The sequence below is a fragment of the Ruditapes philippinarum genome, unplaced genomic scaffold (assembly GCF_026571515.1).
Source record: "Ruditapes philippinarum isolate M1 unplaced genomic scaffold, ASM2657151v2 ctg102_1_1_1_1, whole genome shotgun sequence".
Classification (NCBI taxonomy): domain Eukaryota; kingdom Metazoa; phylum Mollusca; class Bivalvia; order Venerida; family Veneridae; genus Ruditapes; species Ruditapes philippinarum.
Window position 1 is genome coordinate 94,541 of NW_026856168.1, and position 60,948 is coordinate 155,488.

The 60,948-nt window shown below is 31.7% G+C and overlaps 3 protein-coding genes across 3 annotated transcripts; 2 read left to right on the forward strand and 1 right to left on the reverse strand.

The window, feature by feature from the left end:
- Positions 1-9,203: 9,203 nt before the first annotated feature.
- LOC132745672 (2-phosphoxylose phosphatase 1-like) lies at positions 9,204-11,194 on the reverse strand. The gene is made up of 2 exons (XM_060734631.1): positions 10,987-11,194; positions 9,204-10,438 (listed from the first exon to the last, which is right to left on the reverse strand). The coding sequence occupies exons 1-2, from the start codon at positions 11,192-11,194 to the stop codon at positions 9,228-9,230; spliced, it is 1,419 nt and encodes a 472-aa protein (XP_060590614.1). The 3' UTR covers positions 9,204-9,227.
- A 21,644-nt stretch (positions 11,195-32,838) lies between these two features.
- LOC132745647 (cadherin-99C-like) lies at positions 32,839-41,551 on the forward strand. Its single transcript, XM_060734595.1, has 11 exons — positions 32,839-33,064; positions 33,890-33,949; positions 34,391-34,587; positions 34,805-34,882; positions 35,303-35,389; positions 36,268-36,375; positions 37,155-37,283; positions 38,550-38,693; positions 39,359-39,443; positions 40,285-40,385; positions 41,379-41,551. The coding sequence occupies exons 1-11, from the start codon at positions 32,977-32,979 to the stop codon at positions 41,490-41,492; spliced, it is 1,191 nt and encodes a 396-aa protein (XP_060590578.1). The 5' UTR covers positions 32,839-32,976; the 3' UTR covers positions 41,493-41,551.
- Positions 41,552-50,611: 9,060 nt separating this feature from the next.
- LOC132745654 (endoglucanase E-4-like) lies at positions 50,612-60,711 on the forward strand. The gene is made up of 13 exons (XM_060734602.1): positions 50,612-50,630; positions 51,056-51,245; positions 51,687-51,801; positions 53,035-53,127; positions 53,756-53,926; positions 54,451-54,635; positions 54,998-55,157; positions 55,537-55,648; positions 56,364-56,514; positions 57,538-57,682; positions 58,568-58,733; positions 59,086-59,276; positions 60,607-60,711. Exons 2-13 carry the CDS (start codon positions 51,066-51,068, stop codon positions 60,642-60,644), a joined length of 1,707 nt encoding a protein of 568 aa, XP_060590585.1. The 5' UTR covers positions 50,612-50,630; positions 51,056-51,065; the 3' UTR covers positions 60,645-60,711.
- The last annotated feature ends 237 nt before the right edge of the window (positions 60,712-60,948 follow it).

Consider the following 60,948-nt stretch of genomic DNA (forward strand, 5'->3'; position numbering starts at 1 on the left):
CTTACGTGTCACATTGAAGGTTCCATGATAACAGCCATATGAACACATCTGTGGATGCCTCAATATTCAAAATTGTACCAGTTTATGTTAAATGTTGAATTCTGCTTAAGCCGGTGCTAGGGGGCGTGGACGGTAGTTTGCACTTGACAGTACCGTCCATGAACAGGCTCAATCAAACCGAGCCTGCAACATTTTCAGTTTTAAAAAGTGGAAATATCCCGTGAGTGATTTGATATGATTAAATAACTGACTGTACTATATTAATCTGTATATAGTGTTGCCATATGTCTTTTTCAATTTCATATTCTTAAATAAAAGGCTTTAAAGGGTAGATCATTAATAGAACCACTCACATGTACTAATCAATTGTTGATTAGAATTTTTTATCGGCGGATATTGGCTCCTTCATTGATCAAAAAGTCCCAAATTATTTGACAGACCGTTAAAGTCCAATTTCGTTATTCTATACTAATTAAAGTGTGTGTTTATACTATTTTATGCTGGGTAAAACTCTTATACCGGTATATTGTCTTTTTGAACTTTACATGGATAGGTTTAATCAAACCGTGTCTGCAACATTTTTATTTTTGTCATTTTGGGCAGTCTTCATGCATTCTTTATTTCTCTGTATTTCATATTTCGTTTAGATAATTTACAACAACTTTTTGTCAAATACTCTGATTAATCATAATTTAAACATAGACAAAAACACTTCTGTCAAGAATTCATCATACTGTCAAATAGTGTAGATACTTTGAAATTGTCCTAATTATACATTTAGAATTTAAAGCTGTATCAATCATTTGTCTGGTTTTCAAGTAATACACGCACTTTACTGCAGATATATATGCTTTTGTTATAGGAATTAAATGTTGTTTGGGGGTTAAGCTGTAAGGTCGCCATATGACTTTTACAGTGATCATTCCACGTAACACCCAACCAAAATATAGTGTCGGGTATTTCACAACAAATGTGAGTATCCAATTAAAGTATGATTATTGATCTTAGATGTATTTTCAGTTTCTAAATGTCCAAAAAAATAAATGATTTTTGCTTTTAAAATTAAAAACGCTTTGTGACAGTATATTATTAACTCGGTGGTGTAAAATTAAAAGAACATATTACAGTGTTATCTGTAAAAAATATTTGACTCGAACACAGCAGATTATTAGCCAGATTTGTATTTCTTATATTTTAAAAGTAATCAAAATTAAATCCTGGCTTTAAAGATCTTCCAAAAAGGTTAAAAATAAAAAGAGATAATCTTTTCTTTTAGTTCCTTTAGCCAAACATAAATCATTTAATGTCTAAACATTAATATTTTAAGGAATAATGACAACAACTACTAAATAGGTGTGACTAATACTGGCCACAAAGCATTTAATAAACATACATAAACTCAAAATAGTTATGATTCATTACCATTATAAGCTAGCAAAAACACTGATAACTAGCTTATATTGTCCAGTATAGCGCCGAATGACAAATACACCTATAACGCTAGCTTACGTATACATGCATGCCTCACTAATTATAACCATATAAGTTAAAAATCGGAAAACGTTCGGATATTTACGAACGAAAATACATATATTTATGTTTTTTTTTAGTTCCTTCAGCCAAACATTTATCATTTATTGTCTAAACACAAATAGCTTAAGGAATAATGACAACAACGACTAAATAGGAGTGGCCAATACTGGACCAAGCGTCGAAGAATAAGAACGGGCTTGGAGTAATTTAATAACATTTTTTTAAAAGAAACTAACATTTTTGGAGTTTATGCTTTCATGTATACATGTATATTTGTCTTTAGTAACTTCTGATTTCCAGCGACCATCCTTCTTTATCAATCTGTCGCTTACAGTAGTAGTAGCCTTCACTGATAAGAATCTAATCCGTACTTGCAACTATCGTAACCTAAGGATGACTATCTCTCAAGCTCTTGAATAGGAAATACTTTTCCCTTTCCTTTACATGTTTATACCGGTTTTCTGGGGAAAAATAAACATTTCTAAATAAAAATCATCAGAAGTATCATGTTTTTTGCAGCTGTTAAATAATAATCAAGACAACGAACAGGACAAAAAAATTCAGTTCCTGTTTTAGCTATACATACTGAAGCACCAGCGCAACATTGATCAGTCTAAGAAACCTCAATTTCAATTAAATACAATCGTCCTCAAATACAATATCCGATTATTTTCTTTAAGAAAGTCCTTCGCTAAATCTCAGAAACCTATAAACGGACATGGCTACAGAACGTTACCTTTGTTTTTTTAACAATTATTTTCTCAATGTCGGTTTCATTTAAAGGTTTCTTAGACTAATGTTTTTTTTCTAATAGACCTCAGCATGCCTTCTTTGACATAACTCACAAGTTTTGAACTGCACTGATCTTTACCACCACTTTGCTTATGAGCAAACGAAATGCCATATAAAATTGAATTTAACTTGGATTCAGAACGAATTTCGCTCGGCATATTGGAAATATACGATGACACCGTGTAATCGCAACAAGGGACGGGAATAAAATCATTTTTTCACACCAAACGCAAAATCTTTTGAAATAAACTTTGTGACTCTTGAATGTGTTCTTGGCTTTTGCATTTGTACACGGAAATTTAATGTCTTTGTGAGCTGATTTCAAATCGGGATGACAATTAATGTAATCCACGTCCCTCTGAATTCCAATTTTGAATATATCTGCAAAATGTATAAACAAAAAGAAAATTCAAATATGTGCAAAACTTAATAATTAAGTTTACAAAAATTAAAATTTGTTTACGAGTCCGAAATAAATCCACCCTTGAGTGAACCGTAGCCTTATTCGACCTTATAACTCCGCCTTGCACGGAACGTCGCATTCCGCGACCAAATAACTCCGCTTTCCGCGGAAAGTCGCAATCCTCGACCTAATATCTACTCCGCCTTAAGTGGAACATCGCATCTGCGACAGAAAAAAATATTTTTTTGTTTGTAACAATCGCCTTAAGCGATGATAATATTCCACCTTCCTTAAAAATCTACTAGCCGCATTCAGGGACATTCCCTTTAAATGCAAAATAACACATGGACCATTTATCTATGGTACATGATTAGGTATGTATATACATACACATACACGCATATATTAAGGATAAGTATCTAATAGGCAGAACTGTACTTTAAAACGACTTGAATCAAATATATATTTCGAAACGTTACTGGTGAGAACTCGAGAATTTCACGAACAACATCTATTCTTAATCCGAAAGAACTTAAAAGAATTAGCTAACAAGGTGAACTTGACCGTTTGGAAACGACAAGAGTAGCACATATTCGACAAAATAACACGAGCAAAATTGCGTTAGAAACTTGGCATACAGAAGGGACTAGTCAATTTTACTTGAGCATGTGTCTTGAGTTAAAAAAAATCAACAGCTTCAGTGTCAACATCCATAAACAGAGTGTTGAATTTTCATGTCTTGCGATTTTTTAGATGTTGCGAAACGGTCAATATCGTGAGGCACCCACACAGAATCGAGTTGCTCAAAAAAAAATTTTGACATATCCCAATCGTCAGTATGGGAAAACTTACTACTATCATCAGTATTATATTTTCTTGGAAACCACTTGATTTTTTAAATCCACATTGTATATATGTGTTGAAAATTTGTACAGCCTCGTTTTGTAAATCGACTTTTGTACTCTCGCTTTGAACAATGTAAACGCATGACTGTGAATTAGGAAACCATTCAACTGATTAACCTTGTAACAGGTGCCCGTAGGCATCCAAAGCTAACCGAACAGCTTTAATTGAATGTACGAGGAGACATTTTACAGCCTCCACACGGCAAATAAACAGAAATAAAGAATCGCTTAAAGAACGCAAAAAAACGACAAAATTAAAAATGATGCAGAATCGGTTTGATTGAGCCTGTCCGTAGACGGTAATGGAATGTACAAGTTACCGTCCACACCCCCTAGCACCGCCTTAAGCAGTGTCCAACATTTAACATGAAGTTGTAAAATTTGGAATCTCGAAACATCCACAGATGTGTCCATATGGCGGTTATCATGGAACATTCAATGTGACTCGTCTAAACAAACTTTCCAATCTTCAAAGTCCTTACATAAACACAAATCTCAAATCTAATCTATAAAATTAATCTTTTTTCCCTGTTTATCTATAGAAACTGTAAGGGGAATAACAGTATGTGGTTTTAAAGAAGTTTCAGCCACACAACGTTTCTTTTCAAGCTCGAATACAGAAGATTCTACAAAATTGACTATAGCTGATTTGTTATTCTTGGCAAAAAGAAGGTGCAGAAAGGCTAATAAAAGGCAAATCATAACCAAACTAATAGATATTGTGTCTAAAATTTCTTAGCGCCAATTAACTTCAAAAATTCAAAATGTGTTATTAATCTGCCTTTAACTTTTTAAAAATTTTAATGTCCGTTAAAAATGACTTTTCATATCCCAAAATGTCCTTATCGAACAAAAAAAATCAAAATAGTCATCATTTATTGATTGGCTTGGAGTCTGCAACTGCTGAGGCTGAGGCCACAAGCGGCTTAGTAGTAGTACCTGATTCGAGGTTTGACATTCTGCGCGAAAATGACATAGCTGTCCACTTGAGAAGCACATGTCTTTCCCGGTACTGTAGCGTTGGGACAAAAGGACTGAGCTGGAAGTTACCACGATAGATCTCGGCAAAAACAAATCGTCGTCCCGTTGAAATCCAACTTGAACAGCAGTACCGGCGTTGTTGCATGAAAATGAAGAATTTGCATTCTTATAAGGATGATAAGACGAACTAGAGCTAGGTTTGGAAGTTTTGAACTTTTTGGCGACCCTTGCTTCAACTTGCCCGAGTTTCTGTTCATCTTCGCTTTCTGGGCCTAGTTGAGGCTTTTCGTTCTCTTGCACGGCAAGCGAGTCCCGGGGGAATTACCTTCCACTTGAATGAGCTTATTTCTGTCCTTCAACTCTGGGCTTAAATTATCAACAATGTCAAGCGAAACACGGAGTAAACGTTGTTACGTAAAGCTTCCAAACTTTCTAAAATATCGGAAATCGTAAATGAAAGCTTTTTTATACGATTCCATTTCAAATTCAGTGTTTAATGTTTTGAGGAAATTGATCAATAACAATTCAGTCGTTCTTGAAATCCCTTAACTGAGAATCTAGATAAGTTTTAAACAATGAAAAGCTTCTATAGCTGAATCCCCCGGGGACGTACCGTCTTCTCCTGTTAATGAAGCTCCGCCACTTGAAGAACCAGCATTTTCTATCTCGCTGACTGACATGTATACTGTGTCGTGTAAACTTAATATTAGATATTGTCCATTATTGTTTCGAATGGCCAATACACCTTTAACGCGTGCTTACGTATACAGTCAGTACATGGCTTACTGGCCATAACCATGTAACGTAAAAATTGCAAAGCATACAAACATTAACGAATAAAAGAATATATATATATAACATAAATAAATGTGCGGACAAATGTCCCACACTACGGGAAATTAAATAAAACAGTAAAAGTTAAAATAACAAACCTTTGCTTAATTTATGTAATTTAATTATACCTCTACCTGTTTCACAATAATATCAGGAGGATAATGAAAATGAAATTGTCATTATCCTCTTGATGATATTGTGAAACCGGTAGAGGATTTCATTTTCATTATTCTCCTATATATATATCAATCTTGAGTCGTCTTATTTTATTCATTATAGAAAATATAAAATTGTCCACATTTAAATATAATTATACAAATTAACTGCCACTCAAATAAAGGTCAATCATTCTCATGTTAGCATTGTGTCTGTTGTAGATGATTAAATATTTATCCTTAACAGTTATTGTCTCTCCCTTTCAGGATATGTGCCGGCGTGTACTATGTCCGTTATACTTCTTCCTTGCTGATGGAGTGTGTGTTCCGCTGTTCGCAAAACTACAAAACGTTTATTACCTTCTCATTCTGCAGGCGAATGTTTCTCCTGTGTCAGGAAATGTTCACGAGGAAGAAGAAGAAAGTGTTTCCCTGACAAGAGGTCTTGATAATATATTTAGTGAAGAAATAGGCGATGCACTTAGAGAATTTTCGGTTTGGAAGGACGAGAAATCATCTTTAAAGCGCCAGTTTTTTGTAGTAATTGCTATATCTGAAGATTTCGAGCAAGGAAGTTTCATAAACATTTTGAAATCTACTAATGAAATTATCAAACGCAGGTATTTTATTAATGACGAACTACAAGTGTCTTTCAGCTTTAACTCGTCAGTAAGCATTGATTGTGATAGAACTGTGTGGAAGCTGAATGGTTTTATTACTCCTCTTCTAATTTCATCAACTACAAAGCAGATAAACGTGAGTGAAGAAAGAGTAATGCCGTTATACATATCAGAATTATTTCTCTTTTATCGATTTTCAATCACAAGAAACGAAATTATAGAAGATTTTAATTCACTTATTTCGTTTTATCTAAAGACAAAAATATCTCAAGCAAATATGAAGATGACGGAAACGCATATTGACATAACATTTACCAGTGCAGTGACTATATTTTCCGGAAAAGACTCCTCAAATTATAAATTCATTTCAAAAACATCAGGTAACAAACGAAATGATATATCACGTAAAGATACCAAAGAAGAAAATACGAATGAAAATATTGACAAATCTCTTGTTGCCACTATTGCAACATTTGCTTTCATTGCATGTGTTCTTATAATTCGTCACGTATTAAAACAACTTACGGTTACACAAGGTAATACAAATCTAGTAGAATTGTCTAATGATACTAGGCAACGTAGTCAAAGCTTGAGCGGTGAAAATGAAACTGCATTTAATGGGGACGACTCGGCAAATGCAGAACTTGAACATGTTAATGAAGAAAATGCAAAGAAGGAAAGGAAATAGCTTTTTTTTTACCAATACTTTGATATAAATCAGTTCTTGCAAATAAGTAAATGGGTGAAAGGCCCATACAATTAGAAGCAAAAATAATATGATTAACAAGATCAACAAGGAAAGGCGGCGTTCAATGAAAGCAACCGCCATACGACCCAGCAACAAGAACCAGTGGCAAAGAGCCCAGGTGGACCCCAAACAAAAACAGGACAGGGCACAAGACAGAGTACGGACAGGTTAATCAGTAAAATGATAAATAATTTGTAACTGATAAGGAATTCAAAGAAAACAAATAAATGATTGAAAATAGGAAATAATTTGTAACTAATAAGAAATTCAAAGAAAACAAATGAATGATTGAATAATAGGCCCACAAAGTCAAAGGGCACAGGGAAAGGGGACAGGAGACCCGGGGAAGGGGGGAGGTTAATCAAAGAAATAAAAACTAGGGACAAAGGGGAAGATACTTACCGTAGACGAGAAAACAACAAGGGACACAAGCAAAAGTGTCACAAAAACAGTATAAAACAACATAGGAATACATCTTAGGAACACAGAGGGGCGCCGCCTTAGAACGGTCAGCAGCACAAGTACTTCTGGCCCCGTGTTCACTAAGAAAAGATCAGGATCAGGATCAAGTGATCCTGATTTTATTTTCATTGTTTAATGTTACTAAAATTAATTATGTTTCGTTGAATTAAATTGTAAATGTTCAAAATGTAAAAAACTGCTGATTTGCATAGAAACCAAACTATTTTGGGATAAAATCAACATATAACAAAACAAATACAAAAATATTCGGATCAAAATAAGGATCAATTTTAGGATCAGGATCAATATTTGGATCAACTGTAAAATGCCCGTATCTTGCAAAAATAACAATAAATTTATTCTAAAATGTCATAAACTTGCTATTTCAAGTCCAGTTTTATCAAATTAATATTAGATATTTAATCTATGAGGGTAAACAATGAAGAATATGAGAGTTTTTAAATTTGATCTTGATCTTGATCCTGATCCTTAAATCTTTGTGAACACGGGGCCTGGGGATTTTTAAACCGGTTAGTGGTGCACCAAACCTCATACTTGGTCCCACCATGTTCCTGTAAACTAGACGGTGTAAATAAAATGAATCCTCTTCAAGTGAAATTCTAACAGTTGTTATGGTTACAAAAGGTTAAATAGGTAAAACACTAAAGTGATCATGTAGAAACATATAAAAGTAAACCGAATATCCATAACAAAAGTACTCAATGTCCTAAAGGAAGACAGAGCAACAAGAAAATCACCTACAAGGGCCCGACGAAGCAAGGCAGAAGACGAACATTGAGACAATTCAGTCTCAAAGGGCTGTAAGAATTGTCCATCATAGAGTCTCCCACTTGGCCCGTCAGATGTAATCAAAAGAGGAAAGCGTAGTGTCCAACTGTAAAAGGGTTAAACACTAGGCATTCAGTAGGTCTTAAAATGGTAGGGTCATTAAAAGGAAAATTATTGATTTCTCTTACGAAAAAAAATTGTCGTAAGATGTTTAGAGCATGGCTGCAGAGACTTAAAAAATCCTCGATCTTTGGACTTGGGCTTTATTGGGTCAATTTGCTTCTCCAGAAACAATTTCACGAAAAGTTATTCTTACAGTTAAAATACGATTGAAAAGAGGATATATATATAATTATTCTGAATGTTGGACTTGTTTGTATATACGGTTACGAGGCTACAAATAAGTAAGAAACAAATTCATCGTTCTTTACAAAATACACAACAACGAATCAATATTAATTACAGTGTTAGGGATATCGATATGACAACTTCTCTTCATACATTCTTATAAGGCACTATTTGAAACATTTATACAAAAGAACTATCATGATATAAATGTTTAATGATTTACTTGATATAAAAGTAGCATAAAAAGAAAAGCTCGTTCTTTTCATATAATGTCGTTCTCACATTATTGTTGTTAGCGAAAAGAACGACAAACAATTGAAATTATGTCAATTTCGTCATGTTACAATGCGCTTAATGAAATGCAAAATACGATATTTCACTGACATTTTTTTTTTCAAAATGACAAGTCTTTGTAAGCGTGAATCAGGACGAAAATGATTGAGTTTGACCTGTTAGAGAATCTCATTAAAAAAAACAAACAACAAGAAACAAGCAATAAATAAGCCAACAAAATTTCCATCTATGAAAATATTGTCATACTTTAACGCCTGCTCTGTGTACAGACGACGACTTTTTATTAAATCCATCAATGCATTTGAATATCTTTCAATCTTATGCCAGATGATTGATATAGTTCATGATCGTTCCTCGAATGTCCTATCTTGAGCAAGCATCATAATAGCTATTAAAACCGAATCGTCTTAACATTTTAGTGAAAACAAAGTCAGTAAAGTACCTTAAACTACATAATCCCTTAAATGTTAAACCTTTACAAAATATTACACTATCAGTTTTATCCTTTCCATTATATAAAAATCGGAGAAAAAATCTGTTTTTAGAAATATTGCCTAAATGCTCGTATAATTCAATTACAACCCGTGACGCGTAAGGTGGCCATTTCCCGTCTTGTAGGCTAAACACATACAACAATGGAGAAAGTGTTGATTCTTGGCCGGAGTATAGTATAAATTTAGGTGTATGTCGGTTCTCTACAATGTTTTTGATTCTATTGATAATCTCTATTAGAATAGGTGTCATAACAATACTACTGTATTTCAAATAATAAAGATTATGGTCATTGTATCTCGCCCTTTCCTGTGCAATAACAGCACTCCATATATCACTTAAGAATTCTTCACAATTCTTATCAGACAACGACAACCAGCATGGAATAGTGATATCATGGCAAAAAAGCGGCATTATTGCCTCAGCCATTGCAAAATCTGACGGCAAAATTCCGTTACCAAACACTTCTTTCATTATATCAGAATGTTTCTTTTCGACAGCATCATATCCCTTACATTTTGACTGAATTTTCATAGATTTTATTTTAAGTTTATTTGCATACTTACAATAACACGATTTTTGAACGGCAAACTGCTTAGTGCAGAAATGTAAATCTGGAGAGTTTTCGATTTTCATGTTTGAAATATTAAATTTCGGAAGAAATCCATACAGGAATGCCACGGTGCTTTGATACACCCTAGACGAGCTTGTGCTTTTAACGTAAACCTGGCTATTTATGGATAGTTTTTCATTGAATAAGTCCTTGTTCAATGTATAAGTCTCAAACAAACTTTGACCGAGCATTAAATGCTGTAAAGCTCCTTTACTTGTCAACATAGAATCAGCACACAAATCTTTATCTGGGTACAATGCCCAATTGAGGAAATGATTTCGTATCCCTTGTTTACCCGCCATCCTATCCATATGGTCAGGAAATTGTTTAAATTTTGTATTATTGTCAGTTCTAAACTTGCAGTTAAAGAGTTCCGGTCCAAACCAGTCTGATCTATGGTTTGAGGTCGAATCACCATGGTGGATGAAAACGTGGACGTTTCTCAGTTTAAATCCTTCAATAATATCACCTATGAAACGAAGAACAAGATATATAAATGGCAGTTTTGTATGCATATTTATTCGTATAATATATAATTTAAACGACATTTCAAGACACATTCATGGTATCAGTCTAAAGATTTAAATACCTCTTACATTTAAGTTAGCCACTATGACATATCCGCGTCTCTGCGAGTGGTGTGACATGAATTAGATATAGATAGATGGCGCTTTATTTCTATTAATAAGTTTGTCAACACTTTATAGATGACTCATTAAATACAAACCAATGTAGAAATGAGTGAGATATATAAATAAAAAAAATATTAAGTTCTCTTGATTAAGCACAACCTTTGGGGGTTTCATTCAAGTTCAAATACAGACCTGCTGTGCCCTTGTAGAATAGACTTCTCACATGAAAAATGATAAGTTCCTCGAAGACCGTTAGCAGTGAGGGGTTGGTGATTTGAAGTAAGCGAACTTAACGGCCCAAATTGATTCATAATCCTTTTAAATTAGACGAACTACAAATATTTACAATATATTGTACATCCGCGAGGGACATTTATTGTATTACCTTCTTTGCTTGTCTGTCCCTTGTACGGGGAATTACAGTAATCCATTGCAGCCCTCAATCCGTCTATTTTCTCTTTCTTGAAAGGGGTATACGTTCCATTTTGAAGCCAATCTGACTCGTGTAAAATGTTATGGTGACGTAGCAAAGTCTTAGAACTATTTTGTAATATGTCATCTGAATTGGTTTGTCGACCATTTAGTTTGGACATCATCAAGTCTGGGAAAAATAAATTAAATATTATCTACGAAACATTTTTTACTCCGTTTTTAATAAAAACTACTAGAGCAATTTTGTAAATAAATAATTTAGATACTGCAAAACACACTATAACTTTGCATTAACAATAAATATTGAAGGATTAAATGTAGATTATTGGATATAATCAAATGAATGATTAAATATATTTTATGGCACGTGGATATATTAACATTGACACCTCCAATTGTGATGATTAAGTATCACATATGATTATCTGTCGTTGAACATTTTCTTTTCTTGCTTTCTATACTAATATACAAAATATTTCATACCACGTTCTTTGACGCCCCCTTCAAATCCGCTCAGGTATCTATACTTTGTTTCTATAATGCAACGTCTAAATGATGCAAAAACTAGGCACGCTTTCTGTCAATATTCATCGGATCAAAGATTAATAGTGTTTGTATAATATATATTTACATATACTTACAAGGAATGAAAAGGATCACGGAACCGAGTAAGAATAACTTGACAACTTGTCTTCTAAGCCTCATTGTTTGTAAAAATAAGTTCCAATTCTAAGGGTCATTCAAACTGTGAAATAAAACAATGCAATGCTCTTATAGTTTTATTGATTCAAATCAAAATAGGAATGTGAAGATAAATCAATTGAAATATATGCTCTTGATTTTAACTTTATTATGTCATATAATGTCATCCAAAGACCTTTAAAGGATGAAAAGAATAAGTATCTACTACAACACAAATTTTAAGATTTTTTTTAATATATTCTACATGATTTTTGCCTGAAAAAAACTTAAAGGAAAGAGTATTTTATAATACAAGATTATGGTTTAAAAATAAATTTTTAAATGTTGAATAAAAATTTAAATTGATGGTTACTGTAGTAAAATAACTAATGTTTTTACATATTTATCTCGAAATCAAATAAAAACTGCGAAAGTAGAAACACAGTAATAAAATAGCTTACCTCTTCTTTTTTATTCAATTTTTATTAGTATTTCACCACATTTACTTTTATTCCGCAGTAATTTTGAATGACAATTTTTGTACAAGTGTTGTTTTTTGTTTTTGTTGATTTTCTTATCAATTGAGTTCATAGCATTTGCTTTCATGTCCATCTCACAGTTGTTTTACTTTCTTCTTGACGAGTTTCTTCTTGGCATATTAGTATCCCATGTGAGTAAAGAACTTGTATTATTTAGTAGTTAGCACGTCAAGCTTTCGAGTTTTCCGATATGTTTGTCGCATCATTCTGATAAATGAGTTTGGTCTCCGCAGAAACAAAAAAGGTATAGAAGAATCGTTAAGGGGGGGCGCGGAAAAATAACGATTTTATAAATTATCGGAGGTTGGGTTGAGTATCCAACCAATTACATAAACGATACCGCTTGGGATAGTATACTCATTACTTGAGGGGTCTGAATATTTGTCCGACATGTTATATTATTTAAATTCATTGAAGTTATTACAATGATTTCTCTGAAATATAATTTTTGAATGTAAATTTTCCTTATGAAAGCTTGTGTTTTACAAAGATATGACAATGGCTTTTTATGTTTCATTCATGAAAATTAATGTACTAAAATGTGATTTCCCATGCGAGTTAACAAGTTACATAAATAATGAGAATTCATGGCAATTTGCTACTTTCCCGTTAATTTACGCCATGCCGCTTTTATCTATAATGTAAAACATAATGATACTTTTAATGCACTGACGTAGAGCACGTAACGTACGAATTGTAGAGGTGTTAGATGTGACGCAGGAAAACATGTTAATACTCAGATATGTTTGAAATGTTTCTATTTTGATACTTCAAATTATTATAATAGCGAATTTTGATATACAAATATAAAAATAGTTGCCAGAGTTAATTGTAATATTAGCCTTCTGGATATAAAAATCAAACTATACAAATAGAACCGTCTTATCAAGAAAACCGTTTTATACACGGCAATATTTCTATTACCCAATTTCTAATTCTTACTTATTCTGCATCTCCATGCATTTAGATTGATCAAATGGCAAATGCATTGAATAAAACCTAACAAACAGTCGTACAAAAACCGTGAAGAAGCTCACCTGAATGCTGGTTTACTCAGGTGCCCGTTCGTGCAAGAAATAATGTACGGAGATGCACCCGAGGTCGGCCGCGACCAAAATTAAAGCTGAAATGTTTCCATTTGACCTTTATTATGCAGGTAAAGGGAGCTGATTTTCTATATTATTTTCTATTGAAACACCACACAGAAGTTTTTTAACAAAACAAAACAAACGAAACAAACAGACAGAACATAAAAAACAACAGCAACAAACCTTAATTGAATCCGTTTACAGATCAAACATATTGATGCAAACTGTCTTTAACTTTAAAAGTAGAACACTTTACTCAGAAGATCAAATAATGTCTTTAGAAGAATAATTGATTTGGTTCTTGGTGTTAAATCTTGTATGTAATTCCTGCCTTCAGCAGTTATTATGAAACATTCAATGAGACACGTTCGTCTCTTTTTATGAAAAGTGGTGAAAGGCGTATTCAAGAAGGAATACTGGAACCATCCAAATAGAAAAATACCGGACATAAACACTACAAACATGCGCACACACAAATTATGTCATGCTAAACGATCATATAATTACTTTGAGTATATGTGCGGGGCGACATTTTAGGTCAATTTAAACATGACTTTGAGACATTACTAGTAAAAGTTATAATAAAACCAAATACAAAATGCATTTAATGACAAAAAAACAGCAACATACTATTCACAAAAGTGAGATACAATTAATGTTCAGGAGAAGACTTTCTTAGTGGTTAAGGTGTTTGCCTCTTAATCTAGTGATCATGGGTCTGAGTCCTAATTGGGTCATGACAATTTTCCATTATATGACAGCAGTTAGTACAACGAGCTCAGTTAAATAGATTTAAACTAATAAGCTATATTACATTAATTTTCGTAAAACTAGAACATTGGTGCTCAGCGGACATTGAAGAATAAAGGTAACAAATTTGCTGCAAATGCATGTGTTGCTATCCACGAAGAACACAATACTATTTTAAGTAAATATTAAAGACACCCCGAATAAAGACACCCAAGACAATAAAAGACACATAAAGCTAATGGACAAAACATAAAAGAAAGAATAAAAACATTACCAGCCTCAAAAGTGGAATTATGCCCATCCAATGTATATAGTACATGAACAGGTGAAAATATGCTAAATGTTACATAAATCTTTTCAATTTTATAGTTTACTTCGTATGAACGTTAACAAAACTGATGCAGAATAAAAAAAAATTCTGTAAATATCCAACGGTCTTAATCTGAAATGTTTTAATTTATTTAAAGAATGGGTCAGTCTTTTTACATTTCAGGCATATTTATATCTTATCCTAAACATTTTCAAGTACCAATTGTTGTTCAATGACCATTAGAACAGTCAATCTTTTGGAATAAAGTCAGTTCAGCGCTCAACTTAATATAATCACAAAAGTGATTTCCTGTTTTAGAGAGGCGTGTGTGATAGATAACGTTCTTCGAAATTGGCCAAACCTGTACCCAGCCTTCCTTCTAAAATTATTATTTAAGTTTTAAGTGTTACTGATATGCCTGTAGGGAACCTGTATGACAGGACTTCGTCTTGTAAAGAAAAGAGCATGTATTACCTGCTTGACACTTGGTGCATTTTGTTTTATATCGTCGTTTTTTTGCCACGCAATCATTGCTTTGTATATCTTGCTTATTCTATTTATCTATTTTTTTTTGCGAAAAATAAGCCGGTGCTAGTTACGTAGACGATAGCTTTCGTTACAATCCAATACAATCCAATACCCGATTCACTCGATCTGAGCTTGAACCAATGTTAACATTTGCTATTTTTAAAGCATTCTTTGTGTATTTCGTTTTTCTTATTTGTATTAAACTCAGTCCTTGTTGCGTCACAAGGGAGATGAATAGAAGAAAATCATGCTCGAATAACGTGTAGTATTGTAATCAGAAATATACTCATTTATTTAAATGACGAGAAAGCGTGATAGAAATAAACATGTTGGAATGAATAGAGCAAAACACGTGCAACTTAATACACAATTTATTGATAATAACTCACATGGGAAAAGGTGGAAACAATCATCTAAGAAAACAATAGCATCGTTAAAAGCATATGAAACACAGAAACTCAAGACACAGAAACTCAAGTGCATGCAACTGACTGTTAAGTATTAGTTTAAAAAAATATATCTGAATAAACAGAATTATTTGATAGCATCTCGTCCGATTTATGTTAAGCACATTTTACAGCAATTACCACCTAACAGCTTCTGTTTCCTTTATGAAGTTCATAGAAGATGATGAACATGATAAAGCAGCTATAATTTGTCATTGTGTGATTACTTAATTAATGAGCCGATACTTTTCAATAAAATGAAAGGTGTGATCAATTCTTACGAAATTATATACTGCTTTGTACCTATCGAAAGGAAGCAAAATGCATGTAATATCTTTAAATACGCATGTCATATCTATATTTTAAAACAGCGGAAACCATGGACAGTATTGCAGGATGATGTACCGTTGTTCTTCTTACAATAAAACAAATGTATGCATAACAAGACATAAAGACTAAATGACCATATATGCAGATATACATATATTTGATTTATATCATTTTAGGGGTGTTGGAGTGGGTAAAGGCCACTGTATTATATTAATATATTCTTATTTAATATATTTATTAAATGGCTTTATAGATTATTGAAACGTAACAAAATAAGAAATAGTTAACTGTTTAAAAGCAATGTCACATAATGTATTTCACGACATCAGGAAATAAATCTCACTCACTTTCGTTCAATAGTATGACCCCAAAGAGAGATATGACTCTCAAAGGACTTATATATATGTATTACCATTACGAGTCTGTTTACATTATCGCAAGACATTAACGAAATATATAGTTGAAAGTAGATCAATGCAAGTGTGAAGACATTTGGTTTGTTTTCTTCAGTTAGATTAATTATATTAAAGAGAAGCACCTTAACTTAATGTTTTAAGTTGGCGAAAGGGCCTCAAATGGGATTTTATTATGGCTGGTAAAAAAGATTTTCTTAAAAAAAACAAGACATTGACAAAAGTCATGAACCAATAAAATTTTTAAGCAAAGTAGAAAAAACTAATTAACAAATTAGCAAAGCGATCGCTTCGTTCGTTTGATGTTTTGCACTCTTACAGATACGGAGAATTTCTTTAAATCAGTATGAAATTAATTGCGATATACTGTAATTGAAACTTACATAATAATATTTCACTAAAATTTTCATTTAATTACTTGAATCAAGATCATATGCCAATAATGGCATTAAGTATGATTTGTAGTGTGTCGTTCAAATATTGTGATATTTTCTGGTTTACAAATGTAAAACATGCAGAAGAAATACTAAGATTTATAAAACGTTAATATGTCGGATATTGCCACACAAAACAAAGGAAACAGAAAAAATAGCGTACAATTGTCGTACCCAATATTAACTTTGTTTCCCGTTGCGTTGGGTTAACTTTATAAAAATTTGTTGTTTGTTTTCACTTGTCCTTATTATAATTATGAGATTTGTTCTAATTCAGTTATAGTGATTTATTTGTCGATTAATTAAAATGCCAAGAACAATGCAACTGAAAAAGAACTGAACTGTAAGATAGATCAAGAACAATTTCTTTGCCTCGTTTAAATTAATTTCTGATTTACACTCATTTTATGGTTAACGCTTAGAACTTAATTTGGTATTGTAATTTTCAAAATGAGCTACTTCCTAAATAATACATTGTTTGCACTGTCAACTATAACAACACAATTAGAAAGAAATATGTTTCGTGCTACACGTTAAGAATTGTTACCTTCAACTTGTTTTTTGCATTTTAAGTTGGAACGGCACATACTTATCAGTAAAAATAGCAAATTATGGTTCACTGTTATAAATATTAATCAGATTTTAATTCGCTAGGGAAATTAATTTCAGAAATAATGAAAAGAAAAACTAACATGCAAGTGCATCTGCATTATAGAATGCTAAAATACATTCCGTAAATCAATGAACTGAATTAATATTTAAAATTCTATTTCTCCTGAATTATTCACCCTTCTTTTGTATACAAAGCCTGTACATATTGTAGGGTTGTTATTTTTAACTGCTTGACATAAAAGTATAAAGATATATCTTATACGCGTACATAAATAGCATTCGGAAAAAAAATAAAAACAGCACTAAGCTACTTCTGTGTCCGAGATGTTAAGTATTTTGAGCAATTATAGAAATAACTATATCTTTACGATAAATTTCGCTTTAAATGCAATGCGTTGTAACATTTAAAGGTTGTTTTTGTCTCTAACTTTTGTATAATTTATATAAATCGACCAATTTTATCGGTGATATTCAAATGCCATTAGTCTTTTAAATAGAACATGCCTCTATTTCTTAGACAAATGAGATCGTTAAAAAGATACATGTAGCATACACATTATTATCTACGTAGGAAATACACGAATCCATTTTTTTCTTCTTAAAATGTAATAGAAACAAAACATAATGCAATAAAACAGTTACCTTTCAAATAAATTAAGACTAATTTCTCGTTTTACTATTTTTACAGTTAAATGTCCATGCTGCAACATTATTTTTTTATATAAATTTGTTCAGAATTACAAAGATACAAAGAAAGAACACAAAATTACAAATGAAACATTATTTTTATCACAGGCTAATGAAACGGATGAAATTTCTTTTATATATAAAATACAGCTTTTTCCTGCTTCCCAATTTTTATCAGTGTACTTAATAAGTCCCGGATACCTTTAATTCGATTCCAAAACATGGTACATGTATGTGTGATTCATACGGATGCTTACACGCATTATAAAAATTTTCGTGATCCTAAAATTCATACTGATTTTGATCTGGTTATTTTTTTTATTTGTTTTGGTAATCCTTAATGTTATCCAAAAAATAGTATCGTTTCATTGTGAGTCAATAATTGTGTTTCATCTTGTTAAATTGTTCATTTAATGTAAACTTTATATGATTATTTTTAGTTTCTAAAACAGTGTAAATAAAATCAGTATCATTTGACATGCGTCTAATTTATTTGTAAGTGCCTGTGTTAGATGCCTTTTTGAGATACTATTCTCTTAATATTTACTATATGATCGTTTGCAAAGCCTCTCCATATGATTCTCATTAGTTCTTTGTTTTTGCCTGAAGCTAATCGTATTGATCAGAACAAGGGGACAAAAATATCGGAAAACTTGTAAACTTGATGTGCAGAATACTAAATAATACAAACTTCTTAACTCACTTGGGATATACGAAGTGGAAACTTATCCGAAGGTTACAAATACAACGTGAGTACGAGTGATACAAATTTTCTTGATCTCGTCATTATAAGATATGTATAGCATCGATTCTAATGTAACATTATAAAACGAAACGTAAAGACTATCGCGTATTTGAAGAACATTTTATCTTATTTTATCACGACACTTAAGCTCCAGTCCCCCTCCAAAAAAGAAACAACAATGTTTTTTTTTCTAATTCTAATTAGACGCATAACAAAAATGTACGTGTAATTACAAAATGTTATAAATAAATTATTTACATATCTCAATTATGTTTTGCAAACTATTCATCTAAAAATAATGTTTTCGGGGTATACGTTCAGGCTATGAATATAGAAACAAAGAAACAATGTGTTTTACCAAACATTCCTATCAACGGAATATTGAAACAATCACAGTGATATATGAAAACGCACAACCATAATTTAACAAAATAAGTCTGTTTATAACATGTAATAGAAAGTGCAACATCTTCCACGCCTCCACCCATTTCTCCCCCCCCCCCGCCAGTGTTGACATAAGCAGTACCCATCTTTTAACATTATTAAATATTCCGTATTGAAAGTATTACAAGTAGTCCATATGAAATATTCAATATTAGATTTGCATTATGCTCATATTTTGCTGTCATGTTTATTCTAATTAGTAATATATTTCAAATGATTGGCTATTAAAAAGGTGAGTGGCCAATAATTGATAATGAAAAAAGTTTCTGATGCAATATAAAAATTACTCAGATTATAAAAAGATCGCCCAACTCTATTTAAGAATTGAGCGTTACCGATATATTCTGAAAGATATTTATAGTAAAGCAGAAAGACCATCTTAATACAGAAGTTGAAACAAGTAAAATGAAAATTTTACCAATAACAAAAACAAAAAAGTATCAGTCATAGTAATTACGACAATAATAATAATTATCAATTTTGCAATGTGATTGCCTAGTTCAATGAATGCCTAATACTTTAAAGACATTTACCAAGCAATATTTCAATAGAGAAAAAGAAATAAATTCAAAATTATATAAACTCATATTTTGATCTTTAACTTTTACTATAATATTTCACTAGTTCCGTAGTTATATATCAATACTTCCTGGGATACTCGTTCAAATATTTAAGTCAAGGTAACATGTCAATAAATATTTTTAATGTTCTGTTTTTTAAGTCATAGGTATGGTAGTGTAGTTTCGTAAGTCGATACGGTAGAATATTTTCTTTGTAAAAACAGTGAAACGTTTTAATTCATGTATCTTTCTTTTATATTATTTTGCGGTAAAAAATGTTCTTTAATATTTTATTATTTTGAAGGATATATTTTGGGTTTACTCGAAGTGTTTCTTACCTATATTTTAAACGAATCCTAATAGTGGGGCGGGAAATTGAGAAAATAGTGCAAATTGTGATACAAGCATGAAACTTTCAGGAAATCATCTTTAGACCATGTAGATTTCAAAAGTGAAGTGGGCCCAAAAATATCTCTGCTCATTCAAGATGGCCGCCATTTTCAAAATGGCCGCCATATAAATTTGAGTACATTCTAGCTCATTCATTCCAATTTTTTGTACAGACCTTTAACTCACACCAAAAGCATGCATATAATTTCTCCTTTTCAAAAATTTAAATCTCACAAAATTTCTCTTTCATACTTCTTCCAAATCCAAGATGGCGTCAAATATGGCCGTCGATTTTGTGCAAAACTGTTATATCATTTTTATAGTATAATTTGTTGCACAAATAATGTTTATTATGATAAAAAAAGTGTTTAAACATATCAGAGGTAATCAAATTATATGTTAATCTCAATAAAAGTAAACATTTTAAAAGTTTTTGTCTAAAAACATTTTTAAAAAAGATCAAGAAAAAATTCCATTTTTTTTTTCATATTTTTCAATTTGATTTTCTAAAGTAATGTACAAAGTTAAAAAAGTTACTTTATATCTTAAACTGTATTTGACATTCCATTAATATCATGTGTTTATTGTAAAGAATGTAAGAAAAGCATTAAATCTGTAGGTTTTATATTTTGTGAAAGTGGGTGGGGTAATTTTATATGATAATTGTGAAAGAAAAAACAACAGAAAATCTACATAGCTAAGTTCATTCTATTTCTTTGCCTTTTTACTTTTCTATGAATTCTTATGCAAATGTTCCAACTTAAAAAGTACTTTTTATTTGATGAAAGTATTTTTGTCTTCCTTCGGGCCATTTGGTGGGTGAGCAAGAAATGCACATACAAACATGTGTATACATTCAGTTATTAAATTTGGTTGCATGATAATTCTTGTTTCAATATATTTGATATCATATATTAATTGTTAATCGTAAAGACATATAAGAAGACAATAAATCAACTAAACGTGCTTAAAATAGCAAACATGTATTTGAATGTAAGGTATAAAGGTAGTCCATAAACGCATATTTTTGACTCCTCCACAATTTTATATTTATAATATAAACATTGCTTAAAAGCCAACAAAATGTATGTGATGTGAAACATATATATCAATATATATGGCCTGGCCTGCATGCAGCTTTTTGAAAAGTTAAGATACAAACTAAGTGTACTAGTATTTCCTAAAGTAATCATATCTTATTTTTTTCTTTCAATAAGAGGGTAATGATGACCCTGGATCACTCACCTAAGATCATTGTTGGAAAAAAAGTAACAAGATCATTTTGGGAGTGTCAATTATGTCATAACACACATGATTTGTGTCATAATTGAATCCGGTTGCTTTTAAAGAAATATGCTCAATATCTGCTTTCAATTTTTTATTTCACACGAGAGAACTTTAATAACTATATCTATATACGAGTCCATATAAACTTAGTGACCTTTTGTGTTTGGTAAATTTGGACCATGTTGTCCATGATATATCATTATTATAACATAATTATGATGATACATGATTAATGTATATGCGTCGGATAGTGTAGTTTAAGAGAAAACATATTTATTACAGTAGTCTTTGTAAATTAAGTGATACCATTGCAAAACCATTTTAGACTGCAATAGCATCATACAAATTTATGCATGTTATATCAGTCTACATCCCAAATACCTTATTTCAAGTCAATGAAGTTTAACACTAGATGTTTTTAATGTGTTTTCCTATACAAGTCTGTGAACCCAGGTGGCTCTATGAGCATGATTCATTAAATGTGTTTATAAAGACCTAAGGTAGTGCTACATGCCAGCTTAGTACCTGTGCTCTATGCATTTTGATTTTTGAGAAGATTTTTTTATTGCATGTACACTTAATGATACAAAAGTGTTTTATGTAACTTTTAAAGAGGTCTTCTTTACTTGGCAAGGTTATATTTTGACTATCTAAGCTCTAGGCATTACAGTTTGTTTGTTTGTTGATTTTTTTTTAATAACATCAACAACAAAACAACTTCAATGCGATTCCCTACACAAGTCTTTAAAAACTGTGTTCCTCGTGAGGGCCTTTAAATCATGTTCCTGCAGTCCAAAATGGCTTGCCCTGTCACTTAGTTTACATTGACTTATATATTAAAATTCTTCTCCGAAACTATGTGCACAGAGAAGAGAAAATATCGTAGATCATAACATTGTGATGCTATATATAGAGATTATGAACTATTGGCATAGGGTCAAAATCACTTAGTTTACATGGACTCTTATCGGAATATAGATATGAGTCTTCTTGTAGTTCTGAGAGTCTAGTTATTGGACATGATTCTTTAAATCATGACTGGTGAAAAAAAGATACTCCTTATATGATTTTAGCATTCTTCAGTATAAAAGAATTATAGACCTTTTCCAGCAGTGGGTCTTAGGCGCGTGATCTAGGGTCAACAATGCTCTCTTGTTTTATGGGAAAAATAAAGTAGGAATACATTTAGTTTATATTCCAAAGTATAAGCTATGTTTGTTATGTGGGTCAAGCGGTTTTATTGATACCTATTTTAGCACACCTAGTCATTAGATAATATGATGTATCAGTCGCCAAAATTTTTGTTTCTTTTGAAAATATCATGTCTACATAAGTTATTAGAAATGGACGGTACTTATTCAATTATACTTGGTTACAATGATGTGCAAGTAAATATAACTTTGAATCATTCTGTTACAAGCTTTTAGCAAGACTAAATTGTGCAGGAAATAATTGTATTCATAAATAGACAACATTTCACTAAGGTCCAGACATGATTTTATCTAACATATGGTTCGTTGATGAATATTCAGTCTTCTTTCTGTACAATTATCAAGTTATATTATGACTATTGAAACAACTTATATCATGCAAACACATTTAATAACTGAATGTATACATATGATTGTATCTGCATTTATTGATATTTTAGTACACCCTCTAGACCTGAAGGAAAACAAAAATACCTTAATACAATAAAATACTTTTACAGTGAATATTTGCATAAGAATTCTTAAAAAACGTTATTTTGTACTACAATTGTCTGATAAATTTACCCCACCCACTTTTAATAAGTATAAAACCTTCACATTTTTGTTTGTTTTTGTTACAATTATACAATAAAACATAGTGTTGATTGAATATCAAATACACTTTAAGAAACTATGTAACTTTTGGAATTTTGTACATAGACCTAGAAAACCATGTTAGAGAAAAATGAAAAAATGGCACTTTTTCTTTGATTTTTTAAAATATTTTTTTTGTACAAAAAACTAAAAACATGACTAACAATGTGGTTAACCTAAAAATTTATTTTTTTCTACTATATTTCACAATTTTATATGGAAATACTCATACCGTGTGCAAAAAATTATACTACAAAAGAGATATATCAGTTTTCATTAAAATTGGCAGCCATATTGGACGCCATCTTGGATTCTGAAAAAATATGCAAGAGAAATTGCTTAAAGATTTAAATTTTTGAAAAGGGGAAACTATACGCATGCTTTGGTGTAAGTTTCAGGTCTGTACAAAAAATTGGAATGAATGATCTATTATGTACATCAAATTTATATGGCGGCCATCTTGAAAATGGCGGCCATCTTGAATGAGCAGAGATATTTTTGGGCCCACTTCACTTTTGAAATCTACATGGTCTAAAGATAATTTCCTGAAAGTTTCATGCTTGTATCACAATTTGCACTATTTTGACAGCAGAGACCTTATTTCCCGCCCCACTATAATGGAAAAATTTCCTTTTGTTGGTTTAAAAGTTTGACACTATAATTCGGTTTCAAAACACTTATCTAAAGTGATTTTCATAATTATAATGATGTTTTCCTACAACATATGGAAGAAGAAGCTTTGTTTTCGATGTAGATAAAGCAAAAATTCAGTTCCAGTTGATGTTCGAAATGCGCCTCGGACACAACGTAGGCATTGTTGATGTATAGTTACAAATGTCCAAAACCAGTTGAAATTTCAGTTTAATTTTCAAGTGGAGGAATTTGGTCTACAGTCCGTACTAGACACAACTATTAATGTATTCTAGTCTTAAAGACGTTTAAAATTTAACAATTTGGAATAAAGGAGAAACATCTATTTGGAGTATACGTACTAAAAAAAACTATAAGTCCTTGTTAGATTTAGTTGAGATAACTTGAAATGCCAAGATTTGCATCCTAATATATAACATCCATGTAAGAAATTATTTCATCAAATTTAATTTAATAATGAGATAACCTCATTTTGTAGTAAACCATTTAAATTCAATTTTGTCTTGCAATTTTCAAAATTGTCTCTTTCTGAGTAATGAAGTGTCCCAACTGTCACATTTAACAAAACAATTTGAAAGACAAATGAAAACAAATGCATTGTGCTTTACACCAAGACGGTTTTAGCATCATTATAATTGATTTTGACAAACATCAAAAAGATAAAGCACAAAATAGCAATTTAAAGTTTTTTAACATACATTTATGTATAATATACGAATGTTATGCCTGCTAATGGCGTATACAATACAGCTTTCAAAAGATGGAAAAATTCATAAACGCCCTAATCGACAACTTGACAAATGTGGCAGGATCTATTTCTTTGTACGTGTTCATGGACTTTAATGGTAAATTCATTTATTTATACTCTTTAAAAGCAGGATACAAATAAGCAAAATTCAACATTTACACAATTTATTTAATTCAATGCAAAATACTTGATACCGATATTACTAAATGTTCATTAATATCTTGATTCAATTTCAAAGCAAATTCGGATTGGTTGCGTATACAACTTAATTTCCTAATTAAGTAAGATTTCTCGTCGAGTCAAAGTTTGATCGTCGATGAATGGTTCTTTTGTGTCACTGTTGACTGTATCAACATTTGATGATCGTTTGTCATGCCCGGTGTATATCATCTCATGATGTTAGTAATGTCTTTGTTTCTGCCTGAGATTAATTGCATTGATCAGGGCAAAGAGACCAAGCTATAAGAAAACTTGAAGCCTTTACGTGTACAATTGTCAGATATATATTTCTGAAAACAATTTGGATATACAAAGTGAAACTTATCCAAAAGAAACAATTACAACCGAATTATGAAGCAATATTATAACCAATGGATATTTTCATTGTTCTTATTATTATAAATAAACTATCACACCTGTTCAAATAACATTACCAGAACAAATGTAAAGTCAACAGATTATTAAGTGCTCCAAGTCATTCCTTTGTGAAAGCTTTAAAATTGTTCGACTTATATTTAGTCGATAACTTATTTATATATTTCATCTTCCGTTTATTATTTTATCTTACTACCATATATGTTGTTCTACGTCGATTTTGCATTAATTTAATTTTTTAACCATTCATTAAAAATAGTATTATATGATTATATTACAAATCTGCCAATTCATATAGAAATAAACCTATTGTAATTCAAACCTGGCAATGTCGAAGTGAAATGATAGAGGAACATGATATTATGCAGAGAAGCTATCACAAAATAGTTCCCCTACTCTACTCCCTCAGATGTCTTTTCTGCTCGTCGAATTTTCATTTCAACATCGTAGTGTTTTTGGCGTTAAAGTTAAAGGGAAATAAATACTCACATGTTATTAAGGAAATGTTTGATGACAGACATTTGCCGTCAGACACAGTCATTGTTATTGCTGACGCGATCATAGTGATTTACAATACTTCCTTGCATATTCGACTGGTGTTTACGTTAGTTTTACCCATTCCGAAAATTGCATCTGCCATGGGGTGCCAAGTGAGTCGAGTGCTATACAATGGCGTGCTTAGAATGACGTAATTTCGCCGTTATGATAAATGTTGTAATTTCATATGCTGTTGTAAGAAAATAGTTACGGATGTAATGACATAAATTTCTATGCAATGCAAATATTGTTTTCTTAAAATAAAGAATCTAAAACATGATGGAATATGGTAGAATAAGCAAGAACAAATATCTGACATTTGTTTGCGGATCGGAATATCCGTCCCTCGGGAACCGCCCATGGGACGGATATTCCGATCTGAACCGCAACATATGACAGATATTATTAGTTTAAACATTTCTTTTCCATTTTCGTATTCTTTACCGCCCTTTACTTGTCAAAAATATAAAATAAGTGTTAAAGTTGCTATATACAATGTTGCCATTGTTCAGGAAAGATCAATATAAATGATCTTCATCTGAATAACTCAAAAGTACTAATATGGTCCCTATCATTTTAGAAGTTTAAAGAAATTATGATAATATTGAAGATCGTTGCAATCGTTCAAACATCTTGTCAAACCGCTCTATTTTAATTTCGGCCAGGAGATTTTAGTAATACAATTGTAATATTGACTTTGTTTACCTTACGTCTCAAGAATAATAATGAATGGATAACTTTTGTTAAATGTCTACAAATGATTTCCATTTATCATTTTCATATATTTACATGTAAAAGAATAGATTTAACTGGCATTGGCATGTTTTGTGCATGTTCAACATATAAGGAGCTAAGGAGTATGAGTCATTCTTTTGGTTTTGTTTCCGATAAAATGTTAACTTAATTGTTTTGAATCTAATTGTTATTGCAATGCTTGTTTAAGATAAAAGCGTTTTGCCATGAAACATGTCTGAACCATTTCGCATATTATCTATTAACTTAAAGTTTATCTAGTTATATCATAGATAATTATGCGATACTTAAGTTAACGAACACAAAACTTTGATAGATAAACAGATAACTAAATTCTAAGTGTTGGCAGTTCTGGGCACTCTTTGGTGTTTTTGGAAGTGAGACACTTATTCTCAATTTATCGTGTGAACACGGAAACTAGCTAGTTAGTCAGATAGTTAACTGTTATAAAAATATATATTCATGGCACAAATGACATTTTGTTAACCTTCGTGTAGACACCTAATGTATTTTTTCCTGTAACTGCAAATTTGATAAAGAGACTATTGTGTTTTGAATAGTTTAGATACACGTAATCCATTTTGGTAAACTTAAAGTTGTAAGACAATAACTTATATCTAAGATGTTGTATACATGTATGTACCTATTTGTATACCGATGTCAAAATCCACTTATTTTATGACACGATACATCTGTTTCTGTGATAAATGATTAGTTAATTAAGTCAGCTGTATATATACTTTGTAGTTATTTGTTATCATGGATTTCTCTTTAAACAACACAAACTTTAAGGTCAAAAGAGTCATACTGCTGCTAATGAGATCCTCTGTAAATATATCTAATAGAATCTACATTTTGATATGTGTTTCTATCCTTAATGAGGATCTTGACGACTTATGGTTTCAAAGCTATACCTTAACAAGAAATAAGATCCTTCACTAGTCAAGAAAGTTATATACAATGATTTTACCTCCGATTTTTACGCCAAGGTAAAGACATTATTAATTTAGACTCAACAGATACACTACAATTAACAGGGAAAAGGACCAGACATTGCAATTATTTTACTCTATAGCCTCTTTGGCTTAAGTCCTTAATACCCTAAAAAGTTAATGATGCATTAACTTGATATAGACTAAGTCGAGACAAATATGTACAAACGTATACTTATTCCTCCTTCTCAGTGGCTTTATCAAATTTGTTACATTATTATGGCTAAAATTGTGTTATTGTCCAATTGTCAAAAATCTCACAATGTAAAAGATCTTTATAATGTCTATGGCATGAATGTTAGGGTTAATAAGCTGCAGCAAGAAGTTTTTGAGTCAGTGTAGGAATAGCCTGATACTGATCTCCCTACAGACTTAACAATCATTTTCTCTCTACAGATATGACTTTAGCTACTACTTCACCGTCAATAACTGACATAGGAATAATAACTTGTATCTTTGGTATTGTTTTTCTGTTTTAATATCCAATCATTCAGTTTATTGCATTTATTTTCTGAGATGATTAGAATTTTATTGCGATTTAATGTTGTAAACAAGACAATATGGCTAGGATTTTCTTGTTTAGTTTAACTTGTTGATCTTTATTATCATTTTTTTTACTATTATCTCCAATGGAAAAGAACTCGTTTCTCGGTATTTAGAGGTGAATGTTGTTAGGAATGCCGGGTCTAATCTTATATAAAGATTACCTTTTTTTCGTTATTGACTTTAAACTTTAATATCAAAATAAATCTTATTCGGAAATACCAAATAAAACGATAGTAGTTAAGGGTTACTAATTTCCTCCAATGGGCATTTTATGCAGAAATAATGGGTTTATTAAAAAAACTGTAAGCTCTATCGAAGTTTGTTTGTTTTACAGATTGTTTTATTTAACAAAAATCTTCGCGTAGCAAGCAAGGTTTACGTCAGAACCATAAGCTTTGTCTAGAGTTTATCAAAGCACCCGACGTTCTTGATTTCTTCGAAGTTTAATTATTTCGAGAATGAAAACCAGGAACTGTACAAATTTTCATTTCAAATATTCCGTCCAAAGATAGTGTTAGAACGTAGAACGTTTATGTGTCGAACATCAGTTAGTCGCTTTCCTCGATGTGTCGAAGTAAAATGAAAGGTCCCGATTCCCTCATCCTAAATATTCTTGAAGTTATGGAAATTTGGCCGCATTTGTATGTCAAATGTTTCGATCTGTCTTTCCGTGATCTGTTTAGCATAATTCGAGAATAGTATAATAGAAAAGTCGAACTTTATATCGCTCGAGATATTTTTTTATTATTTTACTAACCTCGATGATAAATGTCGATCAAATTGTATGACACATGATATTTATATTCAAACAGTGTATGCATTTCTATGTGTGATAATATGTTTTCATTGTAATCCTTCTTATCGCTGTAGAAGTATCTAAAATTAAATTAGTTCCGTTTTTTTATCTCCGGTGCCGCGTTAGCACAATTTATCGTAATCATTTATCGTAGAGTAATATAATTGTATTTTTTTTTAGTTAATAAATATCCAGTGCTAAGCTTTGTTAAATCAAATAAAATTTGAAATTTCCCTTGGCTCTGATCATTGGTTGATGGCCCCGGAAAAAATAAAATAAAAAATACGTAAAACATGTTAAATTGAATAAATCTGTCCATGTTTCATGTATTTATTTTGTATGAAATAAACATCCTGCATCTGGTTTAAATGTTATGTTATAATAGCGTCAACGCACTTTTTGCATGCTATAAAATTTGCAGAATTCCTCGGAACTGTTGGAGACCTTGTCCTACCGTGCTTGGGCACCAACCGTTCCTCGGGACTCTGCAGACGTTATTACACGAAAACTCGTGCGTTAACCCTTTTTTGTTGATTTTCTTTCCCTTACGAGCAAATAATGCATATTGAACAGTACAATGCCCACTTAAAATATATCAACACTGAAGTGAAGTACGGGGCAACCTTTTCTATATTGTGTTTATCAATGACATTCAGATTCTTCTTTTTTGTATCTGAAATACACTTGCCTTATCAGAAAAACATGCTTTTTTATTGCAGCCTCCATGCTCTTAGGTGATTATTTCTCGCTATCTCCCATGCGAGTTAATACCTGTAAATAGTTAATAAGGATGCACGAGGAGTTTAGCGATCCATCCGATATGCTAACATTCTCCATGCTTTGCTTGTCATAAAATGGAATTACCGTTATTCAAACTACAGTGCCACATGACACAATATTTGAGTATGAATTCCATTCACCTTTTCAGTAGCAGACCATCTTCCAAAGAGATAATTGTTTACTTTGACCGGTCTGTTTCTATAAAATTCCACTAATTTAAAAAGTTTTATTTGTCATGTTTTCATGAATATCCGCAATTAAAGAATAATATTGGTTACATTGATATATAGTTAATCAAAAAAGAAATAATAAAAAGGTGTTGGGGGTTTGGTCAATGACCATAAGCTATGTTAGCTAATTACACATCTTACATCGTGTTAACGTGAATAAAGAGTAATAATGATTATAGAAAAAGTCCTCTGGGAGCATTATTAATTAATTTGTTTTTGTTGTGTTTTTGATTAAAAGAACAAGTTATCGTGAGGTTTATTTCTTTTTATCGTGCAATACATCTATGAAATTGCTTTGGTATGATTAAATATAGTTTACCCTTTTGGGCTTCTTTTTATTACGGTGTCTAAATATATGAACCAACCTCACAAACAGACTGAATTAGTGACCATTGTCTTTGAATGTTTTTAATGTTCAACAAGAACTAACCAAAAATGATTACCACGATGAATTCCTTATTTCGTTTGTTCGTTTTTTTGTGTGTGTTTTTTTTGTTGTTGTTGTTGTTGTTTTTTTGGGGTTTTTTTTTTGCTTTGGTTTTGCATTTCTTTTTTAAAAACAATAATTCCCTGTCAGCAAACACAATGACGTTAGATTGACGGTGTATATTTTAACCCCAGAGTTGTCATATCCTCTGCTCTTTTGGGATACACATTCTGTCAGTGTTGGGGATTGAATATCGCTTAATTAAATCGTCGTAAGATGCTTATCTGACTCAAACCAAAACTTTTATTTTTAACAATTTGCGTTTAGTTCGTGGCTCACGGGGTCATATTTTTACTATGTGTCAGCTTTCAGAAATATGAAATGGATGAAAGGGCATTCCATAAAATAAGAAAGATCCTGAAATTTTTTAACAAATCATTAAAAAGACTCAAAAATATAAAAACAATAAAAAGAATACAAATAAAAAAATACTTCATCATTATCGTTTTTAAAAGGAACAGGTCTCAATTTCAAGGCATACATTTTCAAATATATTAAACTTAGAAAGAAAAACAGAATGTATTAGTATTCTCTTGTCCATGACTTTTGCAAAATATGATATTACTTAATATTGCTATTATAATATTTAAAATCAGATACACACGAAGTGTAAGCTATACTTATATACTTTTAATATTCAAGATTATATTCATGTACTGTTAGTGTCCTAGTATAGCGTTATTTACTTTGCCAGTGCATTATTTGTGTTCCTTTTTTCAGTTTTTCATTCACACCGAAGGTCACTTGGCGACGTTAGGTAAAAGGAAGTCCTCAGGTATACATCCATAATTCCTGGCGGATATCGATCAACCCCACAGCTTTGACTGAAAGTCAAGTTAACAAATCAGGCACGGAGTACACTACATTTCTTTTTTTCTTCACCCAATAATTGATAAAATCTTACACAAATATATAAAAGCTTTGAAATCCTCAAGATAATCAACGTAAAGATGTACTGCTTTCAAATAACAAGACGGAAAATAAATTGCAGAATGAAGTCATTGTACTGAATCCAAAACATTGATCACATAACATACCAAGACTCATTTTCTCATTTTTCAATCTACTATTTAACTGTAAATTGTACACATAGGAATAATTATTTGTATCATTTCTATTGTTTTTCTCCTTGAATATCCAATAATCCAGTTTATTGCATTCATTATGTTGCGTAAAATAGAACTTTTATTGCGATAAATACTTTAAACTGGGCAATACGGCTAGGAATTGTTTTGTTTATCTTATTACGTATGTTATGGGTAATAAACTTTATTTCTTGAATTAAGGTTTGGAGCGAGGATAGGTAATGAGTTAACTGAATTAATGTCTAATTTTAGTCTTAGACAATGATTACTTTTTCAATGTAAATCTTTAGCGTTAACCACTCAACCAGTCTTATTTGAAAACTCTATAACTTACTTATCGTCATCGGGTATGAAATCACTAATGTAATATTTTGTAATTATTGGGATTTATCAACTCAAATTATGTTTCCTAAACGGAGAAACATAACACAGTTATTCATAGTAGAGGTATCTAACATCTTTTCTGCATCACCATTTGCTTCTGTACTAGACTGGGTATTGATGTAACGAAGATTATAAGAAGTTCGATATCATAAATTTTCAGTGGTCCCTGTTTAATAGTATGTTGCTTAGTTATTTTGCATAACTGCATAATTGCACTTTAAAACTATCAATTAGGATTTTTTTACAATATTTTGTTTCAATTTGAACACATTTTTCTTTTCAATATCACATTCCTAGGTTTAAAACTAAACGGCGATTGAACTAAATTAATTTCTATCATGTAATAGAGTCAATTTGTTTTGTTGATTTTTTGCCTCCATTTTGTTTCATTTTTTCTCTTGTATTTTCTTTTTTTGACCATTTGGTCTAATATTCTATTTATTGCAATATACTTGATTTCTTTGAAAATGTCTTTGATATATTTTCAACTGAATAAACTTTGTGTACGATAATGCCATGGGCTGTATTTTTGTAAACGTCTATATCTGGGAAGGGAAACTCATAAGCTTTCATAGCTTTCTGTCCAATCCTAAAATTTATTGTGTAGATATTATTCATCAAACATAATGTAAATATATCGAATAAATATTTAAACCAATAGTATGTTGGGGTTGCGTTCTGTAGAAGTCGCTCGACCTTGTTGATTTTTGTTTACATATTATTATTCTGTGTTTGTTTCATCTTTATAATAATTGACCTAAAGTATTTTACCCTTTGTATCTGTATGTAAATGTTCTTGATTAGGCTAGTAGTATTAGATTGTCAGTTTAAATAATTTACTGTTCAAACTTACTACGGAGATAGTTTAACATATCACAGCATATCAAAAAGGTTAAAATGTGAAATTTAAAGCCATTTGTTATGTAGATAAACACATTTTGTAAACAGGTAATCTTGAATGAGGGACTTATCTCTAATGTTTATCTAAGCACCAAATAAGAATGTTTAGTTTGTAACGAAACTGAAAACGTATTTGTTGATAATGTCTGTTTGTAAATATAGCGTTTATAAACCACAACCTGATATGCTTCAAAATATTGTCAACAACTTAAGATTAAGTCGAACATGATTTTTGATCCTGACCGATTTTGCTTTGCTTTTGCTTACAATTTATTTGCAATAATCTAACACTTGGTCGAAACTTATATATACTCATTATAAATCTGATTTTAAATATAGACGCATTTTGTTATAACCAAAGTTTCTCCCTCCATGATGGACAAAATGAGAGGTATAATAACATTTTTGACGTTCTGCATATTCATATGGAAAACTGTGGATTCTTCGGCTGCAACATACGGTATGTTAAGATGATTAAATTATCTTATATAATTATTTATTTTTCAACGGACTCTTTTGTATCTTTTTAACCATTAATTAATGAATCTCTTGAATAAGACAGAGCTGATATTGATTATGGAAACCGGGCTGTAACTTCACGTTATGTTGATGAAGAATTTAACACTATCAAGAATAAACTTTAAGAAACAACCGCATATATTAGGACTGAAACAATTGACGCATAAATGTTTTGTTCAAAATGAATTTGACGCCAAAAAGCTATTTATTGTCCTATTTGTATGGTATGGTGGTTATAAAAGTATTTTGTTTCAACTTTAAAATTATTTATTTATTTATTTATATTTATTTATTTATTTATTTATTTATATTTATTTATTTATTTATTTATTTATTTATTTATTTTTTAATTTATTTACTTGTTTAATTATTCATTTATTTATTTATTTCCTTTATTATGAATTAGCATGTGAAAAGCAAAATTTTAATATGAATAAAGTATGTGATATTCGTAAATAATAGAATACTAGTACCATTATTCTACACGTTAAAATTGTGAGTATCCAGCTTATGCAATGTGAAATTTCAGCACTGAAATATATAATCGTTATCACTAACTGTATTGTTTAAAATCACTAACGACTCATTTTACAATCAAATATTATGGGTGGTGTCTCGATGGACTAGACGTTAAGGTTACTGAACTCAATCCACGGAACCAAATAATGAAAGCGGCTGTGATTGGTTCTCTTTTAAACAAAAAATATAAACAATTAAATGTGATGTACTTAGATATATTCTTATATTCTAATTTATATAACTTTAGATTGTAGACAAGACCCATTAGACTACAATACCATCGATATATCAGAAACAGACCCGGTCGGTGAGTATCTGCTAGTTCGATTATACATTTACTTTGTAATTATAAGGTAAAACTGGAAAGTTGTCATACTGGTTCACAGAACCAACTATTTACTTAAGCATAAACGAAATTCAATATAATAGCATTTTTGTAGCCAATAAGATAGTTGCGTAAAATTATTATTAATAGCATGTAGAATGTTTATTATTGAAACTATAACTTTAATTGTAAATTTATATTACAATTAAAACAGACCTGTGTCAGACAATGTGGTGATAGTAAGTTTATTTTGTTTTAGACTTACGAATATTCCAATTATCAAAAATAAATGAAATATATAGACGATCCCCCTTCTTCATAAAAAACTATTTTGCTTTAAAGTTATCAACAGCAATCAATAGTGCTTTTCGTATATCGCAAGCACACAGGAAATAAGTATAGCAATTGTTTTTCGTTCTCAAGATACCGTTCTAGTAACGTTCAACAACAGTTTAAGAGGTCTTCGCTGGACAGCATCTGTAAATGGTTCAAGTAAGAGTTATCTGTCTTTGTTCTTCAAATCGTCAATGGTAGAGGACGCTGAAGATCTGCATTCGCTAACACTTGCAAAGATTCTTGACCTTGAACTCTTGCAGTTGGAGCTTACTTCTTCTTCACAGGTAGTAAGGTCTTACTATCATTTTCTCTAAGACTTGTTTCTTGTAGTTCCGACAAAACCGAAGCAAATAAATGTTTACGTAGATAAATACTTCATTTTATACTGGATGTAGCATTAACACGATACTTTATCGTGTCTATTCAAATCTAGTCTAACCCACAGTAACTCCTATTTTATGAAAAAGAACTCGATTTTTAGGTGTTTTTGTTTTATTCCAGCTATTTGTTGAAACCACATATGATGTTGTAACTCTAGATTTGTCGGTATTTTGTGTCGAGGAACCTGGAATAACAAACGTGAGTTGTGTTGTTTTTTGTTGTTTTTTTAGTGATTTCCACTTTTGTTTTAATAAATAAAAAATATATTAATAAAATTTGCCTTTAAAGGTATATCAGTAATTAATAAGGAGATATAATAAAAACATATGACAAACAATTTAGCAAATTATCTCGCATTAAATCAATATATCTCTAAACAACAGTAATGAAATCAGTTTAAAGCCTTTTTGTTTGACAAAAACATTATTATCACACAACACTCGTGTTTAACGTATTCCTAATAGCTACACAGATAAGAACTGAAATTTAAAATATAGCGCAAAACAATATAATTTATCGGGTTATTATATTTGAAATGAATGTCCGTTTTTCAGATTCAAAAATTTCAAAATGTCAAAATGTTTGATTTTTACTGCTATGACATAATTTTAATTTCAGGAATGGCATTTTAAAATACACATTCAGTCTGTGAACGAATTTTATCCTCAGTTTATGGGATCTCCATTCAAAGCCACGGTGAAAGAGGTATAACGCAATTAGTGTAGTTACTTAAGCATTTTCAGTAAAACATTTGCATTAGTTAAAGGTGACTGATTTATTAAATGTACAACTAGTTACCATTATTTCGTTTTAAGTGATTAGCCTGTCCGTGCTCCGCCTTGCGCTCTGCCCTGTTTTTGTATTAGGTCCTCCTGGGCTGCTTAACGCAGGTCCTGTGTTACTGTGTCGTGTGGGGGTTGGGTTCGTTAAGTCCCGCTTCCATGTTGATCTTGTTTATCGATTTTTGTGTGTTGCAATTACAAAATGGCGGAAATATACGTTGCCCTTATTGCGCCATTCTCAGTGTGGTCAGAAATGCTTAGAATGCAACTAACGACAATGGAAAATAACATTGAGACATTGCTACACGACTATCGACAATGCAGAAAGCATATTTCAATCCTGAAATGACATGTCTCAATGAATTACATGTAAGAAAATAACAAGGCTGTGGAAATACAGCTTTACACAATCATCTCGATCCATTCAGATCATCAGAATAAATACATGTTTCTCATGTATCTCGCAAAGTTCCTTTTTATGTATATCTTCTTTGGTGTTTTTCTTTCAAAGTGTATTTGGATTCACCATAAATTAATGCTAAACCACATTGCCATGCGTCATATCGTATTTTATATGCCGCAACTCTGCTATTTCAAATTACATTACCTCAAAGCACTTCTGACAGCATATCAAATGACAAGATGTAAAATTAAAAATAAAGAAACAATTTCTTTAAAGACATAATTTTTCATATGCATAAAGCAATGAAAAATTAACATTATCATGGAAGACAAAGTGGCCTCTAATTGTCATACAAAACGTATTCAGTTTGTGATTTCAATGTTGTTTTTCTTTTTCAGTCAGCAGCTGTAGGTACAGAAATATTTAACATTGGAGCTAGGGCAACAGACATTGACGCTGGTCAGAACAATCTAACCTTTAACATAGCCCCCTACATGATTACACAGGTACACAGTTTTATTCACGATATCAATAACTCATTATTTAGGCGCAATATTTAACCCTTTACCTGCTGAATTTCGAACATCCAATTTTGAAACTATAAATTAATTGTCGGGATAAAAATTGGTAGACTAAATATATAGAGCCTTGCCAGATTGCATGGATATTGAGATAAATACAAATTTATGTGCCTTGCTAAAACAAATATTTACACACCCTGGACCACAATGAAAAGTGCTTCAAAATAATGATGATATACTGTGTATTTAATTCTTATTACTGGTCATATAGTTTTAAAGTCATAATGGGATTTTTTATATTATTCATGATAATAATGATATTATATTGTTACTCATTTTGTACATGAAAATACCATAGATTAATCTGCTATAAGAAAGAAAAAAAACATTGGAACTGTAATATGATTATTATTACTTATTACCTATACACAAGTATTTTCCATGCCTTGAGTCGCGATTCATTTGGAAGATAAGTAATAACAGAGAAGCAGGAAAAGATTTAGTCATTTGAGCCGCGTCACGACAAAACCAACATAGTGTGTTTGCGACCAGCATGGATCCAGACCAGCCTGCGCATCCGCGCAGTCTGATCAGGATCCATGATGTTCGCTTACCAACCCTATTACAAGTAGAGAAACTGATAACGAACAGCTTGGATCCTTATCAGACTGCGCGGATGCGCAGGCTAGTCTGGACCCATGCTGGCCGCAAACCCATTATGTTGGTTTTGTCATGACGCGGCTCATTTTAATTTTACATTTAAGTTTGACGGCAGTCGTTACGTCAAACTCGACGACCAGAACAGGGGCAGTATTGTGGTCGCACAACCTCTAGATTTTGAAGCGTTTTATACGTCAGGAAGAACGTACATTTTTGTCAACGTCACTGCTACGGTAACGTTCATTTGATTACTTTTCTTACTAGATTTGTCATATTGTACATTTATGTTCATTAATAAATTGTTCATGTGTTGTACCTGTAATAGATTATTGTGCCTCGATATTGGGTTTTAAATATTTAAACAAAAAAAAAATAGAGAAAAACGGAATCCCTAAAGAACATACAAAACGGTAATATTGAAAATGTTGCAGGCTCGGTTTAAATGAGCCTGTTCATGGACGGTAGAGGTAATTACACGCTAACGTCCACGCACCCTAGCACAAAATCAATTAGACAGTTTATGGGCGTGCATAAATTGGCACCATCATTGCAAATGAATGGTGATGTGGGTAGGAATTTCATTCAACAAATATATTACATGTTATTTTCAATCTTACATTTTTTGGTAAAAATCAACAAGTGAATTAAAGGCCTAACGTGACTGAGCAATGACCTGTACGTAACAATTACAAAATATATACTCTCATATGTATGTACACTGTCGCTAAAATAAAATTTACATTTTTAAGTTTGAGCTCAGAAAAAATCTTTTGAATGAGATATATTGGACGTCTTTTCAATTTAAAACCACTGTGTAATTGCTGTGAGCGTGAACAAAAAAGTGCGGCATATCAAGATTCGTTATTATCAATGCCAGTCAATGTCACTCAATGATGCATAACATCATTGTTGTTTTTATATCAAATGTTTTCCATGGATAGAATAAAAGATAAGTAGAACAAAACCGAACAGCTCTGAGGCATTACTCTAATTTACTCAGATTACGCTGATTCTATACACAACATAATCTTATCAGTTTACAGTTTAAATGGTAGCTGTTATGATAAATAACCTAAATCACCAATTTGAAGTCTGCCAAAATACTTTATTTACAATCTGTCTAGTCGTTATACGGACGACTGGTGTTTTTTTCTGCTTTCTTTACAAAAATCAATTTAAATACAAAATAAAGACTCAAGTTCAAAGTTTAACTAGAATAATTCGGACCCTTTTGATGCTATCAGTTAAACTGACTTTCGTAAGCTACAAGTTTTAAAGATAAATAAGTATGCACATCCGTTCAGTCTGATCAACCACTAAGGTTCAACATCTTTCTCATTGACACCTTCGCCTACACATGAATGATCAAAACAACATAGCGTCATCTCGTAAAATAAAAGAAAGATGAAAACGAAAGTACAACAATTTTGGAGTTCCTGGTTATCTTTATTTATTTTTTGACTGTTTTATTATTTTTTGTTTTGTTGTATTCATTCCAGGACGAAGGAGGGTACACTTCAGCGACGTCAATTAATGTCACAGTTACTGATAGCAATGATCAGGGTGTACAACTCGTGTATCCAGGGTGCGCAAGACCATGTCTGACCGCAAACTACTCCGTTCTCACCAACGAATCTTTTGTTGTGAGTGAAATCCTACAAGAATGTCATAAAATATGTAGCATTGCTTAAAGATGTACACGTAGTACACATAAACTGTTAAACGTCTTAAGTGTATGATTGGCGCAGACGTTGCTTGATGTTGTTCATTTATGTTAAGTTTCATATTAATCTTAATGAATTTAACGAAGTGTTTAAGTGTCAAATGACACTTCAGAAAGATATAAATGTATAAATGTTTCAAAGTATCTTTTAAAATATCTTTAGGTTCAAAGGATGTTTTAGGGTTTTTTAATATTTACAAAAATAAACATAACCATCAAACCTTATTTATTTACAAATTATTGTTAACAATTTGCAATCCTAATACAATAACCAACTTTATGTTGGCGCAGATAATCCGACTTAAAGCTAAGTCATAATGCTCTTAAAATACAATAGATATTCGTTTCAAATGATTTCATGCTGACTCAATATCGTTGTCTTTTTTTCGTACATGGCATATAGTACATGTAGGTAATCATTAAAAGATATTGTGACCAGTCACAACAGTGCAGCTCCTTTTAGAATTATAGCTTGTTGACATCCCATTTCCAAAAGGTTGCGTATTTATAAAAATGAATGAAACCTAGGACACGAGAAAAAAACGTATTTTTTTAGCTTATAAGATATTTGCTTCATACTTTCAGGGCAGATTAGAAGTAGGACCAGTATCGATTCATGCTGAGGACTTAGATACGCTCAATGACAGTGTAATTTACACACTTGAATCAGGTAAACGTATAAGTAATATCACTATTCAATATCATTATTATAACAATGGTTATTCACTACGCCATAAATTAAGACGTGTTTTAGTGCATCGAGAGATGCATCGAACTTAAATACAAATAAATTGATTCCTTTTGAGGACAAATGTTATGGGAATGATGTATAGTCTTACCACTATTTCGTGTTGAGAATTGAGTACCGCTCAAGCCGATGCTAATGGGCGTGAGGGATGTTGCATTATTCATTATCCCTCATGTACAGACTCAATCAAACAGAGTTTGCAATTTTCATATAATTTTGCTGTGATTATTGCTTCCGAGGGATAACTTTGTGTCCAGATTTTTATATAAATAATCACCGACTTAAAATATTTTGGCACGACCTTTGGATAATCAAATAATTTATTGAGTATGTGTTAAGTGTATTGATAGTTCTATAACTTCATCATTATATGGCTTATCGAGTATTAAGGTTTTCAAGGTAAGCAGATGGTTGTTTCCATAGTACTCTGTAGTCCTCGTCTTGCTATTATTTTACAACATTGCATCTCTCTTTTTTTGCATGATATCTGAATATACAAGCAATTGAATAATCCCCATTTGCACGTAAAGGAGAAAAAAAATAAAAACGTTATGAGTAATCTTATTTATTACTCTTATTTTCATCTTGTTAATCATTTTACCGAAACAATCTTGTTAATCATTTTACCGAAACATTTTGAATAAAATTGCTTTCTGAATTGATACTTTCATAACTTGGAATGTCCCAATAGGGCACAATAACAACATAAAAGCTATAAAAACACAAGAAAAATGAAATTTTCGCTCCTTAAATCTGATTTCAGATATCGATAGGGAATTCTTTGACATCGATTCAACAACTGCCAAGCTTTTCAAAACATCACCACTAGTAAATGACTCCTATGGGTTTGCTTTTACGATCGAGGTGATTTTTTTATTCTGTTTAACGTTGACATTACATTTCAACTTTGTGTTATTTTTCTCAGTGTATGATAATATTTTTGAATTTTTTAAAATTGATTGGACGCATAGTTTCACTAACTTATAAAGTGATGAAAACATCATAATTATGTAGACAGCTAGAAACTATTATCATTAATACTTGTGATAAAGTCCAAGATTAACTATTAACTTCAGAACGTTTTTAGTTTATTATGCTGTGGTTGCTATTGTATTCTCATATCTCCTTTTCATTGTTGCTACTGCAGTTTTTGTTTTTGTTATTTTTTTTAATTTTGTATTTAGTTTTTTCTTATTTTCTTTCTATTTAGCTCTATTTTTGTGTGTTCATTAGGAACAGATCTGGCATAATAATTATTCGGAATTAAATGTAAATCTGTTCATAGATATCATTTTAACGATACTTTAGCCTTTATTTACTTAACAGTTGGCCTGCTGGCTTTTTGGGAAAGATTCTAAAAATGAGACCAGCGCGTACAAAAATCCGCACGGTCTGATATTGGTTTGCACTGTTACGTGGTAGGGGTTCAAACAAGCTGTTCTCATTTATATATTTGTAGAGCTATCATATTTCAATTATGTACTTAACATTTTAATACGTAATTGCATAGAATTGCATGGTGTCTATGATAAAAGATAAAATGCACGGTTTGTGTTTGACGCGGAAGATCGCGGAAGATTATTTGCATTTTTTGTAGTTGATATATTCATGTTCTTTCATCTGGCTAAACTGTATATATATCCTATACTTGACCTGTATTTAATTTGTTGGTAACTAACCTTTCTTATTATTATCTTAAAGCAGCCATCAGTTACGAGTCTGGTTAAACGTTATGAATGTAAAGACTGGCTAAGCATCATATTGAAAACAACCGCAATCCATATTGGCACCGGCAACCAAACGTATACGTTGCATATGAAATGTACAACACATTTATTGGTGTCTAATCTTTTACAGGTGCGTGCACAGGAGACAACAAACGAGGATCATTTCCTTACTTTTAACATCTCGGTTTTAATATCTGAGAGACTACCAAAACTGGGTAACTGTTTTTATTCATCACATATCTAAACAATCTACATATTCATGAAAGTAATGAAATAATACATTAATTATAAATCAGACATTTGTTGTTGCCTTATGTACTTTAATGTGTTTCGAGTCTACAATGACTTTAATATGAAGCACTGATCTTGCTACTGTAACAGTAACTTTCAATTTCCATGGTATTTAATTGATTTTATTTGCTTTCAGTATTTTTGTTTTTCGTCCATTCTCTTCGGAGACTACTAAAAGTATATTTTGAATTTGTATTATTACAGGGAATGTTTCATATCAACTGTAATCAATATAAAGTTTAACATGTCAATTCTTATCTTTGATTTTGATCTCTTGTATTTTTATTGTTTATTATGTCCGTTGACAATATATCCCTACACGCGTCGCTTTCTTTTCCTACACCTTCACACAAGGTAAGATCTGTACCTATTGTTTTCACAAAAAATAATGAATTTTCTCTAACATGCTTTCTATAAAAATACTCTTTACATTTACTTTGATTTGCTTTCATTACAATGTTCATTATCATTCTTTTATGTGGGTAAACATTGTGAAAGACAACTCTTTATAAATGCATGTCAATGTATTGTTGGTTTCTTTTACACTTTATAATAATGCAGTACACGTTTGCGATATTGAAAAATGTAAAAAAAAATATTTTCATGTCAAAATGATTCTTTTTTTAAGATTAGGACGTACGGTTTGCATATATCTTTTTAGCTTTTAAGCATTATTTTAGAAACAAGATCTTACATTGGTTGTCATTTCGTAAGGAAATGTTTGAAAGGAGTTTACCTAAGGTACAGGAAAATGACAAATGAAATGTTATTAATGATTATTTTTAAATTGATTGCATGATTTGGAAATAGTTTATGTTACACTTACAATTGATAATTTTATAAATCATGTTCAGTGTGTGAACACTAATGTTCTACACAAGGTTCATGACCATCTCTTTGTAAAATATGTGAAATACATGAATCTTAAGTATGCTGATATTGAAGCTACATTATTCTTTTTTTCAATCACAGAATAAATGAACAGTGCTCCCTTGTTTGGGTGCTTACAACGTTTATGTCGGGTGGTTATATGGCTGTCTGAACAAAGAGGAAGCTGTTTTGTTGGTTCTCCAAACCGAGGTAATCATACTAATGGAAACGCCAATTTGAAAACCACTTATTTCTCTGATATGTTTCCTTTGAGTTGCTCCCACTGCACATATAAGATTTAAAGATATTAAAATTAAGAGTAAATTATATCTTTTATTATTTTTATATCTTAAAATTGTTGGAACCAGAAAATATAACAACACTAAAGTGAAGTGCGGGGCATCGTAGGAACATACGGGCGCCGGCATAGAACAGTAAGCAGCATAAGTAGTAGCGGTAAGTTTCAGCTGATTTATGGTGCACAAAACCTCTCTCTTAGCCCCAACATGTTTCTTTGGAACGAGACAATGTAAATAAAATTAATCCCCGCCAAAATCTCTCACAAGGGCCCGACGAAGCAAGGTAGAAGACTAAGAATTAAGACAATTTAATCCTGGTGGGCTTTTATATACTGTCAGTTTTAGAGTCTCTGACTTGGTCCGTCAGATGTAATCAAAAATAACAAAGAGTATTGTTTATCGTACTTCTTTTAACTGTCGTTAAATTGTGTGATTTTTCGAGGTCTTTAAATGCAGTACTTTATCTTATTGCTAAAATGGACAAAAGTAGTTCATTTTGTAAAACACATTTTTTCTATTAAGTGCTCTATTGAAACATAGTTTTTTTTTTTCTTAGACGAGCTTCTTATTTTGTGATGGTGGTGAAGGTATGGCGGTGGTAGTTGTAGTGGTAGTAGCTGCCGTGGTGTTGTCTTAGTAGTACTTGTATTAAGTACCTGATGCAAAATGTGTGGCATAACAGCAATTTTTATAACACTAACAAGTTGCTTTTTATGTAAGCATTAAAGTAAGAATTCGTTTAAACCGATTGTATTTAATCCATTGTTCAAGAAAAGAACATTGAAATCACGCCTACGCCCCTGATTATCAAAAATTCCCTAATGTTCATGTGCATTTAAGTCACTCATTTCCCTTTCTAAGGGTGACAAAGTGAAATAAGCTTATTCAAACGTAAAGGAATCATCGTGAGGATATATTCTTAGTTAATTAAGAATATTTTGATAATTCAACCAAAACTCTGAGAGATTTGCTAACAAAATACATAATATATATACTTTTTGATAGATAGGTAGTAAAGTACATGCTTAAATAGGGTATAATATTATATACTTATATAAAGACCAAATTGCTAAATGAACTTTAGGTCATCAACTTACACAGTAAGTGTTATATTATTACAGATACATTTACATAAAAACAAGCTACAATCGTACCTATCTCCATCGACTGCTGATAACTATAATTTGTTTCCTGAAACTGTAACGATGAAAGCAGATGAAATTGTAAAAACGATCGTCCTTTTTGGGTAGTGTTCGTTATTGAATATAAATTGATATTCCTTGATATACTTTTTTACCTAAATAGCTTGACATACTGACATAAACAATAACACTCTCGTGAAACGAAAGGTGACTCAACAAATAAACAAATCGAAATAAAAAAGTCGATAGCACACAAAGATTTATATCGCAAAAATAACAATGCGTATTTTCTGTAAGTCAGTAAATTGCAGACTCCTTAAAGCATATCTTAACATATCAAAACTCACGTGCTGTATTTGATGGCTTAATCGCTTACATAAACGAACATTTACAACAGCTGCGTACAGCTAACGACATAATTGCAAATAATAAGTTGTGGAATAAAATGTTAATCCCTCCACCATCTCGGAGAGACACATTATAAAGAAAAGAATATTTATGGCATTAAACAATTAGCAACTAGTAGAGAAAACTGCTTTACTGAAATGGCTCTTCGTATATTCTTAGATCTTATTATTATTCTTAGTATTTATAATGTGTGCACTGGACAAAATAAAAATACACGTTACGATAAATCGTTGAAAGCAGTAAATGTGGATAAAATTAAAAAATCAGTAGTTAGGTTTGAGTTTTTCAAGATTTTTAAAATTATTATCAAACTTAATTCTGTAGATCTCGCTTTTTTTATCTCATCCACACACATCCCTGTGCCATTTTTATGTACAAAACCATGCAAATAAAGAAGTCAAAATTTGTTATTATATCAGAGCTTCATGCTTGAAACTCTAATTAATTGACTTGATTTCAGCCATACTTTTGATTGATCTATTCTTCATTTAAGAATTTCCTACTTAGTCTGCAAGACGTTGTTCAAATTCAAACTTTGACGATACCATAATAGATCTACCTTATCAACCGAATTATGTATCGTTTTCAGTGTACCTGGATTATGACCTGGATGTTGACAAGCGGCATACCATACGCTTCAACAGGGTAAATATAACTACATTTCCAGTTTCTCAAAGAAAATTATATTTATTGTAAAAGGTTCATATGACATCCAGCAGCGTCTGCCAGTTACACAGCACAAAGTGTTTATGCTTCGAACATATTTGGTTTTTAAGGTTTATAAACGGATAGACGATTTTCAGTTTTCTTCAAAACTGTACTTAATTTTGTTTGTTTGTTTTTGGGCTTTACGTCACATCGACACAGTATAGGTCATATCGCGACGTTCCAGCTTTACTGGTGGAGGAAGACGTCAGGTGCCCCTCCGTGCATTATTTCAGGCACGAACGGGCACCGTACTAAGTTTTAAAAAATGTGAAAATATTCACATTTCAATAAATACCCGGCTATTTACATGTTACATGCAATTAATGTCTGATTTTGCATTTTCATCACTATAATTTATTGTGTGACTAACACAATAAAGGCTACTTATGCATATGGTAACCTAATACTTGCACTGTCCGTAGATTACCGTTTGTGTGTACTTTTTCAGTCAGCATGTTAACTTGTAAAATTCTCATGATCAAGCTTGATTTTCTTGAAATACTTGCCATGGATACATACAGTTATGTTTGCACAAGTCATCACGATAATTTGACAAGTTGATATGTTGTTAGCACATGCCATCGTGAAGGTGATATAAATATCATATCCAGATGCTCATTTATCCGTTCTTTTTTCTGGGTTGACAAATTGTGACAACAGGGACCGTGTTTTTATTTTTGCCTATGATACAAAAGAGAAAGAACATCAAAATACTCGGCAGCCTGATTTATACTCGGGGGCTACGTACAAATCAGATAGTCTCGTGTTATAATACTATTTCTATTACTTATAGTATTACAAATAACAAGACGTTTGCAGACGGATTTGTAATAGTAAACATGTTTACGTTTAGTTCTTGATTCTTTTCCTAGATTATAACAAATGAAGGCAAAGGTTATAGTACTTCCACCGGTATCTTCACATGTCCTACTGCAGGCGTATACATGTTTACATTCTTCATTGGACAACGAAGTGAAACCGATAAAGGGGCCGGAAACTATGCAGCATTGATAATCAATAGACAGCCTGTCGTTCATGCTGTGGTCGATGCATTCCACATGAAACAGGACCTTCAGGTGATCTAACGAAAGATAACGTTTATTAGTTGTGAAACAAACGTGGACGCCTTTTTATAACACATAATTTATAATAAATATTTCATGAACCTATTATAAAGTTACAAAACGAAACAATATATTGTTTTCTTTTTACATTTTATAAAAAGAACCAACAGCTATAGCCTAAAACACTTGCAACGGTTTAAACAAAGATTGGCGATGGACAGTGAATTGACATGCATTACAAGTATGATAACATAATAAACATGTAGAAATTTCATATTCATTTCATAATTCTGCATGATATTATATAATGGTTGACATATAATAATAAATCAATTGTATCTTTTGTTTAATCCCTAGCTAATAGAAGCCAATAATAAAGCAAAAACTAAATTATAGATTTATTTGCCTGCAAATTAGTATACTATAGTACTGCATATTTATTACGTCGAATTTCATTGGATAATTGTAATTTATATGCTACATAATATACACGGTTGCTGTAAAATTTGTATATTTTGCATAATTTTAAGTATGCAATTACTCAGTATTAAATATTCGTTACTAAGACAATTTTGAATGACTATTTGGCATTGGCAGGTCACAGCGGCAAAAGGTTTGCTAAAACTTTATACTGGCTTTGTTTGTAACGTCACTTTCCTTTGGATACTCATGACATTAATGTAATTTTTTTTATACATGTCTACTTTCCAAAACAGAGTAAACCTGATGTTAAAGGATACCTGAAGTGTATAAATGGTTTTTTTTTAATTAAAATAGAAAAAGTAAGAATCTTTAAAGAAAACCCATCACGGCAAAATTAAAAATGTTGCAGGTTCGGTTTGATTGAAGCCAATAACCTTTCAGTAGTCTTTATAACAAATAATAAAACTAGTTCAATGTTCCCTGAACGACATTTTGTTTATGGACATATACAATTTATACATTAAAAATCAAATCACTGACTTGTTGTAATGGTCTGGAAATGATTGCGACCTGTGTACCAGTTACCTACAAGCATTTTGGCATAAAATAGGGACAATAATGATATCATTTATATTTGTATTTTGCAGGGCGGAAACATAGCAATAAAACGTATGAAAAAAGGCGAGCTTGCATGGATAATGTCATATGGTGGACATGTTGAAGGTCGATCAACCGTGAGAACAACTACATTTTCGGGTGTTCTTCTATATCCATAAAAATATGGACTTATTCGGTACATCACGTAAAAAAGTTAAATAAAAATAAGAATTAATATAAATTAAATAAATAGATTTCCAGAAAGAATTTAGAACTTCTTATTATTCTTGTCATATAACAAATGAAACACCCGTCTTTCAGTGTTACAAAACTTTTACATTGACTAAAGCACTGATGCCCTTGAAGCTTAAGCCTACAAAATAAACATACATGAAAATATGAAGAACAACCCTATGTCCATGAACTCAGAAAACACACATGCATGAACATAAAAACCTTAATGTCTTCATAACTCTATTTTTAAGTGCAATATAAACGCAGTGAATCTTATTTTAATTGTGTAACTGCATGACAATGAACAACTTATTAGCAGCTCTAATCATTTTCTCAAGTGATTTCACAGAATGTTAGTCAATTTCAGAACTTGTTTGCCATCATCGCCAACCTCGAAAATACATTGCTGTCTGTAACAGAACTTCGACCGGCCTGGTTTGTATGCCAGTAAAATTTTCAAGAAAATATATATGATATATATATATATATAGATTTTTGGCTTGCATGGCCTTCAAATGTATGAAGCTCTATAACTGTTTGAAACATTATTGTTTTAATTTTTAAAAAAATCCAAAATGCATAACGTATGAAATAAATATGTTTTGATATTTACTTAGAAGCGATTGGCGCACGTACAAAACTATTGCCTTACGGTTAAAATCCTACTTAAAACTGCAAAATATTTTTTCTTAAACAATTTACTCTGTCAACGTACAATACTCATGCGTACTAAATAAGAGACATGCTATGTTACAACTTATCTTACTCTTGATAATTTTAAGGAATATTTCATAAAATACAACTTTATACGTATTCTTTTACTGATGAATGTCTATGCATATAACATTAAATTCCTTCATTTATTTCAAATTTGTTTAATCAGCTTAAGTTGCCGATGATGGCAGAAACGTCCTGGAAATGGCTACCATTCTGACCGAAAATCAAGATCATTGTATTATTTATTTAGATTTTTAACTATAATTTGTTTGTTTTTTCTCATGATACGGTAGGGACATGCCACACAGTTACAGGACATTTATAAGTAGATAAGTTATGATGAAAACATTTAAGTGCACCTTATCTGTTATGCCACACAATGTTGAGTTCATAGACAGGCCTATTATTTTAAATGTTCATGTAAAAATGTCAAATCGCATTTATTTGAAGGACTTAGTTTGTTTTAAATTACGTACGTTTACCTTGTGTTATACTCTCCAGCGTATCGGTCAAATGTTCCACTACCGTTCACTTCAATTAGCTGCTAAAGTAGTGTACATGTGATGTTAAAAAGGATTCCTTCGATGCATCTATTACATTGAAACGTTTTCAATCTTACTTAACTACAAATGAAAGTTTAAAGTGTAAAGCTATATTATCTACTGCAAAAATAATAATATTGTTTGAATTTAAATAAACAAATACTTTCAAAATGTACGGAAGACTGAAGGTTGCAAAATGCCTTACAATACTATTGCGCAAAAGTATAAATCCCTACTTATGTATGTGGTCGCACGGTCGTATTAAATGTCTAATAAAATGAAAAAGCTTTCAGGAGCGTCCCAGTACCAAGTATGAATACATTTGAAATAAAGAGTTTTAAAAAGGTTTGTATGAACCTTTTTCACTTACATAAGTCAATAAGCCTTTGTCACTTTTAAAAAGATGTTATAAAAACCTCATTAGTACTCCCAGTTACAACTAAATATGACAAACGAAACAAAAACATAAAAAAGGACTGTGTTACTCCCAGTTACAACTTAATAGGATTTTAAGCTCAAAATTAAGAGAAAGAAGCCTAATTACAGCTTTGTTACTATAAATATGAGTTTTTAATGCCTTATTAGGGGAAATAAAATTATAATTAGAACTTGGTATGTCCTAGTTAGGAGTTAAGAAATACACTTTGAATGTTCTTATTAGGCCTGCAAAGTTTTTTGAAAATTCTAATTAGGTCAAAACAAAGATTTTATCATGTTCAGGGTCGGTACTGGAAAATGGAAACTACCACATATATCTCAAGGATGGGCTTAAAGATATTCAACATTTAACTGAAAATGGTAATACTTTAATAGATTCTATAGTAACGTCCGCAGATGTGTTCATACTTCGGTTATCATGGAACCTAATGTGAAGCGTTAGTTACATTCAATGAAACACGGCGTTTAGCCGACAAGTTGATTATTGTGTGTGAACTAAACGAAAACAAAAATGGTGAAACTAAATAAATTGGAATTTCGAATGGGGATCTAAAGTTAAAGAGTTATATTGAATACTTTTATCCCTCTATACCTATGATAGAGAGGCATGCGCATGTATTATGTAAGAAACTGATTGCCATAACCGATAATTGAAGTCTGTAAAATGTGTTCAAAACTCGTAACAACGAAAATTACATGGTCGCACACTTATGATCTACTAATTGGGTAAACACTTCTGATAGTACGTTGTTTGCTTTGACTTTGACGCGGTCTATAACTGACCGGATTATATAGCTTTGAAATAAAGTACACGATGTTTTTATGATGCAATAAAACATATGGACTCATCAGACTGGAAAAGGGAATCACGACTTAAAGAAAACGAAGATAATTAAAACAAGCAAGAATGACAATTATTTTATAGATGAGATATATAGAATGATAGGGAATAACATATCTTATCATTTTATAAAAGCAATAAACATGTCGGAACCATGAAAGTACGTGACAAATGGTGACTGTTTGACTTTCAAAATGGTAAAATTCCAAAATCAATTGATCTTGAAGTCTACGAATACAACTCACAGGCAGATTGATTACTAATTCATAGTGTACAATGTTTTTGACACTGCCATTCGTAATTGATTTAGTTAACGTGCATGTATTGAAATATAGAAAAATAAAATACTTTTCAATTGTAAATAATGGCGACAAGGAAATGTGATTTCCCGCGAGGCGTTTTCTCAGTGTAAAAACACTTCAAAACGAAGTTTTATCTCTCTTAACAGCTCTTGGGACATTTCTCTGATTATATTTACGTTCCAAATGCAACAAAATAATTTGGATTGGACTTGACTCTGTTAACAATTGTTTACTAACGTATTTAAACGCAAATGTATTCTGACTAATACGTATATTTTGTTGTTGACCTGTACTTCCAGTGCTTTGATTTATGTTTTACGAACGATTCTAAAAATGAACCTGGTAGTACAAGTTGAGATAAGACTGAATAAAAGGTCATTATCTCGTGTATGGGGTCAAAATCTATATCTCTTATCATTACAATTGGCTGGGTCTTAGTGTCCAAAGGGGTTAATGTAATTAGTATTTAAAAAAGGCTCAGTTAAGATTTTGGATCGGAGCGGTCGGTAAGATAAGTTTTGATTATTAATAGCAAAAATTAAGTGTTCATGAATCTTTAGAAATGACTTCATTTATTAATGTCTATGTGATTTGATTTCTATGAATAATTTTGATGATGATGATGATGATAATGATTATGGTGATGATGATGATGATGATAATATTGATAATGATGATGATGATGAAAGTGATGATGATAATGATGATAATGATGATGATACTGTTGATGATAACAATAACAATAATCATTATTATACTATTGTAATACATCTAATAGTAGTAGCCTAAAAGTAACAACAACAGAATGAAGAAATACATAAAAAACAATAATGATATACATGTACATGAAAGATGATTATAATGATGATAATTATAATAAATAAATAAGGTAATGATGATGATTACAACAAAATATTTGGTATGTCGTAAGCATACAGGACATGAACAGATTCATCCTCCTGATAAGCCTCTATGGCTGGGTGTCTGGATACTCTTTACATTTAACGAAAGAGCCAGATTCACCAAGTAATCTGCATGGTACCGTAAATATTCCAATAACAGAACGTACAAATGGATGGAAGATAATTATAACGTTCACCGGACCAATCTCAAACCTTGACGTGAGTACTCTTTTTATTGGCTTTTTGGTTGCTTTAAAACGGAAACAGTTTTATCTGAAAATAAAGGTTTTATGAGACGAGACATTTAAATGACAAATTGTGCGACTTACCGATGAAATCATAAAGAAGTTCTGCTATAAAATAAAGAAAGCATTGTATAGGAAAAGGTTTAACAAATATTTTACACAAAACAGTCAATACAGTCATCCTCTTCTAGGAGTATCATTTAATATAATCTTGCATTCTATGAAAAATTCTTACTACCTTGCTTAAGAGTAAATTTCAATCATTTGTCGACACACAAGTTTCGTCAATCAACAAAAGCAACGACTTTCTATCATATTTTTATTACATAAGCACGGATTAGAGTAACATTTTGTGAAAAATCAATATATATTGAATATGAAACGTATTTTGTGTCCTGTTTTTCAACATTTACAGATATGGGCTGGTACCGTCTTTTCGGAATCTAGCGACATGACAACGTTTACAATTGTTAATCGAGTAGATAACGGAGTGTTGGATACAGGAAGCAACCTGGATATCAGTCTGTATGGTGAGTTATTTAATTACTTACGATAATTAAAAAGCGCAATTTTGTAAAGAGAGCGGTCACATTTTGAAGATAACCCAATGGTAGCTTCAGTAGCCTGCCCTGATATTTCGTCACATCATATAAGTCACAGTCCCCAAATTGTATATATATATATTACAGATGATACTTAAATGTAGAATAAAGGTCAAAGCTACATTCGGTTGTCTAAAGGCAGCATCTTTTTTGTTCGTGATGTAAATCAAACTAAAGGACCTAAACTGAACGAATGGTGAAAGCAAGCGAGTGGTGGCATGCGCGAAATGAAAGCTCATCACTTCTTTAAATAGAAAATTAATACTTTGTTTTATTTACTATAATTGCAAATAAAATTAGTAAGGAAACGTCCATTTGTATGAGGAAACAACATGATGTAGGGGTTTTTTTTTGGATTTACAATGTACTTTTCGGCAGTTAATCATTTAAAAGTGTATGAGGAGAAAATGATAGAAGTCGGCTCTATCTGTGACAAAAACAAACGTTTTAACTATTCCGTTGTGACAAATTTGTAACAATAACAGATGTATCTGAAATATCTTACATTTAATTGTGTAATAGCAAACTTTTCTGCAGTGGTTTCCCTTTGCTTCGCTAAATAGGCTACTATCACACATTCTTTTTCTCAAATTTAGATTAAAATGTTTTGCAGAATAATTATTCTGATCGTAATGTATTTTGTTGTATACAGAATTATAGTATATGTATTCGCTACTAAATCGCTTAGATTGAATTAAGGAAAATAACAAATAATATATTAGTATACGGATGCGTTCGGTCCTATACGGTAACACAAAAGTGCAAATTGAATGCTGTCAAGATGTTCTTTAAGGAAACGATGCCATCGTAAACGTTACATGTTGGATATGGCGAAAGACTACTAATAGTTGTCTTCAAAATAAAGCCAGGTACCGTTGTCTATAGTAGCGTTACATTTGTGAAGACAGGAATATTAGCATAGCCAATTAAATCCTTGACAGGAGTTAGTTTAATACAACAGTGGGCGTTGTGTAATATTGTATCATTTTAGTATGAAAATTAGAGGTTTTGATTGCATGAATTATAAATGTGCTTTCCCAATCTTACAATCAAAATGAAAGGCAAAGAAATGTAATTAATAAATATATGTATAAAACATTTATCAAAACATTCAAGTAAGCATTAAACAAAACATGATCTCAATAAATAATATATTTTTAGTGAACTATACGGGATCAACAACACCAACTGCAAAAGCCGAATTTTATAATCTTGGACATGATCCGTTCGTACCTCCAACCGCCATGCCTAACAGTAAGTCACGATTAGCCTCTATTATATGGTGTCGTGTTCTGGCCATCATTGAAAATAATACTCTAATTACCGTTAAGATATTCATTTGTTTTCTTTTCGTAACAAATAACTAAAAGCAGTCCCAATAATATCTAGTCTAATTGTCATCGTTTTTAATCAATTCCTTGCATTTTTTTTTTCAAAGAAATTGCGTTTCAAGACCATTATTTTTGTCTGTGAATCGGGCGACCTGGGTTCAATGCCCGGATGATGCAGTTCTTTTTCGTTAAGATTGGTCATGAAATATTTTAAATGATCGTGCTCTGGCATGTACAGAAGCTATCAGTTCCTTGCTAAAATGAAGGCAACTAGTACTGGTAAACTATGGCTGAACTGTGCTCTGGAAAATTCAGTGTGGCTTACTGTCGTAATCAAGGATAAACTACCACCACCACTACCTCCTCCACCTCTATAAGAAAGACCCTGTTTGCATCTTAAAGAAAAAACACAGTCTACAGCGAAATTGTTATGTTATAACAGGTTGAAAATAAGCTTCCCACATTAATTTTAAGCGAAATATTATGAATATGTAACCGATACAAATTTAAATGAAAACAAAAGATAAGTTAGCATACTATTTTGTTATAAGCTGACGGTACTAAGTACAACTTGAATGAAGTTCTTGAGAAATCGATACTGTTTTATGAGGCACAGAGATCGGGGAAATTACCTCCTTCAAATCGTATACCCTGGCGGGGAGATTCGGCGTTACAAGACATGGGAGATAATGGCGAGGATCTTACAGGAGGATGGTATGATGGTGAGTTATCTTTCCTTTATAAATACGCTATTTAGTAGTCTGTAGTTTTTAAATGTCAGTTTAATATAGTTTAAAAACATTTTTATATTTATGAATAAAATTTAATTATTTTACCATTAACGTAAAGAATCCAAAAATGCATAGCTTCGTCCTCAAGTTGATCAAATCAATGATAAGATAGAATTTTAATTTACAAATAAATGTTCTTACGTAGACGCTATTTGGAACGTCACAAGACCACGGTGTCTTATTATGGCCATCGCGATACACACATAATTCAAAAAAACGAAAACACGAAATTATGATGAATAACGGCCACACGATGATGAAAAGCCAAAAGTATGATAACAAGGAAAACACGTTTAGTTTCAATATCCTCGCAATGACGAAGAAAAATAGTTTGTTTGTTTTTTTATGTAAAGTCTGCACAGTGATGATTAAATTCAATATACCGGCTTTTTCAAAGTAAGCGTTGCATATTTCAAAACCAGAACTAAATTGTGCTTTGTCTTTGTTTTATGAAGCGGGTGATCATGTCAAATTCAACTTTCCACAAGCTGGAACAGTCACCATGTTGGCCTGGGGACTACTTTCCTTCACGGACGCGTATGATGATGCTAACCAGCTTCAAAATATGTACGACTGTATTAGATGGCCTTTAGACTATCTAATGAGATGTCACGTGACTCCAAATGAATTCTATATACAGGTTTATTATGTTCAGTAGTTTATTTATAAAGAAATTTGTTCGAGCAATGCGAAATATGAATGCATTATAGTCAATGTCTTTTCTGAAACGTCCCGTGGTAATAAATTTATACTAGTAGTCGCTTGCCATGGCAATAAAAACCTGTTAGGTTTCATTTTCGGAATATATGTTTATTTGACAGCCCTTTTTTAATCTTAACAAATTTTGTTTGATATAACTGTTATTTCAGAGTTCTAATAATGTTACACACTTATTTCAAAAAAATATTCTTTCATCATGCATCTTGCAATATGCGTGTCAGCTATTTTGTTTTGTTCACTTCCAACTATTTTTAATAATAATGAACATTTCTTTAATATCAGGTAGGAAATGGTAACTTAGATCACCAGTTTTGGGGCAGACCTGAAAATATGACAATGCACAGACCTGCATTTAAAGTTGACGCGCAGCATCCAGGAAGTGACGTAGCAGCAGAAACAGCCGCAGCGTTCGCTGCGAGCTATTTGGTATTCAAGGATGGAGGTTGTATGATGAATGAATATCTCTTTTGAATTTAAAAAAACGTGATTTGGCTATTCTCGCAAAGGCTCTGACATTAAGATTAAGTTTTAATACAAATTTACTAATAGATTAATCTATATCTATCATATTCAATATTTTTGTGATACAAATTTGTGTAAGAGGTATTAAGATGTCATCATTTTAACAGTCTGATATTTATTATTTTACATCGTTATTATTCACTCACTACTTTTGACCTACTACTTTTTAAGTTGGAAGATAATTTTAAATAAAAAAGTTTTAGATCTATAAGAGGAAACTCGTTGTCACGTGTCTATTTTTTAATGGCGAAACTCAATGGTTTAAGTCAAGCGTTAAAAGATTTATGTTCATGTTTCAGACAGCGCATACGCAGCAAAATTACTACGTCATGCAAAGGAACTATTTACTTTTGCCACCACATATCGAGGTCGATATTCTGATTCCGTACCGGAAACGGGTCCATTTTATGGGTAAGGAAATTTATGTTTAGCACTTATAAGCAATATCGCAATATAGTTTATCTAAGCTATTAGTTAAAACATGTTACAACATTTGCTTATATAAACGTACATTCCCATATATAATTCGGTTTGGCGTGTTCAATATTAAAACATCTGTTTTCAGCTTTTTGCGATTCCTTTGTTTATCAAAAACAACTGAAATGTTGTAGCCGTGTTCATTTTGGAATAATAATGAAATGTTAGTATTAGATATTTTTTTTTGCTTATAACTGTTTGCAAACTGCCACTGCACTGGAATATAACATTTATCATCCATCAGTTAACGACTAAAATTGTCAAGTTTGTCGTAAATATACAATGTTATATTGATGAGCGTTACTTTGGAGGTAGGTTCTTTTCCGGAATTTATGTCTGAACTTTATGTCTTATTCATTTCATTAACATTTTCCAAACATGCCTTAAAGTTATAAAAGATCGTGACATTTTCAAGTGGACCTGCTATTTTTCACAGGAAATGCATGATATTCACATTATAGTAATTGTATTCCTTTTCACACTTAAGGACATGCCTTAGGGTTATGAAACTTTCTCAAATCTCAGGATTTCTATTGGTCAGTGTATATTCTGAGCTTGTTTTAGACTAATCAAATACTGGCGGTCTGAATTTGGAGCTTAGAAAATTCTTAATAATGTGAATATTGTAAGTTTGGGTTTCGAACTTCAGTTCAGATGAGGAGAGGGACGAGCTGAGTTGGGCTGGAGCCTGGTTGTACATGGCGACTAAAGAGGCCAAATATTTGCAATCGGCTGAGGCTAACTATATAGGAGGCGTGGCATGGGGTCATGGCTGGGGGTCAAAGATTCCAGGGAGTATGGTAAGAATAAATAAAATCTTTATCAAGTTTAAAACATGTGATAGGTCCTTTAACATTTGATACGTCCATTTGTAGCATTTAAATAAATAATTGTAAGTGCAAGTACAAGTCAGAAATTAACATGTAGGAAATTACTATATGTACTAAAATACACTTAAGAAATCTCATAAGTGTGCGTAAATTTATTGTCTCATATGTGCAGTAAAATTGGTACGATCATGCCCTTATCTTCATTAAATACAGCTGAGAGACGTGCTATGATATCCCAATTATTATTATTATTATAATTATTATTATTATTATTATTTTTATTATTATTATTATTATTATTATTATTATTATTATTATTATAACATAATTCTAACAAGCATGCCCAATAAATGTGACATTGCGTTATAAGACAATGTCACAAACGAATACATGTATATTATTGAATATTATAATATCATGTATCTCAAGTGTATTAATTGAAAGTTCCAGCATGATAGGGTTGATTATAAGATATTTATATATGCTCACTTATAAGATTTGTTAAGTGTATATGTAATAACTATGAGGTAACCGTAACACTTCAGTCAAATTATAAAAATTATTATAATAATAAGTCATTTTGCATGTTCATCTTTTTAAACCTTACCACGTTAAATATCTATAATTGACTTGTCTTGACAATATCATTTTTTATCTTGATCCTTTGTTGGAAAACTTTCAAAATGATTATTTACTGACTGAATCTCGATCAGTGCAGTCCATGATCAGACGGCACGTCATAGATGTATCGCCTGATCTTGGTCTGTACGGGAAAAATCTTTTGCCATCATCAGGAAAAGGTTTAATGTGGCTGTAATAAAATAAAAGTGTGAGCGCTACAGAGTTACTTATATACACTAAGATCACTTTCATGTTAATGAACAAAATAAATAATTATTTAAGGACATGTATGTATATGTTTTAATCAGAGTTACGCTAAGAACAATCAAAATGTTCCTATATTATCATATTGATATTTCATTCCGTCTTCAGGTTTTACTTTACAAGTTGACTAAGAAAGACGTCTATAAAAATGACATTGAAGCTACTTTTAAATCCTGGCTTCCTAATGGAACTGTGCCCTACACACCGAAAGGATTTGCTTTCAGAAATAAATGGGGAAGTCTTAGACATACAGGTTAGTGAAACACGACTTGAAGTTAAAAAAAACACCTGTTTTGTTCACTTACTAAATAACCTAAAATGGAAATGAAAGTATTGCCACGAGGATGTAAACACTGTATAAAGTTGGGTTAACTACTTGTATTTTATATGTAATATCAATGCTATTTTAAGTAATTTCTGAGACCGAATAATTTTAGTCACTTATATCGAACATAACATAGCAACTTCAACAATAAGGCGGACTCGAGCTGTGTGACCTGGACGAAATGTTTCAAAGGAGGTCGTGGGAAGTCATTTATTTGATCGGAGTACTATTATTGCCTTAAATAACGCAAGAAGCGTCTTCAAATTATAGTTTTGGTATGTTTCCATATTATGAGGTTATTATAGAGTATTGCGAACACTGCTGAATTATGTTGAACGAGTACACAGCTATCACAACTATACTGGACGAGGCGCTAGCCGAGTCTGATATACGTTTTGCAGCTGTGTACCAGTCCAATAGTCTTCAGTATTTTTCTCAACCATTTTTAATGACTTCTTTATTTTGCACCGCCAATTTTTGACGGAATTCCGTTACTTCAATTACAATAAGGATTTTATATGGATTTTGGACTCTCAGACATGACACGAAGCTAGATAGGGTGCGCTTTTCATTTTTATATGAACGTTTTGGACTCTGAAAATGAAAACGAGGCCATATGGGGTGTGAATTTGATTTGATATGAACCTATTGCAATTTGGAAATAAAAACAAGACAAAATTGATAAGATTGGATCTAATAATGATTTATCACCTGATGAAAATTATGATTGGTTATATTTTATAAGCTATGAAACAGAGATTGATTATTGCCGATATGACTTAAAACCCTGGGAAATGTTTTCTTTTATTTCAGCAAACATGGCCTTCATAGCAATCATGGCTTCCTTGGAGAACATTAATTCAGATGCGTACAGACAATGGGCGGAGACTCAGATAAACTACATGCTTGGTGATGCTGGCAGAAGCTATGTTGTTGGGTTTGGTAATAACCCGCCAACACACCCGCATCATCGAGCAAGGTAAAGATTTGGTTAGAATTGCCGGTTGCCTACTAAACAGTGGTTATGTTAAAATGTTATATATGGTTTGTTTTATAAGTTTTATTAGTGGCGCTAATAACTTTAAATTTATTTCAGCGTATGTCATTTGTAAAAGATTTGGCCACATATTTAACTTTATTTCTGATTTCTTACTCTAAAATTGGACTAACATGAAAAACATAATTGTCTTTATTGATGTATTTTGTAGGAACAAGAACACAAATATCATTGTGATTATTACTTGTTTTGTCAATGACCAAATAGAAATAATCATTATCCACATTTTCACCTTTTACTACCTAAACCAACCTACGTTTTACTTTAAATATAGCTCATGTCCAATGTGGCCGGCGCCATGTTCGGATTACAACCTGAACACGGACGCCCCCAATCCGCACGTGCTTTACGGAGGCCTTGTTGGTGGACCTGGTGAGAAAGATGAATATACAGATGTGAGGACGGATTATGTCAGAAATGAAGTAGCTATTGACTATAATGCAGGTTTTCAATCGGCTGTGGCAGGTATGATGCCAATCTGATCTCCTCGGCTATTATGTGTCGCAAAATACCTCTTCACATAATAGGGCGGCATATTTGAACTTTTGTCAGTCCCATAATTCTGTCATTTTGTTTGCTTACTTTTTGATATCAGTTGTAAAATTTCATTTCAAAATTCACTCATTATGTATTGTTTTATCCATCAATTTGAATCGGGTCAACAAATAATAAAAGAGGGTATCACAAAGAGAAATACTGAGGGATATGATATTTGTTACTTTCTCGGAAAGAGCCGATGTATTACGATTTTGTATAAGGACACCTGTTTGTCACGAGGTGAGGAGAATGAACGGCTTGAGCGGAAGTAGAACCAAAACTCTCAAATACCGTTGTCAAACTTTAATGACGTAGCTATAGTAAACATTTGTGTCGCCTATAAACAAACAGTTCTATATATGACATGTTATATTAACAAATATTAGACCTATAATAAAGTAGATTGTAATAAAAGAAAACTGACAAACCCGTTCATGTGCTTGCGGCAAAATTAGTATGAACCCAGAGTTTCCTTACACAATATTTGCACAACCCGATTCTTGTTGTCAAATCCACCTTAATAATTGGTTAAACAAGTACTTATACCGGTAGTAAAACAAAATTGTTTTGTTTCAATTGCTAATTACACGTACCACTAACTGGAATGGATAAAGCTGTTCCCTTTATTGGTATAGATATACTGACGTCCATCTTTATTTATTTCTTCTTTTTTAATATTATTTCCAATATCGTATAACAATATTAAGTATTACAGAAGTGTGTAATTTTCATTATATACAATTAATTATACTACTTGCTGACGGGATATACTGGAAAATATAGCCTAGCCGAGGGTTATACTTACTACAGGAAGGCTATATTATCCCGTATATTTCGTCCGTATTGATATAAAGAATTTATGATAAAGCAAACATTATTGCCATTGACGACAAGTTCATAAAAACCCAGCAACCTTAGAAAGCGCGGGAAGAGTACGTATGTAACATTCGGCTACGGTAGCGCTGCTTAATAAAAAGTATTTTAGGGTTCTTCATAACGGTTTAGTATTTTACATTTTTTAAAGTAATGACATTTGAATCGAGAAATATGCCATTAAGAACAAAGCGAATTTAAAAAAATGTCCACACATGTAGTTACCGTCTACGTTGTAGGATTTTAGTGTTATTTGTGCGTGCTTCGGTTCTTCACGGTGTATACGGCATACTATACAATGTGTTCGAGAGAGTGAGAATTCGAGAAAATAACTTGCTTTGTTATAAATGTAATCGATTCACAATTTGTATTTCTTATCTTTCAGGTCTTAAGGCAATGTACTTGAGAGGTGAAATGCCATAACTTTATATGATTTAAGGCATGATAATGTAAAGGATGTGAACAGTAAATAAAATATTTATGAATTGAATAGAAATGTTGTTTTTATATGTTAATTTTTCGTTTCGGACTGGACAGTAGGAAATCATTTGAACAAATCAAGGATTTTTATTTATACATTTGTATATGAAATTTTAAGTTTATCTTATATCCCATACAATATCATAATTACATCGTCGGATGCCCACGGTTAATTAACATGTAATATAACATAAATGTTACTGGTTCCACCGTAGGTATCCGACGATGCATAATTATTAGCATCATT

Coding starts and splice junctions, on each gene's coding strand:
- LOC132745672 (XM_060734631.1), bottom strand. CDS start 11,194: ATGTCCAAACTAAATGGTCGACAAACCAATTCAGATGACATATTACAA. Junction 10,439..10,986: donor GGGACAGACAAGCAAAGAAG/GTAATACAATAA, acceptor TTCGTTTCATAG/GTGATATTATTGAAGGATTT.
- LOC132745647 (XM_060734595.1), top strand. CDS start 32,977: ATGATGGACAAAATGAGAGGTATAATAACATTTTTGACGTTCTGCATA. Junction 37,284..38,549: donor TTGTCAACGTCACTGCTACG/GTAACGTTCATT, acceptor TATTCATTCCAG/GACGAAGGAGGGTACACTTC. Junction 39,444..40,284: donor AATTTACACACTTGAATCAG/GTAAACGTATAA, acceptor ATCTGATTTCAG/ATATCGATAGGGAATTCTTT.
- LOC132745654 (XM_060734602.1), top strand. CDS start 51,066: ATGAACAGATTCATCCTCCTGATAAGCCTCTATGGCTGGGTGTCTGGA. Junction 55,158..55,536: donor TTTGGTATTCAAGGATGGAG/GTTGTATGATGA, acceptor TTCATGTTTCAG/ACAGCGCATACGCAGCAAAA. Junction 56,515..57,537: donor CAAAGATTCCAGGGAGTATG/GTAAGAATAAAT, acceptor TTCCGTCTTCAG/GTTTTACTTTACAAGTTGAC.